Here is a 72089-nt window from a genome sequence, read left to right on the forward strand (position 1 = left end):
GCCCCCTGCCTGCAGACCCCGACAACCAACGGCCAGGGTTGTCAGGAAGAGGCCCTTGTCCTCATCAACATGCAGACAAGATACTTTGTGGTGGGGGGGCCCCGCAGGGCACCCCCCCAAAGCGCCCACCCCCCATGTTGAGGGCATGCGGCCTGGTACGGTTCAGGGGGGCGCTCACTCATCCCCACCCCCTTTCCCGACCAGGCTGCATGCTTGGATCGGGGTCTGGTATGGACTTTGGGGGGACCCTACACCGTTTTTTCGGTGTAGGGGGTTCCCTTTAAAATCCATACCAGACCTAAGGGCCTGGTATGCCCCGCGCTCGCCGCAATAGGAAAATTTGTTTTTCCTATTGCAGCGAGCGCGAGATGCAATACCCTGCCCTTGTGTCGTATGGGCTTTCAGTCAGGAACTGAGTCCGGTGGACTTACGACGGAAAGATTTGAAACATGCTTCATTTCTAGGTCTGACGGACTTTTGGGAAAAAAAAGTCCGCGGGAGCCTACACACGATCGAATTGTGCGGCGGCCTCTGGTCCGCCGGACCAAGTATGCCGGAAAGTCCGCTCATATGTATGCGGCATGAGTGACAATTACTCAGTCACTTGAGTGACAGTGACAATAACTCAGTCATGCAACACTGTACCCATATGAAATTTGCGTCCTTTTTTCAGACAAATAGAGCTTTCTTTTGGTGGTATTTAATCACTAGTGTTTTTTTTTTATTGTTTGTGCTATAAATAAAAAAAGACCGAAAATTTTGAGAAAAAATGCCCGTTTCTGTCATAAAATTTAGCAAAATGTACTGAAGGCCTATCTCATTTTTTGAGACATTAACAAGCCAGGAAATTACAAATACTCCACAAATGAGGTGTTCTAGGGGCATAAATTGCACATCTAATGTCATGACAATCTATCACACTTTTGAAGGCCCTGGAGCACCAGGACAATGGAAACACCCACAAAATGATCCCATTTTGGAAAACACACACCCAATGTAATCTATGAGGCATAATGAGTTTTTTGAACGTGTAATTTTTTTCCACATGTTTTTGGTAAAGGTGGAAAGAAAATGAAAACGCATTTTTTTACACAAAGTTGTCCATTTATACAATTTTTCTAACGCTTTGTCTAGTGACCATAAAAACACACATTTTTCACAACTATAGGTGTATAGAAAAAGACAAAAAGAAAACTTATATATAAGTATTGATATGTAACAATTTCGTTAAACAAAACAAAGGCATTTGACTTGACTGAAAAAGGAAAGAGAGAAAATAAATAAATAAATAAATACATATAATAGATCACCCCGCCCAACTTCCCCAGAGACAAACCACTCCCGTACCCTGAGGGGCAAGAGAGTGTGCACAATTGATGGTATTCCTAAGCAGGTCGGTACCCCTTGACCTCAATCCAGTTCCAAAGTAGCCAGATCACCCGTAGAGAGGGATGTAGCTAATATTCAAAAACTTGTAGAGATACCTGTAACACGTGACGTGTGTTAAATATCTTTGAGGTTTCAGGGGGCGAGAGACTGTTAGACACAGGTTCTATAATAATAACACTACTCACCTCCAATTAAAATGTTACACAAATGTATAAGTACTGGGAGCTCAAAAGACGAGGCAGATGGCTGATCCTTGGTTTCAAAGTGACACACAAGAATTTCACTTCTTTGAACGTTTCTCGGTTTCCTAATACTGATGTCTTATGTTATACAGGGTCTCCCCCACCCACCCCCAACAAAAGGTTACTACGGACCATGGGGCCATGGGGACATACAGAGCAGGGAGGGAAAAAATAAGTGAAAAATAAGCACAACCAATGGCCAGATAGCAGCACAGCAAGGTTAAACCTAAAATTAAAATAATAAACGAAAAAAGAAGAAAAAGACAAGAATGTATGCTACCACCTAAATTTGATTAATATAAAAAAGAAGGATTGGTGGTCCATTAGTTCAAAATTTTACCTTAAGAGCATCGCCTTTAGATTCAAGAGCTCCCAGAGACACCCAGCATAGCAGCCGCCATTGCGGGTTTAAATATCCCTCCCCGTTGGCGCCAAAACGCGGCGTATTACGTCATGCCGTGATGACGCCAAACGAGGGTACGCGAGACACATATAGCGTCGCCCGGATACCGGAGATGAATTGCCGGTATGCGCTAAAAGATTGCAGCACAATGATGCAATGGAGGCACTCCCCGGATGATGGTATGCCACTCCGGATATGAGTGTCTGTGTGCTGTGATGGTATACCCCGGAGGACAATGTCTCGTAGGAACCCTCAACACGGACGTGCAGCTGGATCAAGCATTGACCTATAGGGGGCAACCGTTCCCGCTGCGCATCCTTGGACGTCTGTAGGGGATCTATGGCAAAGGAACCAGACCATGGACAAGGCAGCACTCCTGCATAAGGCGAGGGGGGGAAGGGAGGAAAATAAAAAATAGTAAGAGTGCAGTCACACATATACATTACCAACTATTGAGGAAAAATACACAAAAATTAGTTATTACCTACAAACAGATAATGTGAGTAAATTGTGTTAGATTTTTGATTTATCAAAACAATCCTAAAACCTCATTCAAAGAGGAAAAAACTGGCAGAACACATTTGAAGGGACTCTGTCCAGTGTCGGCCCAACGCACACAACCACAACCCTCCAATGGAACCGGGTGATGCAAGGAAACAACAACGGGATATTTGGAAAAAAAAAAAAAAAAAACACCAGCCACCAAACCCCAGCCCTGATACAAAAAGGGTTTGTAGCTGATTCCCTCATTAAGCCCTGGATAACGGGTGGCCTGTAATGAGTAGATCCATCTTGTCTCTAGTTGTAATAATTTTTGGTCAATGTCACCCCCTCGTCCCTGTTCTGGCACATGCTCCAAACTGAAGAACCCAATGGCTTTGAGGCTATAATTGTGATACAATCCTATGTGGCGGCTGATAGGTGTCTCCATTTTATGTTTTGAAATGAGAGATACATGATCTCTTATTCTGAAATAAAGGGGGTGTCTAGCTTTGCCCACATAAAAGGCTCCGCAGGAGCACTTCATAATGTAGACTGAACCCACTGACTGACAGTTGGTCCTATATTTAGGGGTCCACGATCTGTTGTTCGGAAGTGTAACACTTCTTCCCTCAAGTATGAAGGAACAAAAGTTACACCTGCTGCAACGATAGGTGCCAGGAACCTGAGGTTTACCTGTGTCAGCTCCTTGGTAGTGGCTAGTCACTAGAGTGTCTTGCAAAGATCGAGATCTTTTGTATGTAATTTCCAGATAAGGTTTAACAAATCTCGAAATTCTGTGGTCAGCAGTCAATAGATACCAAAACTTTTTGTAGATATTCCATATTTTTTCATGTTGTCGATTATATCTGGTTATAACACGTGTTGAAGTGGCCTGGGTTTATACAACAGGGCATGTCTGTTCTGGCCGTTCACCTTGTTGAACGACTTCTTCAGACATGTCCTGCTGTAACCTCTACTAAGGAGTCGGTCACGCAACATGTCCGCCTCTCTCTTGAAGTCATCCTGTTCAGTACAGTTACATCTGATTCATAGAAATTGACTATATGGTATGCTCTTGATCAGGCCGTCAGGGTGCGAGCTGGTGGCATGTAGCAACCCATTGCCCGCTGAAGGTTTTCTATACAGAGTGGAGCAAAGTTCCCCTGATTTGTTAAGGAAAATTTCCACATCTAAGAAAGTAATTCTGGACTGATCAAAAGCATAAGTGAACTTCAAATTATTGACCTGCAGACTTTCCAAGAATTTCAATAAACTTTCCTTTGATCCTGCCCACACCATAAGGACATTGTCAATATAACGGTTCCATGATAATATCTGACTAATGTCTGCTGATCTGGATTCATCCAAGAACAGATCCCGTTCCCACCCCCCCCCAGGTATAGGTTTCATAAGAGGGGGCACATTTGGCCCCCATAGCAACTCCCTGCACCTGGAGGTAGTGGGAACCCTTGAAAGTGAAAATGTTGTGGGTCAGTATAAAGTTCAATAACTCTAGAACAAATTTGTTATATTTCCAAGAATCAAGGTAAGGTTCAACCAGAAATTCAACCAGAAATTCACGTATGACATCCACTACCCTTGTGTGTGGTATGGAATTGAATAAAGCCTCTATATCTATCGCAACCAACCAAGAGCCTGGAGGTATTACAAGTCCATCCGTGATCTTAAGTAGGTCGATAGTGTCCTTGACGTATGAAAATAAGCCCTTAACATGTGGATACAAATATTCATCAATCAGTTGACTTGCCTTCTCTGTCAAAGAGCCACATCCAGAAATTATGGGCCGGAGGGCAAGATAGACTTTTATGCACCTTCGGTAGTGCGTAGAAAGTGGGGGTGGTAGAATTAGTCACATTTAGAAATTCGAAAGTCTTTTGGTCTATAATGCCCCTATTTTTTCCCTTGCTATGATGCCTTCATATTTGTTCTTATAATAGTTAATATGAGACACTGGAACTGGCTTGTACCAGGTTCTATTTGAGATGATATCATAGTACATCTTTTCATACTGATCCGTATCCATGAGGACAAGATTGCCCCCTTTATCCAATGGCTTTATCACAATCTTTTTGTTGGAACTAAGGTTACACAATGCCTGTTTATGACTTTTTGAAAGGTTGGATGCAGATCCACCCCACCAGTCAGTAGACTTTATTTCCTTGGTGACTTGAATCATAAACGCCCAAATGTTTGAGTTTCATGAAGGATAGGGAAAGATCGAGATTTGGGTTTGTACGTGGGTTTGTACGTGGGTGTACCAAAAGAGAGGGGTGTTGAGGAGGAAGGGTCGAGGGGCCGGGGCTTGAGTATGGGACACTCCAATCCCCACAACCATGGGGTCAAAGACCCAACCTTCCTCCTCAGGATTGCTCTCGTTCCACAGGTCCATCATGTGTTGAGGGTTCCTACGAGACATTGTCCCCCGGGGTATACCATCACAGCACACACACTCATATCCAGAATGGCATACCATCATCCGGGGAGTGCTTGCATTGCATCATTGCACTGCAATCTTTTAGCGCAATTCATTTCAGGTATCCAGGAGATGCTATATGTGTCTCGCGTACCCTCACTTTGCGTCCGCGTTTGCGTCATCACGGCGTGACGTAATATGCCGCGTTTTGGCGCCAACGGGGAGGGATATTTAAACCCGCAATGGCGGCTGCCATGCTAGGTGTCTCTGGGAAATCTTCAATCTAAAGGTGACGCTCTTAAGGTAAAATTTTGAACTAATGGACCACCAATTATTCTTTTTTATATTAATCAAATTTAGGTGGTAGCATACTAATGGCACTTTTTCTTGTCTTTTTCTTCTTTTTTTGTTTATTGTTTTAATTTTAGGTTTAACCTTGCTGTGCTGCTATATGGCCATTGGGTGTGCTTATTTTTCACTTATTTTTTCCCTCCTTGCTCTGTATGTCCCCATTGCCCCATGGTCTGTAGTGACCTTTTGTTGGGGTGGGTGAGGGAGACCCTGTATAACATCAGACACCAGTATTAGGAAACTGAGAAACGTTCAAAGAAGTGAAATTCTTGTGTGTCACTTTGAAACCAAGGATCAGCCATCTGCCTTGCCTTTTGAGCTCCCAGTACTTATACATTTGTGTAAAATTTTAATTGGAGGTGAGTACTGTTATTATTATAGGACCTGTGTCTAACAGTCTCTCGCCACCTGAAACCCCAAAGATATTTAACACACGTCACGTGTTACAGGTATCTCTACAAGTTTTTGAATATTAGCTACATCCCTCTCTACGAGTGATCTGGCTACTTTGGAACTGGATTGAGGTCAAGGGGTACCGACCTGCTTAGGAATATCATCAATTGAGCACACTCTCTTGCCCCTCAGGGTACGGGAGTGGTTTGTCTCTGGGGAAGTTGGGCGGGGTGATCTATTATATTTATTTATTTATTTATTTATTTTTCTCTCTTTCCTTTTTCAGTCATGTCTATGCAAATGCCTTTGTTTTGTTTAATGAAATTGTTACATATCAATACTTATATATAATTTTTCTTTTTGTCTTTTTCTATACACCTATAGTTGTGAAAAATGTATGTTTTTCCGGTCACTAGACAAAGCGTTCCTCTGTTTTCCTGATGAAGCCACACCGGCGAAACATGTCGAATTCTGTGGACGCATTAGTACTTTGTATGTGATCTTTGTATGTTACTACAGTTTGCTTCACTGTCAATAATAGGCAAATGTGTATCTACCTATGCCTGTGTCCTATACTGTACTCTCTATTTTTTATCAACTTTTTGTAATAAATTAAATTTTATATAACCCTTTTTGTGGTTTTGGTATACATATTACTTTTTTGTACCTTAAAAGTAAAAATATACAATATTTCTAACACAGCATGTACATAGCAAAAATTGCACCCCACAATAGATTCTCCTACTCCTCTTGAATATTGTGATACCACATGTGTGAGACTTTTACACACCCTAGACACATACAGAGGCCAAACATCCGACTAGCACAGTCAGGAATTCTAGGAGCATAAATTACACATCTAATTTCCTGACAACCTATCACACTTTTGAAGACCCTGGAGCACCAGCACAATTGAAACGCCCACAAAATGTTCCCATTTTGAAAAGCAAAACTCCAACGTATAATCTATGAGGCATAATGAGTCTTTTGAATATGTCATTTTTTCCACAAGTTTTTGGAAAATGTGGAAAAAAATTAAATTGCATTTTTTTACACAAAGTTGTCCATTTATACAATATTTCTAATACATAGCATGTACATAGCAAAAATTGTACCCCAAAATAGATTCTAATACTCCTCCTGAGTATGGCTATACCTCATATGTGAGACTTTTACACAGCCTGACCACATACAGAGGCCTAACATCCAAGTAACACCATCATGCATTCTAGGAGCATAAATTACACATCTAGTTTCCTGACAACCTATCATTTTTTGAAGGCCCTTCATATTTCTAACACATAGCATGTACATACCAAGAATTACACTCCAAAATAAATTCTATTGAAGAAAGGGTTAAAAAAAAGTCCTACCTGTGGTTTTAGTAGTGTCCACAGAGGAAAGCATTGGTCCAGGCAGCAGGCAGGGATGTGCTTAGCGACAACAATAGTAATTATCCAGGCAGCAGGCAGGAATATTGTCTATAGTCAGTACAAGGATATTGTCAGCATAGACAAAGGATTTGTAGATAGGAATTGTCCAAGCAGAGACAGCCAGTACAGCTATAATATTGGTCCTGGTACACTGTTACCTGCAGACACTCATTATTAAACCGCTCTCCAGTCCTTCATAAACATACTGCCACTTGCTACAGCTAATTATTTCCATAGTACAGATAGCAGGCAGAGGTGTGGTCAGTTCATGTGGCAGGCAGAGGCATGATGGCAGTAAGTTAGCAGAAGGCTGAGGGCCTCATTGAGGTAAGACCTGGGCACAGGGGTAGAGGCTTCTCCCACCCAAATCTCTTTGATGCCTTCAGACTCCAGACCCTAATCTGGAAATTATAAAACCCAGAAAAAATTAAAAATGTGTTTTCTCCATCCTGAAAAACAATTCTGGAGCCCCTCACATATGTGAGGCCCCTGTGTACTACAGTAGCAGGGCAACAGATCAGTCCAAGCGGTAAGCAAAAGCATAGTCGATAAAACAGACCAGGGTCAGTTCACGTGCAAGCAGTCCAAGCAGTAGTGTCATGTACCTGGTGATGGAGCCTGATATGCAGAGGACGGCCTCTCTTACAACTCTGACTTGGAGCCCCTGATAGGGATGGGATCACTGAACCAGGAACTGGATCGGAGCACTCGGCCAGGCTGTAGAGGTGTCTGTAAGAATCCCAGAGCAGTGGTAGGCAGGTAGCTGGAGCGAGTAGACAACCGGTCCCTACAGTTAGAAGTGCAGGTGCAGCAGAAGGAATGGTGGCACCCTCAAGGCTGAAGAGAAGGCAGGTACAGGCAGGCCGGGTCATACACAAATGGGCACGTCAGGAACAGAGGCTGAAGTGGAATCAGATTACAGGCCGAGTCATCAACAGACTGGCAGCGGAGTGGCAGAAGGAGCAGGCAGGTGCAGTGTAGAGAGCAAGCCGGGGTCGGATGCAGGCAGGAAACAGGAACGTCAGGAAGCAAGCCGGGTCACAACAGGAATGAAAGTCAGGTAAGTAATTGCAGGATACACAGGGAACGCTGTAGAGCAGACAGCACTGAGTCTGGAAACTGGCTGAGTTTAAATAGCCTGTTTGGGCAGCAAAAGCTCTCAAAGGGTGCGTGTTCACCAATGGCATTCTGACAGGGGCAGAGGCAACAGGTCATCTTCTAGGCAGCCATCTTGGGTGCTGGCATGCCCTTCCTGACACTGCCCCCCCCAAAGGGCAGCATCTGGATGCCCAGCTTGGCCCACTTGTCAGGATAGGAGTTTTTAAAAGCTTTAACCGAATTTTGGGCATGGATATTACCTTCAGGTTCCCAGGAGTTGGCCTCTGGCCCATACCCTTTCCATATTATCAGGAACTGGATATGATTTCTTCTCTTCCTGCAGTCTAAGATAGTTTCCACCTCAAACTCTTCCTCCCCATCACTAATTACAAGTTCATGCGGGCCAGAACTTCGTCCTGGGAAGGGGTCCGGAATGACAGGTTTCAACAAGGTAATGTGGAACACAGGGTGCATTCTAAATGACTTGGGCAACTCTAATTCATACGCCAACCTCATTGATCCATCTCTTCACCGGAAATGGTCCTATAAATGTAGGGCCCAGTTTCTTCGAGGGACCGGCCAGTTTCAAATTAGTAGTTGCTAGCCACACTTGGTCACCAGGGTTCAAGATCAATTCTCCCCTTCTTTTCCTGTCAAAAACTTCCTTATTGTATGCCTGTGTCTTGGTCATTGGTTACTGTAGCAGTTTGTTATTGGCGTTGAAGAAATGTATGGTTTCAGAAACAGCTGGTACAGGGGAATCTGGAACTGTATTAGACAAAAAGGAAAGGTGGAAACCGTAGTTTGCAAAAAATGGAGATTGCTTTGTAGCAGAGTGTACTGAATTGTTATAAGAAAACTCGGCCAAGGGAAGCAGAGAATCCCAATCGTCTTGAGAAAATGAGGAGAAACATTGCGGGTACTGTTCGAGGGTTTGATTAGTCCTCTCTGTTTGCCCATTCGTTTGTGGGTGATATGCAAAAGAAAATGAAAGTTCAATCCCGAGTGAATCACATAAGGCTCTCCAGAATCTGGATGTAAACTGCACTCCACGGTCGGTCACAATATTAGCCGGAATCCCGTGAAGCCTTACGATCTCCTTGACAAAGGTTTGAGCTGTTTCTTTAGCAGATGGTGTGCCCTTCATGGGAAGGAAGTGTGCCACCTTAGATAGCCTATCGACCACTACAAAAATGGTATTGTAGCCCTCAGATGGGGGAAGTTCTACAATAAAATCTATTGAGATCATCTTCTAAGGTCTACTGGGGACAGGTAAAGGTTTTAGCAGACCCCAGGCCCTGGATCTGCTGGCTTTATTGCGGATGCAAGTGGTGCAAGATTCCACATATTTCCTACAATCTTTTGCCACCCCAGGGCACCAAAATGTCCGTACTAATTCAGTTGTCTTGCCAATGCCAAAGTAACCTGCCAGCACATGATCATGGCATCGCCCCAGGATGGCTATTCAGATGTCTTCCGGCACAAAGACCTTGTCTTCGTGCCAAAGTAGCCCATCCTTTGCCAGTAGAGAAACCCCGGCTGGTGAAGGGTTCCTTAAAAGAGTTTGTTTAATTTGTTTTATTAACTCTCCTTGACGTAACAGGAAGTTTCCAGGGGATAGAATGGAATCTGGAGATGAGATCTCTTCAGATTTGCTGAACATGCGTGATAGTGCACTGAGTTTTGTATTCTTGGATCCGGGCCTGAATGTTAAGTGAAAAGTGAATCTGGAAAAGAGTAGTGCACACCTGGCTTGTCTGGGTTTCAGTCTTTTTGCTGTTCTTAAATACTCAAGGTTCTTATGATCGGTATAGATCAATATTGGGTATGCGGCCCCCTCTAGCATACCTCCATTCCTCCAGAGTGGCTTTGATGGCCAAAAGTTCACGTTCTCTGACATTGTAGTTCCTTTCAGCATTTGACAGCTTGCAGGAAAAAAAAGCAACTGGATGCAGTAGAGCCTTAGCTCCCTGCCTCTGAGATAATATTGCTCCGACCACTGTTTCTGAGGTGTCTACTTCCAAGACATAGGGCAAGGCTGGGTCAGGGTGTTTCAGGACAGATGCAGATGTGAAAATTCTTTTTAGGGTGTCAAAAGCTTTCTGAGCTTTCTTAGACCAAGAGAATCTTGTACCTTGTTTGGTTCAACTTGTAATGGGGATATGATTGTAGAAAAATTTCAGGATTTTCAATAAAAATTTGCAAACCCCACTAAACGTTGGACACCCTTCTTATCACTGGGAGCAGGCCAATCCAGGATGGCCGTAACCTTCTGGGGATCCATCTGGATGCCTTCGGTGGAAATGTTTAAACCCAGGAATTGAATGCTTTGGCGTTCAAATACACATTTCTCTGGTTTTGTATAAAGTCTGTGTTGTCGAAGGCAACTCAGTACATTCTTGACGTGACTACAGTGGTGATCTAGAGAGAGAGAGAGAGAGAAGATTAGTATATCATCAAGATAAACAACAACAAACAGATCCAGGATATCTCGGAAGACATCGTTGATGAAGTGCTGAAAAGTAGCGGGGGCATTGCAAAGTCCAAAGGGCATTACGAGGTATTCAAAATGCTCAAACCATGTGAAAAACGCCATCTTCCATTCATCCCCCTCTCATATGCGAACAAGGTTATAAGCACCCCGAAGATCCAATTTTGTGAAAATATTGACTGTACCGAGTCGCTGGAAAAAATTCAGGCACAAGTGGAAGAGGGTAACATTTTTTTACAGTGACCTTATTAGGTTCACAGTAGTCCACACAGGGCCGTAATGAGTGGTCCTTTTTTTCTACAAAGAAGATCCCCGTACCGGCAGGAGATGTGGAGGGGCGAATTAACCCCTTTTTAAGGTTGTCATCAATGTAGTCTTTCAAAGCAACAAGTTCAGATTCAGATAGAGGAAAGATCCTGCCAAAAGGAACTTCAATCCCAGGAAGGAGCTCAATTGGACAGTCATATGAGGAGGAAGCGTTTCTGCCCTTTTTGCTGAAAACATCCAAAAAGTTGTGATATGTTACTGGAATGACTTGGCGGGCTTCGGTCTCCACATCGATGCACAGCAGGGAAGATTGGTCCTGATGATTCTCTTGCCAGCAATGCTGAAGGCAATAGGGGGAAAGAAACTTGATTTCTTCTGTAATCCAGTTAATGTGAGGGTTATGAGCTTTTAACCAAGGCATACCCAGAATGATTGGGAACAGAGGGGAAGCGATTGTATCTAGGCGTAGAAGCTCTTGATGATTCTCGGCAATGGTGGTAGATAACGGGATGGTATCATGAGTAACCAATCCAGATTTAATGGTGGATCTGTCTGCCAGATGTATAGAAAGTCTCTGAGCCTTGGGTAGTAGAGGAATGTGATGTTTGGCAGCAAAAGCTAAATCTATGAAACAGCTGCAAGCTCCAGAGTCAATTATAGCGGGGGTCTGGATAGTTCCTCCTGAGAGCTGTAACAAAATGGGAAGAGCAAGATGAGCAGAGTGATTGGGTAGAGATGGAGGAGAAGTGGATGTAACTGAGAGGCACTTGCGGATTTTGACCGGGCAAGACCTCACATAATGTCCTGATTATCCACAGTACAGGCAAAGATTTAGCTGGCATCTGCACTGGCGTTCTTCTGTAGTCAGAGAAGAGCGGAGGAGGCCAAGCTTCATGAGCTCAGGTGCGTCTGAAGCAGATGTGGCAGGAGCAGGTGAAGCGGGACTGAAAGAACCAGACACTTGTGAAAACATCCATACTGGACGTGACTGGTCGGTGGCTCGTTCCGACCTACGTTCCCTTAGGCGACGGTCAATCTGGAAGTCTCTCCAAGGTGGAGGGGACACCTGTTCGTGCTAGCTTGTCTTAGAGATGATCAGAAAGGCCCATGCGGAACTGGTAATGCAGGGCAGCATCGTTCCAGCTGGTTTCGGAACTCCAGTGCCTGAATTCTGAAACCTAGTCCTCCATGGCCCTGTGACCCTACTGAAGCATGTGAAGGGCAGCTTCCGCAGTGGCGGCTTGCTGGGGGTCTTCATATAACTGAGCCATGGCTCCAAAAAAAGAGTCTAAGTCTGTCAAAGATGTGGCCTTTTGTTCAAGGAGCCGGTGAGCCCAGACCTGTGGTTCCCCCTGCAGCAAGGAAATGACAAACCTTGGTGGCTTCCAGGTAGAAGGTTCATGGTTGTAGCGCAAAGTAGAGTTCGCATGCGTTGCGGAAGTCTCTGAACTTGTTGCGTTCTCCGTGGAACTTTTCAGGACTTGGGACTCTGGGTTCAGGTGGTAGCATAATGACTGCGGGAGCTGCTGGCATCCTGGAAGTGGAAGGTGCTTGAGCAGGACCAGAGGCAGACAAGGTCTGTATTTGGCCTTCCAGCTGGGTATAACCCTGTTGTAAGCCCTTTACAGCTTGTGTTAATCTGGCTAGGTGTTGGCAGAGTTCCTCCATAGGAGAGGGTCCTCACACAGGCTCAGACATGGCTGTCTGCTACTGTCATGTACCTGGTGATGGAGCCTGATATGCAGAGGATGGCCTCTCTTACAACTCTGACTTGGAGGCCCTGATAGAGCTGACAGGAAGCACTGAGATGCAGAGTCACTTCGAGTGCCTGGCGTGATCACTGGAGCTGGATCAGAGCCCTCGGCCGGGCTGTAGAGGTGTCTGTAGGAATCCCAGAGCAGTGGTAGGCAGGTAGCTGGAGCGAGTAGACAACCGGTCCCCACAGGCAGCAGTGCAGGTGCAGCAGAAGGGATGGTGGCACCCTCGAGGCTGAAGAGAAGACAGGTACAGGCAGACCGGGTCATACACAAACGGGCGCGTCAGGAACAGAGGCTGAAGCAGAAGCGGAAGCGCAATCAGAATACAGGCCGGGACGTCAACAGACTGGCAGCGGAGTGACAGAAGGAGCAGGCAGGTGTGGAGTAGAGGACAAGCCAGGGTCAGATGCAGGCAGGAAACAGGAACGTCAGGAAGCAAGCCGGGTCACAACAGGAACGGAAGTCAGGTAAGTAATTGCAGGATACACGGGGAACGCTGTAGAGCAGACAGCACTGAGTCTGGAAACTGGCTGAGTTTAAATAACCTGTTTGGGCGGCAAAAGCTGTGACAGGGTGCGTGTGCACCAGTGGCATTCTGACAGGGGCAGAGGTAACAGGTCATCTTCTTTGGCAGCCATCTTGGGTGCTGGCATGCCCTTCCTGACAAGTAGGCAGAAGCGTAGTTGTTAAAACATTCCAGGGTCAATTCATGTGGAAGCAGTCCAAGCGGTAGGCAGAGGCATAGTTGAAAAACAGGCCAGAGTTAGTTCACGTGGAAGGCAGTGGCATGGTTATTTGAGGAAGCATGGAAAATGGTCAGCACAGATGATGAAAATAGGGAAATGGTTAAAAATATGGGCTAAGACACAGACCGTATCCAAACTCATCCAGAGCTACACACTAGCTACACCTTGTACCTGTTATGTCCGTCCTCCACATTACAAGACCCATAACTCTGCTTTACCACCAAACACATACTAAACCCTCCTTTGAGTCTTTACTCTCTGCTACTCCTTGCCCAATTGGAAGTATAGGTTGGGTCCAAAACCACACCACGTATAACACATTATTGAAGTGATTGTTTCTATATGCTACGGTATTACAGAGCTTCATACCTCTTTATTGTTCAACCAATGTTTAAGATATCTGTAAATGCTTTCTAATTTTTCAATAAAGGAAAATTATTTGAGAAAAAAAATGCAAAAAAAAAAAAATGGGCTAATATTTTAGGGATGTGTGATAAAGTTGGAAGCATTCACCAATTTTAAAGGCCAGTTTGGGAGGGACACTGGGGACAATGGTAGCTGGTATCTCTTGGAAATCCTCTTTTGCTGAATACGCTACATCTTTTTTGCCGTCTTTTGGGCTGCTTCAGATGGTGGAATGTTGTCCGGGAAGTGGGGCTCATGAAGTTGGCTAACAGCATCATAGCAAAGGTTTTCTGGGGGGGAGTGACAACTTCTTTGATTAATTTTAGTAGGGACGAGCCAGCAGTTTGAGTCGAACTTAAGTTCGACTCGAACATCCGGTGTTCGTTTGTTCTAAAATGAATGAACATATGGGGTGTTTGCGGAACGCCGCATAGATGTTATACACCAAGATGTTGGTTTGCTCAAAAGCCTTTTAGAACGCACATGTGACTGTGCTTGGAGTAAGATGTTTTATACTAAACAATGTGTGGCTTCTTATTTCAATGCTCAATACCAGTGTATTTTTTAGGTTGGTGTAGTTACAGTGACAATGTGCTCTAAAATATTGGAAACTCAGGCAATTTTAGGGCTTCAAAGCAATTAATTAAAGGAGTTGAAAAGTCTGAATATTTTTAACATTAATGCATTACATACATTAACATCAATAACATTGTGTGCGTGTAGCAGACCCACAGCATAACATAATAGTTAGCTAAAGAAGAGATTGTCACCTCATGGAGCAAATAAGTTACGTTTGCACTATTGAAGAAAATGGACAAAATTAAGGCCATTTGAGAACCTAGGAGACAGATAAGAAACACAAACAGTAATTCAAATGAAATAGGAGTTTGGTATCAAATAAAAGATTTATTCATGATCAGCAACATTTTGCTTCAACGCCACTGCCCCTCTACGCACAAAGTAGTCCATATACTGTTGCTGGACACCTCGGGCAGTTTGGGAGGGCAAACCAGCATGGCCACTTTCCAGAGCCATCATCACAGCAGGATCAGCTGGGCCTGACATTGAAAAGTCAACCTCACTTAAGAGTGAGGCAAGGTAGCTGCTTGCATTCTTATGTAAGTAATTGTGCAGTATGCAGCAGCACAATACAACATGGTTTAGCTTGTATTGGACCAGGTTAATTGATGTTATAAACAGCCTGAACCGACTGGATAGTATTCCAAATGCATTTTCAACAACCCAACAAGCACAAGAGAACCTGTAGCTGTAGATCATCTGCTCTGGAGTGAGGTTCCTCATAGGAAAGGGCCTCATAAGATGTTCCCCTAGAGCAAAGGCTTCATCTGCCACAAATACAAAACTGAGGCCCTCGACATTCTCCTCAGGAGGTAACAAATGTAAGTTGCCATTCTGTAGCCGATGGAAGAATTTGGTCTGCACAATCAGTCCTTCATCCGCGCTGCGGCCGTTCTTCCCAACATCCAGGTACAGGAACTCATAATTTACACTACCGCTAGCATCACTATACTGCAAAAGCCCTTATAATTATAATAATAAGAGCCTGAGTTGGGTGATGGGACAATATGGACATGCTTCCCATCAATCACCCTACCACAGTTGGGAAAATCCCACTGATGGTGGAATTGGGCTGCAACAGCCTGCCATTCCTGTGGGTTTGAAGGAAACTGTGGATTCATACAAGAAAAAAAATTACTACTTTTGCACATAACATTTCAAGCAGATTTGACACAAACATTCAAACATTCTTGGCCAACATATGTATAACATTTATTTAAATGAGTATTTAAAGACAAAAGTATAAGATCAACTAATCAGATTCCTCAGCCCCTCTGGTGGCCCATTTGAAAAATATTATGGTGGGGGGAATGGGTAGATGTTTGAGACAGGTAACCCTCTCCACTTCCATGAAAGCCGAATGCCTAAATACTGTGTGATACTTTGGCCAGCCCCTCCTTACTTACACCATTGGCAGCCCACTGGACAGGTAAAAAGTGTCATAATCCAAAAATATGGATACACATTTTCCAAATTGAAGCACATTTTTACATTCATAAATTACCTATCAAGATAATAGAAAAAAAAACTTTCAACAGTACCATTTGAAGGTATTCAGGCAGGCCCTTGCACTACATGCTTTGGTGAAATAATCCAGAAATATGACCACAAAAGAGGTATAGTGTGTGTGGGTTTGGCAAAGTCAGGAGATAGAATATTGGTATTGGTTGACCTAGCATTTGGGGGGGTTCCAAATAAGTTTGGTCCCCCAAAAAATGACCTCTTGCACTCTGCCTGAATTTGAGGACAACAATAACATAATAACATTTGTACACATTTTAGGGGGTGTTTAGGGTAAGCACAAAAATAAAGTTGACAAAATACATTGTTAAGTTACTAGGCTAGGTGTGTATGGGCCCAGGATAGCATGCTGGGAAGTAGGGATGAGCTTTGAGTTCGACTCGAACATTGGCTGTTCGCAAGTTCGCCGAACAGCGAACAATTTGGGGTGTTCGCGGCAAATTCGAATGCCACCGAACACCCTTTAAAAGTCTATGAGATAAATCAAAAGTGCTAATTTTAAAGGCTTATATGCAAGTTATTGTCATTGTCACGGAACGTCCCACACTCCGCTTGAGTGCTTCCGTCATATACCACTTCCCCCCAGTCTGTATACAGATATCCCAACCTCTCTGAGCACAAAACAAGGCCACACTTGCTTGTTGCTAACATGAACTGTTTTTATTTGGGATCTCACACAAATTTATGCACCAGGATGACTCAAAGCTAACCTAATTAACATTAGCTAATTTACTAGTAAATTTACCCAGACCAGATGACTCAGAGACATGACCTGTAGGACAGACTTGTGGGCACCGAGCTTCACACAGTAGTATAAACACAATAGCAGGAGTTAATTACAATTAACAATACAAACATTAACCTAATTAACATGAGCTCCAATAGGAGTCGTCCCGTCTCCTACATTGTATAGAGGACAATGTGATCAGCTCATTCAATTAACATAAACACAGGTAGTTGGAGTTGATGATACCAGCATCTCCTCACAGGATGTGTCCCAACAGAATGAATCAGTCTTATCAGCAGGGGGCTGCTGGAGGAATCCCCCCTCCCTCTTCAGGGACACAAATCCACAGCAAAGAGTCCCCAACAGAATCAAACAACATACAATATATACATATATATATATATACGACTGAGTCTGATTAGTACAGTTCAGACTGGATTTCTCATTCACCTCACAAAGAGTATTGTTCCATTGAAAATCCAGGGCCCATAATCAAAAGGCAACAGGCTTGCATTCAGTCCTCTCCAACAGCCTCTGTCCCGGCTAGGTCTGTCACAGTCATAAAAAGTGTTTGGGGACCTGGGTCCTGCCCCAGGGGACATGGATCAATGCAAAAAAAGTTTTAAAAACAGCCGTTTTTTTCAGGAGCAGTGATTTTAATAATGCTTAAAGTCAAACAATAAAAGTGTAATATCCCTTTAAATTTCGTAGCTGGGGGGTGTCTATAGTATGCCTGTAAAGGGGCGCATGTTTCCCGTGTTTTGAACAGTTTGACAGCAAAATGACATTTGAAAGGAAAAAAGCCATTTAAAACTACTCGCGGCTATTGCATTGCCGGTCCGACAATACACATAGAAGTTCATTGACAAAAACGGCATGGGAATTCCCCACAGGGGAACCCTGAACCATAATTTAAAAAAAAAATGACGTGGGGGTCCCCCTAAATTCCATACCAGGCCCTTCAGGTCTGGTATGGATATTAAGGGGAACCCCGGCCATAATTTTAAAAAAAATGATGTGGGGGTCCCCCTAAATTCCATACCAGGCCCTTCAGGTCTGGTATGGATATTAAGGGGAACCCCGGCCAAAATTTTTTAAAAAATGACGCGGGGGTCCCCCTAAATTCCATACCAGACCCTTATCCGAGCACGCAACCTGGCAGGCCACAGGAAAAGAGGGGGGGACGAGAGAGCACCCCCCCCTCCTGAACCGTACCAGGCCACATGCCCTCAACATTGGTAGGGTGCTTTGTGGTAGCCCCCCAAAACACCTTGTCCCCATGTTGATGAGGACAAGGGCCTCATCCCCACAACCCTGGCCGGTGGTTGTGGGGGTCTGCGGGTGGGGGGCTTATCAAGGGGACCCCCAGATCCCACCCCCCCGTGTGAAATGGTAAGGGGGTACAAGTACCCCTACCATTTCACTAAAAAACTGTCAAAAATGTTAAAAATGACAAGAGACAGTTTTTGACAATTCCTTTATTTAAATGCTTCTTCTTTCTTCTATCTTCCTTCATCTTCTTCTTCTTCTTCTGGTTCTTCTGGCTCTTCTGGTTCTTCCTCCGGCGTTCTCGTCCAGCATCTCCTCCGCAGCGTCTTCTATCTTCTTCTCCTCGGGCCGCTCCGCACCCATGGCATGGGGGGAGGCTCCCGCTCTTCTCTTCATCCTCTTCTCTTCTTCATCTTCTTCTTTTCTTCTCTTCTTCTCTTCTTCATTTTCTTCTCCGGGCCGCTCCGCACCCATGCTGGCATGGAGGGAGGCTCCCGCTGTGTGAGGGCGTCTCCTCTTCTGACGGTTCTTAAATAATGGGGGGCGGGGCCACCCGGTTACCCCGCCTCCATCTGACGCACGGGACATGACGGGACTTCCCTGTGGCATTCCCCGTGACGTCACAGGGAAGTCCCGCCAAGTCACCGTGCGTCAGAGGGGGGCGGGGTCACTGGGTGGCCCCGCCCACCATTATTTAAGAACCGTCAGACGAGGAGACGCCATCACAGAGCGGGAGCCTCCCTCCATGCCAGCATGGGTGCGGAGAGGCCCAGAGAAGAAAATGAAGAAGAGAAGAAGAGAAGAAGAGAAGAGGAAAGGAAGATGAACAAGAGAAGAAGATGAAGAGAAGAGCGGGAGCCTCCCTCCATGCCATGGGTGTGGAGCGGCCTGAGGAGAAGAAGATAGAAGACGCCATGGTGGAGATGCTGGACGAGAACGCCGGAGGAAGAACCAGAAGAGCCAGAAGAACCAGAAGAAGAAGAAGAAGATGAAGGAAGATAGAAGAAAGAAGAAGCATTTAAATAAAGGAATTGTCAAAAACTGTCTCTTTTTTTTGACAGTTTTTTAGTGAAATGGTAGGGGTACAGTATCCCCTTACCATTTCACACAGGGGGGGCCGGGATCTGGGGGTCCCCTTGTTAAAGGGGGCTTCCAGATTCCGATAAGCCCCCCGCCCGCAGACCCCCACAACCACCAGCCAGGGTTGTGGGGATGAGGCCCTTGTCCTCATCAACATGGGAACAAGGTGTTTTGGGGGCTACCCCAAAGCACCCTCCCAATGTTGAGGGCATGTGGCCTGGTATGGTTCAGGAGGGGGGGCGCTCTCTCGTCCCCCCTCTTTTCCTGCGGCCTGCCAGGTTGCGTGCTCGGATAAGGGTCTGGTATGGATTTTTGGGGGGACCCCACGCCGTTTTTTTTTTGGCGCGGGGTTCCCCTTAAAATCCACACCAGACCTGAAGGGCCTGGTATGGAATTTAGGGGGACCCCACGTCATTTTTTTTTAAATTTTGGCCGGGGTTTCCCTTAATATCCATACCAGACCTGAAGGGCTTGGTATGGAATTTAGGGGGACCCCCACGTCATTTTTGTTTTTTTTAGTGAAGGCAAATATGCATGTAGGACAAAAAAGGAGCATTAAAAGCTTACAGCATGCATGAGGACAAAGAGGACATTCACAGCATATTATAATAATGGTAATTATGGAATGAACAAATTAATACAATACATTAACAAACATTAAATACATAAAATGTGATGTTAAAGGCTAAAACGTACCTGAATATAGTGCTTCTGCAGGACTTGGACAATGGCAGAACAGGTTTCTGGAATACAATAAAAAAGAGAGAGCACTCACATAGCCACACATAGCCGCATCTGTAAATTTGAAGGGAAACAGAAAAGAAAGGGATACTTGTTAGGTATCCCTGGGTCGGACTTTTAAGGCATATGAAACAATAGCAAAGTATAAAGAAATTACGATGTTTATTAAACAAATACAATATATGAATAGAGCTTTCAAAGAGTTAAAAATCATATATAATGATACAACGTATACAGTGAGCCCTTGGGCGTCAACGCGTTTCACCATTAGGCTTCTTCAGGACACAATCAAGGTTTCAAAGGATAACAGAGGAGAGAACGGATCTCACTGTCTAGAATGGTGGTGGGTACCAGACAGGCACTGACAAAAAACGACTAATAGATAACTCTATCCCATCAACTGGCAAAAATCACACAGACCACATACGTAGTGAATCCGTAGTGAATATAGGGGTTTCTATGTTCTCTGAGACACAAACACCGGGTGTTTCTTCTGATCTTTCTGCCACTGCGGTACCTATGACTTCTAACACAGAATCAGAAATTTGTTCACAAATTATCGACTGTGCACAATCTCTCACCCTAGCATGACCATCCAATACAATCGTGGCTGGAGCGATTAAAAAAGACCCTAAAAGATGACATATTGATCAATTTTTCCCGAGTGTCAAAACTAAAGTTTTCCTCCCCTGTCCCTCTCTTGTCCCCCCATATCCCAGTTACAATGGAATCCATTGTAACTAATTCCAATTTGGAAGTCATCAACCTGTCGACATATCCTTTGAGTAAAACAGAGATTGAGTTATTACATCTCGGTCTGAATTTTTGTCCCAACTCCATGCAATAAATTTGATACTATTATGGATCTTTACCTATTTGCCAGGAAGTTGACCTACAAATTTATATTTGATAATGATAGACGAGATTAACAAGTTGATTTTTCTAATCAAGAGATTTGAAAGGACTTTACAGTGGCAGAATTCTGAGCACTAAGAAACTTACTACTCTTCTGGGGGAGAATGAGGGCAATAAAACACAGGAAGATCATTATGAATCGGATGAGGCTTTGGGCCTTCGGGTCCAAATGGCTCAATATCAGAATGAAATCAAATCTCTAGGGAATGAAGTTAAAAAGAGATCCATGCAATTCCCCTCCTTGCATACGAATTCAATATTTGGACTTTCCTTACCCAGACTACTGGGGAAATTGAACGATCTGTTTTTCCTAAATTGGGAGGTCATAATCTCAGTCAGGCACACGGGATTGCACTTAGCAATTGCAGTAAGAATTATCACCTGGTCATCAAGCCCTGGGACAAGGGCGGAAATGTGGTAGTAATGGATGAACTCCAATACAGGAATATGTGTTGGGACATATTGATAAATAGATTGTGGTACAAACCAACATCTGAGAATATGATTGTCGGATTAAATCAACAGTATAATGATACCATTTTCCACCTATGCAGACGGCTTGATCACCAAGGACATTTTTGAGGGTATATGAGTTCCCTACCCCAAAACTCCCACTTTTTACTCCCTCCCTAAAACACATAAAAACCTTAGACACCCTCCAGGATGCCCTATTGTCTCAGGAGTGGGCTCTAAGACTGAAAGAGCGAGCAAATTTGTGGACGAAAATCTTAGTCTGCATGTAACGGCGTTACCCTCATACATCAAGGATACCTCAGACCTTCTTAAGAAGATGGATGGCCTAAGTGTGCCCCCTGGGTGCATACTGGTGCCATCGATATTGAGGCCTTATATTCATCCATCCCACATGATCATGGGATAGAGGTCATTTCCAGATTCCTGGGGGAAAGAGGCCCTAAATTCCATGGCCTGAATACTTTTGTGCTACAACTCCTATCTCACATTCTTACCGAGAATGTTTTTTCATTCGACGAGTTCCACTTCCTCCAGGTACAGGGTGTCGCTATGGGCACATGTTGTGCGCCCTCTTATGCTAACTTGTACTTGGGGGGTGGGAACGTGATCTGTTCTCCAGTGATGAACATGTGGATCTCCTTTCAAATGTCCTACAATGGGGGGACCAGTAGAGGCATTGGATCAGTTTATGGAAATGCTAAGTAGAAACAGCTACAATCTTAAGTTTACAATGCAGTCCAGTATGAAGTCTATTGCATACCTCGATATTACCATTAGTATTGACACTAATAGTGTTATCAATACATCATTATACTGTAATCCCACTGCTGGGAATACGATTTTACATGCGTTACAAGCGCACATCCACGCTCATTGGTCCAAAGCATTCCCTTTGGCCAATACTTACGATTGAGGCGAAACTGTTCCAATGATGTTTCTTTTAAACTTTAAGCTGACCTCCTGTATGAACGGCTGATAGCCAGGGGATATAGCAGGACCTGCCTAAAAAAGGCTTTTAAAAAAGCCCAAGGTAGACCAAGGAATGTAGCTTTGTTCCCGGGACCAAAAAAAAGACTGACTCTGACACAGTCAGATTCATTACTACCTACTCCGAGCAACATCAAAGAGTACGTTCCATCATCTAGAAACACTGGCATATTTTATTAGCAGATCCCATGCTTGCTAAATACCAGTGATCTAAACCTGAAATTACATTTCGGTGGTCAGGTTCCATTAGAGATCATTTAGTACAGTCAATACCATAAATCTGAGACTAAACAACAGGATCAACCAGGACTGTTCTGTTGTGGAACCTGTGATTTTTGTCATCTTCTAATGGAAGGTTCTCCTATCCTGCTTCCTAATGGTGACACTCACCCCATACGGCATCATATTTCATGCCAGATGAGAGGAGTTATATATATTATCTTTTGCCAATGTGGAGCTTTTTACGTTGGCAAAACGATAAGGCCATTTTGGAAGAGGATGAAGGACCATGTTTATTATGCTACTAATGGCCTTCTGAATACTACCATCAATCACCATGTGGCTTTTAGACACAAATATCACCCTCAGGTGTTTAAATTTGCCGCCCTCGATCATGTCTATCAGAATCCTCGAGGGGGTAACTTTGACCAAAGGGTCATTCAACGGGAGACTCAATGGGTATATAATGGGTATATAACTACCTACCCAGGTTTGAATGATATGTTAAGCTGTAAACCTTTTCTATAACCATGACTCTGTGTTTTTTTTTTTTTTTTTTTTTTACAGTGATGTTGCTATGATACAAATCCCGTAGAGGGTCAATAAGACATCTTATGAACATGAGTAATGTATGCCATTAAAAACAGTTTTTCTTATGTGATAATGTTTGACTATATACCCCCAAACAATAGAATGTAATTAGTAAGGTAGTATTTTTTTGATGTATGACATATGAGCCTTCAATTTATTTTAATGGTTGCCATCTGTCCATGGGATTCGTCCTGATATTTTGGTTTCATGTCTTTTGTTTTGTTTTCTTATGTCTTTTCTTAATTCTATCCCTGTGTCGTCTTATTAGTACTTGTACTTGCTTTGCTGACACTTTCTCGTGGTGTATTATGCCGCAGTTCCCTTTGCCGATATCATTTCCCTATAGGAATGGGCATGGCCATGTACATGGACGGTGTTGGGTATTATCCACGCACTCAGCGGCAACCTCTATTGATGATGTCGTGGGCGTGACAGAACGTGTTCACTGTTTGGCTCCATTTTCTTCTTTGCGCCGTTATATGACGTCATCATCGGCTTATGTTCAATTGCGTCCTGTTATATTTTTTGTCGCAAATCCACCAGGGACTATAAATAGACCCCATTTTCAAACAATTCCCATGACTGGCGTTTGGCTGTCTCCCAGGGGCCATTTGATACCTGTCGATTTTTGATGTAAGCTATTGTGTTTTTTTTCTCCCTTTTTTAATTCCTTAAATGTTTACTTTGATATATTTTGTAATGTAGTATTTTGTTTTGCTTTGTTATTTTCATTATAGACTACCATATAGGGATTTTATTACCTGTCTAGGTACAGGAATCTTTATGCGGGGATCATCAAGGTAGCTTGGCTTTGTTGTTCGAGCACCCTCCATTGTTGGTTACCGGTCGCGGATTATCCCTTAGGACAGTGTTGTGCCCCTGCTTGGAAACCATTTGATTACTTTTGATCTACGTATATTAGCAGGTACCTGCTTTTTGGTCTTTTAGGGTTCTAGTCTTTATCTCAGTTTTTTTTTCCTTGGATAGATTAGGTATATTTATATTTACTTTATGGTGTGATTTTTAATTTTTTAGGGATCGTCAGATTTGGCCGTTGTCATCTGTATGTAGACCATAGGAAGTATCAGTGAATACCCATATTATCTGGATACTTGCATATGAGGTTCACTCTCCTGTAAGGTAATTCTGATAGATATATATAATTACCAAGATTACCAATTTCTCTCTTTTTTTGTCTTAATGCTTTTCCATGGACAGATTGGTGTGTGTTAATATGTAATGTGTATGTTATGATTATCAAAAATTTTAAAATGAATATTTTCTATTCTAGACAGTGAGATCCGTTCTCTCCTCTGTTATCGTTTGAAACCTTGATTGCGTCCTGAAGAAGCCTAACAGTGAAACGCGTTGGCACTCAAGGGCTCATTGTATACTTTGTACCATTATATATGATTTTTAATTCTTTGAAAGCTCTATTCATATATTGTATTTGTTTAATAAACATTGTTATTTCTTTATACTTCGCTATTGTTTCGTATGCCTTAAAAGTCCGACCCAGGGATACCTAGCAAGTATTCCTTTCTTTTCTTTTTTAGGTTTCTGGAATAATGATTCCCAGAGCCTGAGGGGAGATCCCAGTTGGGAATTTCAGATCCTGGAGACTTCTCCCCGTCACCAAGTACCGCAAGGTGGCGATGAGCCTTTGCTCAGGAGTAATGGCTTGCCGCATACATGTGTTCTGATTACTAATATGAGGGGAAGTAATGGCAATAGACGGTGAAAGCAGGGGTTCGTCATCCAGAGATAATTCCTGGAAATCTTTAGGATTATTCTCCTGGAGCTCCCGCAGCAAAGGCATATGACAGAATTGGTCACGATTAAGCAACCAATTCTTGGTCCAAGAAATCCTCCTGTTCCTGGACTGGACTTGGATCAAAGCAATAACTCCAAGCCCAATAATAGCACGAGTTCTCCGACGAGAACACCACATGGCTAGTAGACAAACAGCCATTCAGAAACGAACTGACAAGCACACACTGAAAATCAGAAAGGACCTGACAAGCACGACCTGAAAATCAGAAACTAACTGACAAGCACGCACTAAAAAATAGAAACGAACTGACAAGCATGAGCTGAAAAGCTTGAATTGACACTCACCAAACTTCTACTAACACGAGATTAGCAGAAGGAGCCCAAAGGGTGGCACATTACTATTGAACTTCCTTTTTATAGGCTCGTAGTACACCTAGTACATCACTATGTTCATAATTATTGGCCAACTATTGCGTGGCCATGTGTATGCAAGACAAGTTTGGGCCAACGCTCCAATCGTTTGTACGAGGCTTTAGTATGTAATTCAATCAGCGGCCATTTTCTGGTAGTCCAATGTTAATTTGTATGGCGGCCATTTTCCTATGGATATATGTTACAGTCTAATCATAAGCGGGCATTTTCTTGTAATGTAATGTTAAATGAATGGTGACATGGCCATTTTCCTGTAGATATTTCTTACAACCTAACAGTACGGCCAAACTTTTGTGGTCTACCATTCTCAACATGCTAATGGACATTGGATAAATGATCTTTAGGCAAAGCAGCTAGCTAGGGATGTAAATAATACCAAATCTAAGACCAAATATATTAAAAACTATACAAAAGAAAATGATCTGTAAACATAAACCACTAAAATAAAAAATTCAGCACGACCAAAAAAAGTGTGTATTTATTGCTCTAAATAAATAAATAATATTAAATGCCCAGAAAAGGAATAAACGGGGACACTGGAAGTGATGGCAGTAACATATTAGATGAATGAAGAACATATAAGATAAATATGTTAAAACTACTACAGAGACATATCGTTATGGGCAAAAAATGCTAAATATTAAACACAGCAAGTAAACATATAAAAGAACTATATGTATATAGGAAAATATAATCAATAGAGCATAAAATACACAAGAGGGGGTACCATCAATATAGATGTGAATAAGAGGGAGGGAAGGGTTGGGGTTCAGACTACCCATATTAAAAATCATTGATAAAGCAATTAAGGTCAAACTCAATATTTGAGTTCAATCTTAATTGCTTTATCAATGATTTCTAATATGGGTAGTCTGAATCCCAACCCTTCCCTCCCTCTTATTCACATTTATATTGATGGTACCCCCATCTTGTCTATTTAATTCTCTATTGATTATATTTCCCTATATACATATAGTTCTTTTATATGTTTACTTTACAGCGCCTTGCAAAAGTATTCATCCCCCTTGGCTTTTTACCTACCGTATTTATCGGCTTATAACACGCACTTTTTTCCCCTTAAAATCAGGGGAAAATCGCGGGTGCGTGTTATACGCCGATCCCCTGCGATCCTGAGCTGCCAGATCTTCAAAATCGCCGACCGCGATTTGAAAATGGCGCCCCTGGCGTCGAAATACACAGAGCCGGTCTTCGGCTCTTCTCAGGCCACTTTCGGCTTCACTCGAGCGCCGCCCGAACCTAGCCGAGTGTACTCGGCTAGGTTCAGATAGCTCCGCTCACAGTCACGCCCATCCCGGGCGGGACTATGAGTGGAGCCGAAAGTGAATGAGAGCCGCCGAGAAGAGCCGAGGACTGCCTTTGTGTATTTCAGTGCCGGCGGCGCCATTTTCAAATCGCGGTCAGCGATTTTGAAGCCCAGGATGGCAGGGGATCACAGGATTGAAGGCTGCACTGGGGCAAGGCTGCACTGACAAGGCTGCACTGGGGAAGGCTGCACTGACCAGGCTGCACTGGGGAAGGCTGCACTGACAAGGCTGCACTGGGGCAAGGCTGCACTGGGGAAGGCTGCACTGACAAGGCTGCACTGGGGCAAGGCTGCACTGGGGAAGGCTGCACTGCCAAGGCTGCACTAACAAGGCTGCACTGGGGCAAGGCTGCACTGGGGAAGGCTGCACTGGGGAAGGCTGCACTGACAAGGCTGCACTGGGGAAGGCTGCACTGACAAGGCTGCACTGACAAGGCTGCACTAACAAGGCTGCACTGACAAGGCTGCACTAACATGGCTGCACTGGGGCAAGGCTGCACTGAGAAGGCTGCAATGATGGACATTTAAATGTAAGTTTTTTTCCCTTCAACTTCCCTCCTAAAAGTTTTTTTCCTTAAAATTCCCTCCTAAACTTGGGGTGCGTGTTATACGCCGGTGCGTGTTATACGCCGATAAATACGGTATTTTGTTAAATTACAGCCTTTAGTTGTTTTTTTAATCTGAATTCTATGTGATAGATCAGAACACAATAGTCTAAGTTGGTGAAGTAAAATTAGAAAAATATATACATAAAACAATTTTTCAGAAATAAAAAACTGATAATTGGCATGTGCGTATGTATTCACCTCCTTTGTTATGAAGCCCATAAAAAGCTCTGGTGCAACCAATTACCTTCAGAAGTCACATAATTAGTGAAATTATGTACACCTGTGTGCAATCTAAGTGTCACATGATCTGTCATTACATATACACACTTTTTTGAAAGGCCCCAGAGGCTGCAACACCTAAGCAAGAGGCACCACTAACCAAACACTGCCATGAAGACCATGGCTCTCCAAACAAGTGAGGGACAATGTTGTTGAGACATACAAGTCAGGGTTAGGTTGTAAAAAAAATCCAAATCTTTGATGATCCCTAGGAGCACAATCAAATCTATCATAACCAAATGGAAAGAACATGGCACAACAGCAAACCTGCCAAGAGACGGCCGCACACCAAAACTCGCGGACCGGGCAAGGAGGGCATTAATCAGAGAGGCAGCACAGAAATCTAAAGTAACCCTGGAGGAGCTGCAGAGTTCCACAGCAGAGACTGGAGTATCTGTACATAGGACGACAATAAGCCGTACGTTCCATAGAGTTGGGCTTTATGGCAGAGTGGCCAGAAGAAAGCCATTACTTTCAGCAAAAAACAAAATGGTACATTTTGAGTTTGCGAAAATGCATGTTGGAGACTCCCAAAATGTATGGAGGAAGGTGCTCTGGTCTGATGAGACTAAAAAGGCGAAGACGAAAAGGCTATGTCTGGCACAAACCCAACACATCACATCACCCAAGGAACACCATCCCCACAGTGAAACATGGTGGTGGCAGCATCATGCTGTGAGGGTGTTTTTTAGCAGTCGGGACTGGGAAACTGGTCAGAGTTGAGGGAAAGATGGATGGTGCTAAATACAGGTATATTCTTGAGCAAAACCTGTATCACTCTGTGTGTCATTTGAGGCTTGGACGGAGGTTCCCCTTCCAGCAGGACAATGACCCCAAACACACTGCTAAAGTAACACTTGAGTGGTTTAAGGGGAAACATGTAAATGTGTTGGAATGGCCTAGTCAAAGCCCAGACCTCAATCCAATAGAAAATCTGTGGTCAGACTTAAAGATTGCTGTTTACTAGGGCAAACCATCCAACTTGAAGGAGCTGGAGCAGTTTTGCAAGGAGGAATGGGTGAAAATCCCAATGGTAAGATGTGGCAAGCTCATAGAGACTTATCCAAAGCGACTTGGAGCTGTGATAGCCGCAAAAGGTGGCTCTACAAAGTATTGACTTTAGGGGGGTGAATAGTTATGCACATTGACTTTTTCTGTTATTTTGTCCTTTTTGTTGTTTGCTTCTCAATAAAAAAAGTTGTGGGCTTGTTCTGTAAATTAAATGATGCAAATCCTCAAACAATCCATGTTAATTCCAGGTTGTGAGGCAACAAAACAAGAAAAATGCCAAGGGGGTGAATACTTTTGCAAGGCACTGTATGTTGATGTGGACAAGGGCCTCATCCCCACAACCCTTGCCCGGTGGTTGTGGGGGTCTGTGGGTGGGGGGCTTATCAGAATCTGGAAGCCCCCTTTAACAAGGGGGCCCCCCAGATCATGCCCCCCCTATGTGAATGGGTATGGGGTACATTGTACCCCTGCCCATTCACCAAAAAAGTGTCAAAAAAGTAAAAATGACAGGAGACAGTTTTGGACAAAGAGCTAAGACTAAGATAGTTTAACCTCTTGACATCCACGCTATAGCCGAATGATGGCCACAGCGCGGACCTGAATTTCTGGGAGTGCACGTTCCCTGTGCGTGCTGTGATCACTGAGTCACTGAGTCCCGGCCCCTTACAATGTGATCAGCTGCAGCCAATGACAGCTGATCACATGATCAAAACAAAAGCTCTGTGATCGTTTTTTTTTTCTCCTCACGCTGTCAGCTGAAAAAAAAGCTGATCACCGGCTCATCTGCAAGGGACATCGGTCCCGAAGAGGGAGAGGCAATTATGCCTCATCTGTGCCACCTGCCATTGCCACCTACCTATGCCCATGAGTGCCACCTATCAATGTCCACAAGTGCCACCTATCAATGCCACCTAGCAGTGCTGCCTATCAGTGTAAAAAAAATTTTATAACAAAATACAATAACATTTTTTTTTTTTAATTCGGTCTTTTTACATTTTTTTAACAATAAATAAAAACCACAGAGGTGATCAAATACCACCAAAAGAAAGCTCTATTTGTGGGGAAAAAATGATAAAAATTTCATTTGGGTACAGTGTTGTATGACCGCGTAATTGTCATTCAAAGTGCGACAGCGCTGAAAGCTGAGAATTGGTCTGGATAGGAGGGGGGTTTAGGTGCCTAGTAAGCAAGTGGTTAAATCTCGGCTGTTTCAGTGAGAACTGGCTGAGATTTGAACCATTAATGGGCAGCCTGAATGTACCAAGTTGATCGATCAAATTGGGTACAAGCAGCCCTGCCGGATTCTCTTATGATTATCACTAGCGGTTGCTATATCTGCTAGTGATAATCACTGTCGGGACAATACAATTGCTCAGCAGAAGGGATTCCGCTGTCAGCACTGACTGTGCTGACAGGGGAATTGTGTAAATTTCTTTCCTGCAATCTGTGGTTGCTGGAAATAAATTTGTACCATCTATTGTCTAACTGAAAGTGAAAGTTAGTGAATGTCTTGAAAGAACATGAGGGGGGAGAGAGATGGGGGATGGAGATAAGGACAGCTCAGTGATCACTGTGTACTGCAGCGTGCACTCACCCGGGTCCAGGCTGGAAGATTCGGCATCTTTGGCACACAGAGGAATCTGCAGCCGCTGTTTTCATATCTCCCGCCCACACATCCCCTCACTTCAGATACATCTGCACGTCAGGGATAGTGTGGGCGGGGCGGGAAGTCACTGGAGGAGCAGAGGTGGGAGGAGGAGGAGGAGCTGTATTCCTCCCTGATCTCCCGTCAATGATGGGGGGAGGTGATGTGTTCGCTGGGCTGTGTAAGTGTCACAGACACTACAGAGCTGCAGTCACCAGTCTCACAATTTACAGACTGATTCTCCTGTCCTACGGACAGGAGAAATCAGTCTGTTTCTTCACAGTTACCAAGATAATGGAAGGCTTGTCCGCCCTCCCCTGCTGGTTCAATCCCTCCTGAAGTCGCTCTCCTCCCTGCCAATGAGGGGGAGGGAGCAGATCGGGCGGCCGTGGAAATGCGAGCGGCTCTCATATTATGCTCAGAGTCAGCGAGCAGAGGGAGGGGGAGAAATCCCCCCCCTCACACTCTGCCCAGGGCACCTGCCCCTCTCGCCCACCCCTTGTACCGGCCCTGCACAGACGTTCTGAATGATGCATTATTCATTTACATCATTTAGTGTATACCGCATTTCTCACTTCCAGCTTTCCTTTTTATTTACCTTTTTATTTACCTTATTAACATGACTTATACTGCACTATTAAGTAGTTTCATCTCCAGCTATATATACACGCATATTATATATCTTATAATTATAATATTCCATTTCTGCCTATTTTTTAGGACATATGTGTGTTTTTTAATATGTCCAGAGCTGCGTGTATATATATTTTAGTTTCGTTTTTAATTATTTGGTCCCGCCCATGTATCCTCCCTATTCTTTTATTAATGGCCCTTCATGGTATTCCTATTATGTCTGTAGAGAAAGGAGCATGACTTGCAAATACATCCAAGTGCGTACGCTCACGAAACGCGTCCACTTTTGATGACGTCATCCTCCTGCAGCCAGCCATTCCCTGTGCTTCACGCCTTGTTCTGAGGCCGCCTTCCAGAGCCGGCGAATATATCTGTCGGAAGAGCCACTGCTATCAGCTACTATCAGCAGGGAATCTACATATATTTATACCATGCTTGTAACTTCCATCCAAATGTGAGTTGATCTTATTACGTAATTAAAGCTGTTTGTTAAAAAAACTACTGCACCCAGAGGCGCCTCTCCACTTGTGTTTTTTTCACAGCCCCTGGAATATGGTTTCTATCCTATCATGACGGCAGCCCTGCTTGCATCCTTTGGACATTTTTTACCCCCTCCAGCACCTTTACGTAGACTTTTTTAGTCTGTGTATGCTATGTGGACAAACTATAGTTCTATTATAGAACATTCATTTTATCAACAGATCCGCCTTGGGATATGTATGACTTCTGAGTTGTTGCGCTTATACTTGTTACCACACAGCTGATCTAGCTGAGCCCTGATGAGATAGGAAAGCAGTTTTTGGCGCCAATCCACCCCCCTTAAGGGTGCTGTCAGTAGCAAACATTTCTGGATCCTCATTTGGAGATTACTCTCCACAAGGGCCGCTGTTTGTAATCAAGGAAAGAGCATTTGTGGTTGGTCTTTGACATTTCCTGCCATCATTAAGGTAAACTGCAACAATTTTTGAGATTGTTTAGTGGATATGGCATGTGTAACTACTAGGAGAGGGAGTTAGGCTTTTATTTTTATGCCTGTCTTATATTATCCCAGATCTATCTTGTTAACCATCTCAGCAATTGGAATCTGCATACTGCTTCTGCTGTTTTTTGAGAATGTGCCAGGGAGATTTCTCCTAGGTATGTGACATACTATGGATCAGTTGATGCACTATATGAGGTTTCTTTGGTAGAGATATATTATTTATCTTCTCTTTTGTTGCAGTGCAATATGGCGGGATATGTGACCAATATATAATAAGAAAGCTGCGCTAAAAAAAGAGAAGTATGTCCAAAAGGTTATGAACATCCAGTGGAAGCACTTAAAATCTTGCAAACACCCTGGTGTGCACACATAAACAAGGTGAAGTGCCTGACCACCGTAGTTGTAGATTAGGCTTACCAGACAGCAAACAATAAAAACAGATGGCTTACAACCCAGCCAGGGCCTTTAAAATTTGCAGATGATCACAATGGGGATGGTGATTTAGATGGTTGACCTTTCTCACTCGCTCCGGCTAAGGTATCCATTCTCTCAGTGTGGGAGAGCTGCTTGCTGATTAAAACCAGGGAGAGATGGATGTTGGCTCCTGGACTGGTGGATAAGGTCAAAGACAGGGTCTGGAGGTGTGTGGTCAGAGATCGGGCCACAAGTGGCATCAACAATGCAGGAAGCTAGGCATATGTACAACCACTACAAGAACTCTGCTGGCTGGAGTGTAGTACTCCTACCAGTGGAAGCTGGCCATAAGGTGATGCAGTATGGAGAAGGTGGTACAAGTAACCAGGTGTGATGTCTCTGTCTCACTGAGTCTCGTTGTGGCAGTCCCATCAGCCAGTCAACAACTTTGGAAGCTATCAAGCGAAATGCGTTGAACGATGCCTCATCTATGTATTTTTGGTGTATGTTATCGGAGTCTGTGAGTGCATACATATATTATTATAGAGGAAACATTCCATCTTGATGCAGGGGTTGTCACAAGGAGGTTTCAGCACCTTTATGGTCCCAGATACCCAATTTCTTTCTGTTCTAGTCTGTCAACCTGTCATTGATTTGTACAGGCCGCTGCCCACGGCTGTACACAACACCTTTGACTCCTGGACACAGAAATACATTATGTGTATTTTCACTATGTGTGCGTAGCTGCCAGTTTAACGCCATATAGTTTTGTGCATTACTACAAGTTTAACGCCATTTACTTCAGTGTGCTTTACTGCCAGTTTAACACCATATAGTTCTGTGTGCATTACTGCCAGTTTAACGTCATATAATTTTTTGCATTACTGCCAGTTTAACACCATATAGTTTTGTACATTACTGCAAGTTTAATGCCATTTACTTCTGTGTGCGTTACTGCAAGTTAAACCCACATAGTTTTGTGCATTACTGCCAGTTTAACACCATATAGTTCTGTGTGCGTTACTGCCAGTTTAAAGCCATATCGTTTTGTGCATTCCTGCAAGTTTAACGCCATTTACTTCTGTGTATGTTAGTGCAAGTTTAACGCCATTTACTTCTGTGGACGTTAGTGCAAGTTTAACGCCATGTACTTCTGTGCGCGTTACTGCAAGTTTAATGCCATATAGTTCTGTGTGCCACTGTACGTTTGGTGCATTATATTGCAGTATATGATAGTGTATCCGTGGAGTGGGTCTGTGTAGTGTGAGTACTCAAATTAAAGTGCACCAAACACCACTTTACATTGGTTAAAGTGCATCTACGTGCAGATTTCCACTTCTTTTTTACATTTGCTTATGAGCACCACCCCCCTCACAATAATGTCTGGGAAGACAAGGAGAGGCAGATGTTCCCTTGGCACTGTGAGGATGGCAGCAACAAATGCGTCCACAGGCAAAGGTGGACGTGGTGGTCAGTCCTTGGGCAGGGCATAATTTCCTTTGTTTAGAGGGTTTGCCTGTGCTATCTAGCCACAGCATGCAGAGGAAGTGGTGGACTGGCTTACTAAAACTTCCTCATCCTCTGTCACACAAGCAGAGACAAGTGTGCAGTCCCCTGCAGTTGCCAGAGTGGATAAACCTGCCTCCTTGTCCACATCTATTCCTGCCATAGCCCCAACATCAGCCATGGAGAAGTCAGCTGAGTTATGTGACCAGAGCAGTCCCGTATATTTGACCAGAGCAGTCCCAGTAACCTGTGAGGTGTGTAATATGTTCTCAGAAGTGTATATAGTTGTGTCAGCCTTTGCGTTACATTCAGTGAGCATAGGGGTACCACATGTTTAACAAGGCATTTAACGTCCAACCACTTAGCCCTTGGCAAGAGTACCTAAAAGCCACACAAAAGGGGCACAAATCTGTCCCTCCTCCTCCTTACCCACTTCAGTCTGCCCTTGCTATACCGAGTCATTACCTCTCAGCAGCCTCCACTGACAGGGATGATGTTATAGCACAGGGTGTCCCAGGTCCTAGCAGCACATCTGCCAGCAGCACACCACCAGCTGTAGACTGTAGCCGGCAAATTTCTCTGCCCCATCTGCTGTATCAAAAAAAAAATACAATCCCTTCCACCCACATGCCCAGCGTATAAAAGCAAACTTGTCAAAGCCATTGGCTCTCCAACTTCTGCCTTTCAGCCTGGTGGATTCTGCCCCTTCTGTGAATTCGCACAATGTGCTGTACGACAATGGCAGGTTCTCAGTCGCTACTACTTTTCACGTAAGGCCTTTTCATCTCTCTACCATCACATGGAAGAGAATGTGCTGGCATCAATGGGCAAGGCAGTCAGCTGTAAAATCCACCTTACTGCTGACACGTGGTCCAGCAAGCATGGGCAGGGATGATATATTTCGTTCACAGCACACTGGGTAGTGCTGCTTGTAACTCGAAAGGATGCCGGACAGGGCTCGGTGCTGCAGCTTGTTGTGCCCCTACATCTCCATACAGCTGGTGGTGATGATGCCAGACCTGTGAGCTCTACCCCCTCCTCCTCCTCCGCCACCTTCATGCCCTTCTCTGCAGAATTGTCCTATGAACATTAGGCACCCCCTAAGCGTTCAAAGGGCTATTCCATGAGTCAGGCTAAAAGGTGCCATGCAGTACTTCAGCTGGTGTGTTTAGGGGACAGGAATCACACCGGTGCAGAGATTCTTGCAGCTCTGCAGGGACAGGCCCAGAGGTGGTTCACACCACGCCAGCTGGAGCCAGGAATGGTGGTGTGCGATAATGGCTCAAACCTTCTGTCCACCCTTACACAGGGAAAGTTGACATGTGCCATGCCTGGCACATGTCCTCAATTTGGTGGTGCAGCATTTCCTAAATATGTACCCAGGGTTGTAAGATGTGCTAAAGCTGGCCAGAAGAGTATGTAGCCATTTCAGGCAGTCATACACAGCCAGTGCTCGGTTGGCTGAAATTCAGTGGGAATTCCACCTGCCCATAAACCGCCTGATTTGTAACATTCCCACCAGGTGGAACTCGACTTTGGCAATGCTGCAGTGGCTATACATGCATCAGAGGGCCGTCAACGAGCACCTGTGTGAGTACGGCATGACGACAGGTTTAAGGCCGCCTAGGCTTTTTTCCCCACACCAATGGCTGATGATTAAGGATACATGCACTGTATTGTCACCATTTGAGGAGGCCATAAGGATGGTGAGCCGTGACAGTGCATGCATCAGTGACACAATCCCTGTTGTGTTCCTGCTGGAGCAAACTCTGTGTGGCAATATAGACAGAGCACTGGAATCAGAGCAGCAGGAGGAAGAGGAGAACTTCCTTTCCTCTCAAGGCCCACTTTATCCAGACAACATCATTCCTATGTCACTGAACACACAGAAGGAGAGAGGGGAGGAGGAGGAGGATTTTGGCACTTTCATAGGCTTCAAAGAAGAGGAAGACGTGCATCAATCTGTAAGCGATGGCTTTCCAACCCCAGGACCATTGGGAGTAGTACATGACTGGGAGGAGAAAGTTTCAGATGCTGTCATCCTGAGTGACCCAGAGAAGTCTGCTTCTCAAGCCTCGGCAAATTTGAGGTGCATGGGCATCCTCATGCTTCAAAGCCTGCGAAAGGACCCAAGAATATGTGGCATAAAGGAGAGGATGATTACTGGTTGACAACCCTCCTTGACCACCAATATAAGGGGAAGGTCTCAGAACCCGTCCCCACAGAGAGTGCAGAAGAATCTCTTGAGGACACATTAAAGAGGATTTTATTGAATGTTTTTCCTGACTCCAGTAGGTTACAATGTCATGGAAAATGTTTTGAGTCTTCTGTTGGTCAAGAGAGGAGCATTGGAGAAGGCGTCCACCTAAGTGAGGCATTTCAGAATTTTTTTAGTCCTCGCTGCCCAGGGCTGTCAGCTTCCACATCCCATCAGCAGTGTCTGCATCACATGGTGGACGATTACCTTGGGGCCAAAACAGAGATGAACTTAGAGCTATTAACTTAAATATATTACATTGTTGGGGGAGTCTATATGCTGAGAACTTATCTTTTGCTATTATTAAATTTACAGCATTTTTTAAAAGGATTTGTTATACCGTATTAGGTTTTACAACCTGAGTTTCATTTTTCTTTTTTTAAATTAGAGTTCCCTTTTTTTAGCACTTAATACATTCTTTGTAACTTTTGAATAATTAAAATGATCTTCCAGATCTTTTAATTGCTGTTCATCCTTATTATTTTACTATTGTAGGTAAATCATATTTTTTTACATTTAGTCTATAGCAATTAACAGTGTAATATTATCATAAAATTATTTTAACATACCTATTAATGTTTTCTGTCTTTTTTTTTGCTCCCAAGCTATGTTGACCCATTTTCATTACTGCTTTGCAGTAATGTGTGAGAGAAGGCACATTTTGCCACAATGCACTGTAATTACTGAAACCGGTTGCAGTGCCTTTCATTTTTAATGACACCTCAAGGCACCCTGGAATGGCGACACAACCCACTTATGTTTCAGTGCACTGTGAATCATCTATGTGTTGTGATGCATTGCAATAATGCATGTCTTTAAAATATGTGTTGCAATGCAATGGCAGTCTATTTAAAGTTATTATACTGCCTAATGCAAGGCAAATAAATATGCATGCAGCAAGACACTGCAATACACCACAACAGTCCGAGTGGATCCATTGCTGGAAAGTGGCAGTATGAAGATTTTTTTTTTTAAACCAAGTTATGAGTTGCTGTTTTTCCAGTGTATACTGTATTTTTTAAGCAGAATTCAATCATCATGACCATATTTGATCAATGTTGTCATCCATGACACCTGGGTTTGTTTTTACATTTCAGTAGTACTAAGGCAGTATTGTTGGGAAATGGATCATAATGGCGGTGGGTAAACATTATCAGGTGGTGGGTTATTGGTGATGGATTAACATTGCTGGGTGACCTAAATGATGAAGTATTTACATCAGATGTCATTATTTACTTTTTTCTTCAATACATTTTTTTTCAAAGTGTCTTTGTGTGTATTTGCCTTTGTGTTTTGGGGGGAAGGAATAATAAGGATAACAAATGGGGCTACTAGTTTCTTCTAAGGCCCCCACAAACCCCCACACCTTTCTGCATAATGAATGTGGGGAAGAGGCCCTTGTCCCACAACATTTGGATGAGGTAATGTGAAAAGTGCCTTCCCAATGTTGAAAGTCATGTGGCCTTGCCAGGCACCTTGCTCACGGTTTAGGGATAAGAGTCTCTTCCACACATCTGGTCCCCAAGAGGATGTGAGGATTTGTAGGGAGAGACTTACTGTATATCAATATGGAAGCCCCCTTTATAATAAGGGAGCCCCCAGATAAATACCCCCTGGTTAATGAGAACAAGGAAATATGAGAACCAGAATCCACCAGAAACTTTGAGGCACAATGCAAGATTGACCTGCAAAAAAAAAGTAAAATTTGGCAGCTGAGGAGCAGCTGCAGAAATATTAGGTGCAGCAACTTGACAGTGCCAAAGCACCACAATATACCACAAACATTGATGCACATTGCAGGGTTGACTCTACAGAAAAAAATGCACCCATAAGGATGTGGTAATGTGGCAGGAGATTTTAAAGGCTCAGTTTTTTTTTTTTATTACAAAAATTACAAAAATGTCATACCAGCTCTGTGCAATGGTGCCTCGATCCTTCAATTATTGGGTCCCCTGCTGGTGCCCCTGGCACCTCCCCCTTCTGAGTACGCCCATAGCAAGTGGCTAGCTATGGGGACACTTGTGAGTGCTCACTCCAGAGCCCCACTCTGTGTGTCTATTGACACACAGAGTGGGGCTCAGCCTCGCCCCCTCCTTCCAAACTGCCTGTGATTGACAGCAGCAGGAGCCAATGGCTCCAACTGATATGTCTGAGCCAATGAAGAGGGAGACAGCCGGGAGAGCCGCTGCTCCCCTGCATATCTCTGTATCGACATTGGGCTCTGGTATGTATAAGGGGGACTGGCAGGGGAAGCTGCCCATAAAAGGGTGTTTTTCCTTCATGCATAAAATGCATGAAGGGAAAAAAACTTCAGCCTGTAAAACCACTTTAGTGATGGAAGGCCAGTAGTTCGGGGCCATAGTTTAAAAAATAATAATCATGAACATCAGCTGCAAAGGTTAGTACTCAATGCTGATCCAGGACTTGTTCATCTTTATATAGGGGAGCTGGTCAACTGTGTCTGGGGGCAGGTGGATTATTTTTCTATACAAGTAAAAATTAGTTGCTGGATATAAAAAAAAGGGGGGAGTTGAATGTTGAGAATCCACATACGGTATATACAGAGACTGGAAAAAAAATAAAGTCCAAGAGTCCAAAGTTTTTAAACTTAAAACTGGTTCATATCAGAAAAAAAATCCAATGCATTTCAGTTTCCAAGGAGACTTCCCCTTCCCCATCAGGGTTAAGGAATTTTCCTGTGCTTAACTGGATTCAGATAAGCAAATACCATATGCTTTTGTACTATGTATGTTGGCTAGCTCATGTGGTAGATGTATTTTTAGTGAATTGTGCCAGTCTGAACTGTGGTTTAAGAGCTTTCTGGCCCACTTTTATTACCAGGTAAAAGAAAAGTTCAAACAAAGATTCCCACGCAGGGGTTTTCCAACAACTAAAGAGTCAATAAAAAATACTAAGCCCCCTGACTCACTTTAGCAGCACTGTTGCTCTCTAGCCAGTCTTCTCTACTTAAAAACAATCCACTGGAGCTTCACACTCTGCCTTAATGTGAATCTTACTCTCGTCTCTGGTCTTCCAGACCATGGGCTCTTCAGGCTCACACAGCCTTAGTTACAGCACCTCGCTGCATGGGCCTCCTCCTGGCCTCTAGATAGGGTTCGCTCACTTTCTCAAGACTTACAGACTCCCTCTAGTTCACCGGCCTTGTTAGGAGTTTTGGCTCTCCCAGTCCTGAAGACTCATTTGTGAAAAACAAAATCAGATATGGCCCTACAAGGGAATATACTTGAACTCCAGTGCAAAAGGAGTAAGACCAGTATACATACCTCAGAGGTAAAAGAACAAGGGGTGAGTGGTAATGATTCTTAAGGCAATGTTCGTAAAAAAAAATGCCATATAATATAATGAATCCAATGGAGGGAATACACTTTTACAGTGTCAGAAGTCTCTCCTTCAAGTGAGTTCTGGAGTCTTCCCACCAATGGTAATGTAAAAACAGAAAGTAGGGAGTGGCAGAGAGAGCATCACTGTCTAAAAGTAGCAGTGAGGAAAATAACAAAACAGGATAAGTATTACACTCACATCAGTATCAGAATGTTCAGTAGAGACATCAGCCGACGGTAGCTTCTTAAGAATATTCCTATGGATGTAAAACTAGAGAAGAGAGAGGAGAAATGTACCACTCTCATTGTAGTATTAATAAAAGGCAATATACAGTATTTAAAAATTATAGATGCACTCACATAAAGATTGTGTAACACAGGCATTACTCAAGGTATGCAGCAGGTGGCATGCTTCTCATGGTGCTCAATGGAGATTGAGGGTAGATAATGAGATGTTCCTGGTGAATGGTCTCATCGGTAAGTGTAAACATATAGTGGCAGAAAACACAAACCAAAGTAAGGATGAGCTACTTTAAGTGTAGTATTTATTAGATAAAAAGATAAATGATAACATTTCACTCACATATGGTAAGTAAAACCACAGGCAATATGCCAAAAAAATTCCAGCAGTTGGCATTATATCATGGGTCTCAATGGATCGTCAGTCTTGGATGGTGGATAACCAAGAAACACTATAGTCTCTCATAGGATGAAAACCCAGGAAGAACCTACATTAGTGTGTATGAATTGAGGCTACTGTGGATAGCAAGATCACCAGCCGGGAGGCCAGGCATGATGACATCACATATTGGGTGTGAGTGGGCAGAGCTACATGTTTTGGGGCAGAGCCCCCATTGTCAAGCACTAAGTTGGCTGGTGATCCATGTGTATGTGCAATACTTATCATCCATTGGTTGTTATTTTTCCTATCATTACTATGCTTTGGCGTTGGCACTCTCTCTTCCCCTCCATGTTTTCTGTTTTCATCTGAAGATTCACTTAGCTATCCCAACTCTCCCAGTCCTGCTAGTAGGGAATCTCTCCAACATGGAGTCTCCTCTCCAGAGTGTATCACCTTTCCTGGCTGGAGCACATGTCTGGAGCACATGTTCAGGCCTGGCTTATAGCAAATCTGCACACCTGTACACTTAAATGACCTGCAGCCTGCAGGTCTACAACAGGACTTTTACACTGAATTGGATAGGTCTTCCCACCCAAATCTCTTCAAAGTCTCCAGGCTCCAGACCCTGATTTGGGGCTGCTAAACCTGGAGAACCAAATCATATGTGTCTATTTCCTAAACTCGCACTGTGCTTGAAACATTTCAGAAGTTATGCCAGTGCAGCTGAAAGGCATTTTAAGTTCATATGAAAACAGTCAAAATTTCTGATAAAGGTGAGAGTCTGTTTGTCCCCCAAAATATGTTGTTTTTTTTTTTTGCTATGAACAAAATGTTTCTTTCACAGAACCGGCTGTAGAACTAAAGACCAGTTCTGAAAGCCCACTGGACAAGCTTGGGCCAGTAGTACATCCTCAACACCTAAGTTCAATGTGCCATCAATTTTGAGAGTGTCCAATTTGCCCTTGATTGCTGCCAGCAGCCAGGCCTGGGCTATATATATTAATATAATATTAATATATATATATATTAATGAGGGACTTTAAAGCCTCACTTAGGTAACCACTTCTGCTCCTCATTTCACTAACAGGAAGTGGAAAGGAAATCCTGCCACTCTCTGGAGTTACTCTACTGCACCTCTACCAGGTGACTCATTTTTTGCTCTCTGTAATGGCAGGACGAGGTCTTGCATTTTTCCCCTTGTAACATGGATTCAAAAGGATGGCCAACCAGTAATAACCCCTTTCCTTACTAGACCAAATCCTGGAGCCTTTACACAAGTACTGCAGCATGACTGAGCCCATCTGCCACAATTTGAGTCCTTAGTGTTGCTGAAGACAACAGTGTCCTCAGGTTTCTCACCCCACCCACATAAAACTCCTGGAGTTTGGGAGGAGTGAAATGTATTCCTGGCACCCTGTCCCTTGTCCTCCTCAGTGTCAGTACCCCTACCTATCTTCCTCATGCTAGTCAGGCCCGGACTGGGACAAAAAATAGGCCCGGGCATTTTAGACTGAGCAGCCCATGGCATATTTTCCTGGAAGGCACGGAGAGCATGGGGGGGAGAATGTGGGGGGCTGTGGAGAACACAGGGGAGTGTGGAGAGCACTAGGGGGGATGGAGAGCACTAGGGGGCCAGAGAGCACGGCGGTTGGAGAGCACTAGGGGAAGCCGGAGAGCACAGGGTGGCTGGAGAGTACTGGGGGGTTGGAGAGCACTGAGGGGGTGGGGACCACGGGGGGCTGGAGAGCACAAGCAGGGGCAGAAAACATTGGTGGCAAACAGAACAGAGGGAGCACAGAAGGGCTGAAGAGCACGGGGGCTGGAGAGCACTGGGAAGGTCTGAGAGTACAGGGGTGGCTGGTGAGCACAGGGGGGCCTGAGAGCACTGGGAGGGGCTGGAGAGCACTGGGGGGTCGGTGAGTACAGGGGGGCTGATAAGCACAGGGGGCCTGAGAGCACTGGGAAGGGCTGGAGAGCACTAGGGGCCGAAGAGGACTGGGGCAGAGAGCACTGGGGGGCCAATGAGCACAGAGGGGCCTAAGAGCATTGGGAGGAGCTAGGGAGCATGGGGGCTGGAGAGCACGGGGGGCCAGAAAGTACAGGGGGGCTGATGAGCAAAGGGGTGCCTGAGAGCACTGGGAGGGGCTGGAGAGCACTGGGGGGTCAGTGAGTACAGGGGGGCTGATAAGCACAGGGGGCCTGAGAGCACTGGGAAGGGCTGGAGAGCACTGGGGGCTGAAGAGGACTGGGGCAGAGAGTACAGGGGGCCTGAGAGCACTAGGATGGGCTGGAAAGTACTGGGGGGCCGGAGAGTACAGGGGGCTGATGATCACTGGTAGGAGCTGGAGAGCACTGGGGGGGCCGGAGAGTATGGGGGGATGATGAGCACTGGGAGGAGCTGGAGAGCATGGAGGCTGGAGAGCACTGGGGGGGGCCAGAGAGTACAGGGGGGCTGATGAGCACTGGGAGGGGCTGGAGAGCACTGGGGGGAATTGGAGATCACTGGGGGACCCAGAAAGCAGTGGGGGAGCCTGAGAGCACAGGGTGGCACCTGAGAGCATGGTGGGAGCCTGAGAGCACAGGGAGGGCTGAGAGCACTAGGGGGCAGTATAAAGAAGTTGGATAGGAGGAGCAGCTGCATACACAGTAGAAGAATCCATTTTTTTATTTTTCTCCTACAGCCTCTACATGTCCACGGGAGGAAGAGGCTGTAGGAGAAAAATAAAGAATGGATTCTTCTACTTTGTATGCAGCCGCTCCTCCTATCCAGCACACGCATGAGAAGCCACACTAATTTTCCCTCCTGTCTGGCGGGCGCCTCTCATGTAGATCCCCTCCCTTTTCATGGTCACGTGACCTGTAGTCTCTGCCCCCCGGCCCGATGGCCGAACTGAAATGGTGGCCAGCCAGCCGCGGAGAGGCCAGATGAGCGGCGGGGGCTCAAGGAGCAGTTTAGCTGCTTTGGCCCCACAAGGACATGTGGCCTGGTGGCCCCGGCCCACCAGGCAAGAGAGCAGTGTGCCCTATGGCCAGTCCGGGCCTGATGCTGGTGATGCCTCACAGGGACAGGAGTCAGGAATGCTATACCTCGAGTGCCCAGTCTACAGCATGCAATGTTTGTTATAGCTTGAACCATATAAGTATGGTTAAATAAAAAATATACACTGATTTGAGTTATTTTTACCAAAGAAATGTAGCAGACTACATTTTGGCCTAAATTTATGAAGATAGATTATTTTTTTGCAACATTTTCTAACAGAAACTAATACAAACGTGTTTCTTTTTCAAAATTTTTAGTATTTTTTAGTTTATATAGCAAAAAAATAAAAAACCTAGTGGTGATTAAATGCCAATAATAGAAAGCTTTGTTTGTGTGAAAAAAAATTATAATAATTTCATTTGCGTACAGTGCATGGCCGAACAATTGATAAGTAGCACAGTGCTGTATAGCAACAAATGCCACGGTCATGAAGGAGGTAAAGCCTTCCAGAGTTCAAGCGGTTAACCTGAATGGGTTCTTTTACAAGGTAAAGGTTTGCATATACATTCATGTAGCCTCTACAATCAACGCATTTATATAAAGAACTAATTCATACAAGAAAGGGTCGCTCTGCAAAGAGGGAGCCTGCAATACACATGTGCACATAGTTCTTAAAGGAATAAATAAACCATTCAACCCTGTCTAGAATTATTTAAATGATGGATGCCGCAGTTTACCAAACTCTGCAGGGTTTTAACATATTTTCCAAAAGAATAACTTGGTTTGTCTATTGATTATATTTTATACATTTTCAGGCATTAGGCCTGTAGTCTCTAGCTCTGTAACCTTTATACATCCGCAGCCTCCCTGGACCCCAGGTATCTCCTGAGTCCTAAAGACAACCACCGTAGAGCTATTGCATAGTAAACATGTTTTTTTGTCTTCAGTGAATAAACTACATTTCTACAGCAGGAAACAACAAACTCAGCTGTTTAGCAAAAATGTACACATACTATACATTCTGCTACTATAGATTACAATTTTTGATTAATATATTATATTTTTTATGTTATATTTTTGATGCATTTCTTTATTTTCCTGTGTTGCAACATCTAACTATTAACAATAGAAATTATACTTAAGTACACCTAAGAACCTGACAAAATGTCCGATCTGAAATAATAAATTAAGCACATTTGTGAAATAACTGCCACCACACAGTGTATACTGTATGTAATGTCCCAATGTGTATATAATGTATTCAAAATCTTTCAAGCCGTTGCACCATGCTTCAACATGTGGTGGTTCACTTTTTACCACCAACATCACCACATCACTTATCAGATAAGTGGACCCTAGGTTTTAAGAGGTCAAATCTCGCTTGTGTATAAATAAACCCCCATAATGGATGACTGAAGGTACCATTTGCAAATTAGTAACTTTTATCTAGAAAGGAAAAAAAGGAGAGCTCCAGTGCAGTCAATATAAGAAATGTAATTAAAAGAATAATCCAAAATAACGCTAAACAGTTTAGAGAAAAACATCACCACAAGCTCACACCATACAACATGATGACATTAGCATCCTACAACAAAATAAACAGAGAATATAAAAACCAGAGCATATAGCATAAAAGATAATCTCCCAACTATTATTAATAAAGCAGTTAATTACTATTAGGACCATCGGGGCAAATAAACTTAAAGAGTAACTCCACTTTTGTTGAGAAAAAACATTCCCCTCTGGGTGATCGATGTACATTACAAGGATTTTAATTACTTTGTTGCAGATTCCTAACTTTGTTATTCTGAGGGAATAGCTGTTTGTCTGTGCCCATGTACAGAGTGAATTTGTATGCGAGTGGTTTTATAATTATCAATCAGCTGCTGCACCTGCAGGACTCTAATGAGGAAAGTGGCAGACTCTGCATCCATTTACTTTTGATTTCTCTTTGATAATATCTCACCAAAAAATAACATTTTTGTTGCAGGGGATGCTCAAAATTTGATTTGTATCTTAGTGCAGACTTCTGGCAAAATCAGTGAGCCAATCACACAAGTAGGAAATTACATTCCTGGGGGGCATTCTGTACACCATCTGTGGTCAGGTTACCATTTTGTAGTGTATTTTACAGAAAGTTAATTTTTAATAATATTTAATTACAATATAAATTATCTCGCAATTGTATACACTATGTTAATTTTTTCTTTGCTCTTTTTTTTTTAAGATTTCCACCTAGTTTCTAACCTGTTATTTTTGCATAAAAGGTATGACATGCATTACCTCTATGCATGTCTATCCCCGTCAGGATAAGAACAAACTTTGTTTCATTATACTGTATATCAAAGTGTGTAGAACCTTTCAGTGTTTAGTGTATACTATTTTGGAAGGTGACTTTCAGGACTCACTAAACTCGATTTATATACAAATATTTCAAAGTGAATTAATTCTTCTAATGTAGTATCCTATACTATCTTAGAGGAATATAAGTCAATGTAACATATTTGTATTCAATCAAAGATAAGTGAGCCCTGAAAGTTACCTTCCAAAATAGTATACACTAAACACTGAAAGGTTCTACACACTTTTGGTAGAGAAAATGTATGTTGTACCATTTATGCGAAAATAATACATTAAACTATAGGTACAGAGAAAGCCAAAATTGTTGAAAATGAAAAAATCTCCCTTGAAATAGCATTTTATTAAGAAATGCCCCTTTTTTGTTACACCCTTCCAATGGAAGGGTTATCTATAACCATGAATTTAGTACCCCATGGGTGCTTATTATGACAAAGTACATGTCTACATGTCAGACACACTGTGCCCTTTAAAACTTTTTTAATGTTATATAGTGTGTGTGCTCACTAAGGTAAATATGAGGTGCCCATGTGTATCTACCAACATATTGTGGATCACATGGACACTGTACAAGATACATGACATAAAGGAAGTGTTCTTTTATCACTCAAATTCCTCTACTCTACATGCTACTCATTTCTTGCAGAGATAAAAGCCCTTCATTTCTCAGAAGAATGATGGTCTAATGGACTATTCAATGACATTTAGTGCCAAGCTATCTTTCAAACAAGAAACCCTTTAAAAAAAATGAAAGCTTATTAGTTAGAACCTCAATACACTATCACCTTTAAGGATCCACAAATGTTTCTTAAAAATTCTCTAATTTTATATAGTGGAAAAGGGAGTTACCATAGACCACTCAAATGTATTACCAACCTGTGCCTGTTTTTCTGTATCTTGGAGTAACCTGTTTCTATTGGTCAATTTCACATTCTCTATCTCTTTATTCAGATCCCCTTTTCCATAAACCTCCATTTGAGCACCTGAGCTTGCTCTTGTAAAATTATCAAGGATACAAATAACAATGGGATCTGCCGTCTAACTTCACACCTACTTGTGTAGGTAGAATTTCAAATGTTTACCAATCTCAGAACTGAAAGACCCTGAGGGATTGATTTTCAAGACATTTAAGCTACTTTCACACTGAGGCAATTTTCAGGGGTTTTAGCGCTAAAATTAGCGCCTGTAAAGCACCTGAAAACTGCCTCTCATTCCTCCCCAGTGTGAAAGCCTGAGTGCTTTCACACTGGGATGTGCTCTTGCTGGACAGGAAAAAAGTCCTGCAAGCAGCATCTTTGGGACGGTGTAGGAGCGCTGTGTACATTGCTCCTACATCACTCCTGTCCATTGGAATGAATGGGCAGTGCTTCGGAAGTACCGCAACATGGGCGCTTTTAACCCCTTGAAAAGCAACCCACTAGCAGCCTAAAAGCGCTGCTTAAACAGTGGTAAAGCGGCTTTAAAACTAGTGACTAGGGATGAGCCGAACACCCCCCTGTTCGGTTCGCACCAGAACATGCGAACAGGAAAAAAGTTCGTTCGAACATGCGAACACCGTTAAAGTCTATGGGACACGAACATGAATAATCAAAAGTGCTAATTTTAAAGGCTTATATGCAAGTTATTGTCATAAAAAGTGTTTGGGGACCTGGGTCCTGCCCCAGGGGACATGGATCAATGCAAAAAAAAGTTTTAAAAACGGCCGTTTTTTCAGGAGCAGTGATTTTAATAATGCTTAAAGTCAAACAATAAAAGTGTAATATCCCTTTAAATTTCGTACCTGGGGGGTGTCTATAGTATGCCTGTAAAGGGGCGCATGTTTCCTGTGTTTAGAACAGTCTGACAGCAAAATGACATTTTGAAGGAAAAAACTCATTTAAAACTACCCGCGGCTATTGCATTGCCGACAATACACATAGAAGTTCATTGATAAAAACGGCATGGGAATTCCCCAAAGGGGAACCCCGAACCAAAATTAAAAAAAAAAAATGACGTGGGAGTCCTCCTAAATTCCATACCAGGCCCTTCAGGTCTGGTATGGATATTAAGGGGAACCCCGGCCAAAATAAAAAAAAAAAAATGACGTGGGGTTCCCCCTAAATTCCATACCAGACCCTTCAGGTCTGGTATGGATTTTAAGGGGAACCCCGCGCCAAAAAAAAAAAAAAAACGGCGTGGGGTCCCCCCAAAAATCCATACCAGACCCTTATCCGAGCACGCAACCTGGCAGGCCGCAGGAAAAGAGGGGGGGACGAGAGTGCGGCCCCCCCTCCCTCCTGAACCGTACCAGGCCACATGCCCTCAACATTGGGAGGGTGCTTTGGGGTAGCCCCCAAAACACCTTGTCCCCATGTTGATGAGGACAAGGGCCTCATCCCCACAACCCTGGCCGGTGGTTGTGGGGGTCTGCGGGCGGGGGGCTTATCGGAATCTGGAAGCCCCCTTTAACAAGGTGACCCCCAGATCCCGGCCCCCCCCCTGTGTGAAATGGTAAGGGGGTACATAAGTACCCCTACCATTTCACGAAAAAAGTGTCAAAAATGTTAAAAATGACAAGAGACAGTTTTTGACAATTCCTTTATTTAAATGCTTCTTCTTTCTTCTATCTTCCTTCATCTTCTGGTTCTTCTGGCTCTTCTGGTTCTTCCTCCGGCGTTCTCGTCCAGCATCTCCTCCGCGGCGTCTTCTGTCTTCTTCTCCTCGGGCCGCTCCGCACCCATGGCATGGGGGGGAGGCTCCCGCTCTTCTCTTCTTCTTTTCTTCTCTTCTTCTCTTCTTCATTTTCTTCTCCGGGCCGCTCCGCAATCCATGCTGGCATGGAGGGAGGCTCCCGCTGTGTGACGGCGCTCCTCGTCTGACAGTTCTTAAATAACGGGGGGGCGGGGCCACCCGGTGACCCCGCCCCCCTCTGACGCACGGTGACTTGACGGGACTTCCTTGTGGCATTCCCCGTGACGTCACAGGGAAGTCCCGTCAAGTCACCGTGCGTCAGAGGGGGGCGGGGTCACCGGGTGGCCCCGCCCCCCCGTTATTTAAGAACTGTCAGAGGAGGAGCGCCGTCACACAGCGGGAGCCTCCCTCCATGCCAGCATGGATTGCGGAGCGGCCCGGAGAAGAAAATGAAGAAGAGAAGAAGAGAAGAAAAGAAGAAGAGAAGAGCGGGAGCCTCCCCCCATGCCATGGGTGCGGAGCGGCCCGAGGAGAAGAAGATAGAAGACGCCGCAGAGGAGATGCTGGACGAGAACGCCGGAGGAAGAACCAGAAGAGCCAGAAGAACCAGAAGAACCAGAAGATGAAGGAAGATAGAAGAAAGAAGAAGCATTTAAATAAAGGAATTGTCAAAAACTGTCTCTTGTCATTTTTAAAATTTTTGACACTTTTTTCGTGAAATGGTAGGGGTACTTATGTACCCCCTTACCATTTCACACAGGGGGGGGGCCGGGATCTGGGGGTCACCTTGTTAAAGGGGGCTTCCAGATTCCGATAAGCCCCCCGTCTGCAGACCCCCACAACCACCGGCCAGGGTTGTGGGGATGAGGCCCTTGTCCTCATCAACATGGGGACAAGGTGTTTTGGGGGGCTACCCCAAAGCACCCTCCCAATGTTGAGGGCATGTGGCCTGGTACGGTTCAGGAGGGAGGGGGGGCCGCACTCTCGTCCCCCCCTCTTTTCCTGCGGCCTGCCAGGTTGCGTGCTCGGATAAGGGTCTGGTATGGATTTTTGTGGGGACCCCACGCCGTTTTTTTTTTTTTTTTTTGGCGCGGGGTTCCCCTTAAAATCCATACCAGACCTGAAGGGTCTGGTATGGAATTTAGGGGGAACCCCACGTCATTTTTTTTTTTTAATTTTGGCCGGGGTTCCCCTTAATATCCATACCAGACCTGAAGGGCCTGGTATGGAATTTAGGGGGACTCCCACGTCATTTTTTTTTTTTAAATTTTGGTTCGGGGTTCCCCTTTGGGGAATTCCCATGCCGTTTTTATCAATGAACTTCTATGTGTATTGTCGGCAATGCAATAGCCGCGGGTAGTTTTAAATGAGTTTTTTCCTTCAAAATGTCATTTTGCTGTCAGACTGTTCTAAACACAGGAAACATGCGCCCCTTTACAGGCACACTATAGACACCCCCCAGGTACGAAATTTAAAGGGATATTACACTTTTATTGATTGACTTTAAGCATTATTAAAATCACTGCTCCTGAAAAAACGGCCGTTTTTAAAACTTTTTTTTGCATTGATCCATGTCCCCTGGGGCAGGACCCAGGTCCCCAAACACTTTTTATGACAATAACTTGCATATTAGCCTTTAAAATTAGCACTTTTGATTTCTCCCATAGACTTTTAAAGGGTGTTCCGCGGCATTCGAATTTGCCGCGAACACCCCAAATTGTTCGCTGTTCGGTGAACTTGCGAACAGCCAATGTTCGAGTCGAACATGAGTTCGACTCGAACTCGAAGCTCATCCCTACTAGTGGCACTTTACCACTAACGGAACCGCCGCCCCAGTGTGAAAGCAGCCTTAGAGAAGCTTATTTGCACTCCAAACAAACCAAAACAACCCTCACACTCTAGTGCTAGATTTGCTATTCAAACAGCAACTGAGAAAAAAAATCCTCTCTAAATTGAAACTTATTCAAACAAATGCACATTGCTAAAGGAAAGGCAATTACAAATTTTCTTCCTGTTTGCCAGGCATTAGCAGATGCACACATCAACTAGTTTAATCACTTTAATCACTTGGTAAATGCAAATTCTATACATCACTGTATTTCTACCTCAACAACAAACAAAACTTTTTGTATGCTCATTATAATATCAGCTACTCTCATTGTCTCAGTCTACAGAACTGCAAACAAACTAATCTTTAAGGCTACTTTCACACTGGGGCGGGGAGGCATTAGCGGTAAAGCGCCACAAATTTTAGAGGCGCTTTACCGCTGTAATAGTGGCACTTTTCGGCCGCTAGCAGGGTGCTTTTGACCCCCGCTAGTGGCCGAAAAAAGGGTTAAAAGTGCCCACAAAGCACCGCTGCCGAAGCGCTTTCCAGGCGATTCGGTAGCGGTGCCCATTGATTCCAATGGCAAGGGTGGTGGAGGAGCGGTTTATAAATAATAATAATAATAAATAATAATCCTCCACTGCCCAAAAGATGCTGCTTGCAGCACTTTTTCTAACATTCCGCAAGCGCACCGCCCCAGTGTGAAAGCACTTAGGCTCTCACACTGGGGTGGCGGGGAGGCATTTTTCAGGCATTTTACATGCGCTATTTTTACCCAAAAGCACTTGAAAAATACCCCAGTGTGAAAGGGGTCTAACAGAGTGAAACTTCTCCATAACTTCTCCAAAAATGGAAAAATCTGTTGAATGGTTAAATTACAGTGAACTGAATTTATTGCACTATTGTAATCTGACTATGAACTTCAGAATAAAACAGAACAGGGATCTCCTGGCCCTTATTGGAATTGGTAAAAACTGTAAAGTGTTCAAACACTTTACTATTTTCTTAACTACAGTGCATCATACCATATGAATGACTTAATCATGAGAAGAATCATTTTCTTCAAATACACAAATGTATTGTGAATGGAAAACAATTATGATTTGATGGTATAAAGGATTCAGAAATGAGAGGGAAAATTGTAATGCAACACTGTCCAAGATGTACTTTGAGGGTTAATAATTATTACCTTAAAGTTGATAACTTGATCAGTCACACATCATTCACAATTATTCCATGATTAAAATGAGAGAACATCAAAAATATTAGACCACAAGTAACATTATTGACATCGGGGACCTCATCCATACTATTATGAGTTTAATATAGAAAAGTAAATCATGGATAAGAATATAATGTCCCAGATAAGGTTAAGTGATCCATTGAGTAAATGCAAATGCATTTCCAGAGACCCAAAATAGGAATTCCATCTTAGAGCGCCATCTGATGGACAGGTACCATCAGCAACTAAATAAATTGGGGTAATTAAAAAGAAAGGCCTTTTTATCAGATGTGGGTAAATATTCTAAACTACAATTTGTTGTCTTAGATAAGGGCATTTTGGATATAAAAAGCGAGTTTAGACACTCATTGACACTCGACAGTTGACACGGATGATCACACAGACATTTATCTGATCCTTATCTTGACTCTCCATCACGAATACAGACACTCCATACCATAGCAGTCTCTGTTGGAGAGGCTTTTGCAAATCCTCGGCGTGTGATCCTATAATCAACCATAGTTATCTTTGTGTAGTAAAGTATAAAATAATCTCTCCACTGCAAAATATAATTTCTGAATCTTGCTAAATGTGGGCCTTCATGGTTTTGTTTGATAGACTATTGATACTAAATCATATTCCAAGTTGTCAACTCCACTTAAGGAATCAATGTAATTAAGTTGAGCTGTGTTAGCTTAACTAGTAGGGTAGACTTAATCCTTGCTTTCTGCTGGACCTTGTTGTCTGCCAACATAATCTAAATTACTTGTTTTCCAAGATGGTGGTGACTATACCTACTAAATAAAAAATAGTGAATCAAATTTCTCCTAAGTTCCTAGGCCCCAATATATAGTTAGAAGAGAGAGAGGGAAGGGGAGAGAGGCACCAGGCAGCTGCTGGGGCAGTAATAAATGTATTCAGTAAGTTAAAATAGACGATAAAATAAACGTTAAAATAGACGATACATATTGCACTCACAAGCATCCAAAAAAAAGCATCTCTCTACAAGGCAGTGTCCAGGGTCAATGAAATGATGGATGTATTCCTGTGTGGAACGCTGAAGTCACCGAGTGTGTTAGCTGAAGCCAATGTACTAATCTCTTGAGCCGCCACTGGGAACCCTTCAGAGAACTGTCAGAGATGCCAGAGCTTCCAAGAGATGCGTTCGAAGTCTCTGAGACTGAGGAAGAAAAAAAACCCTATGTTAAGAGATATATGTACAATAACCCCATTGTAAATAATGAGAAGGAAATGATGGGGGGGAATAAGTGAATTGTCCATACAAAGCTTGCTAATGCATCACTGTTTAACCCCCTAATGTGAATCATGTGAATGTTTCTCTGTTTTAGGATATGGTACTTAGCAATCTAGACCAAATAAAGCATCTTCCAACACTGAGGCATCAGGAAACACTACCTTGTCTGCAAATTATCCAGGTAAACCATACTGCCTTATTGGGAAAAGTGGAGGAGTTGAGCATTTACTTTACCATCTTGCACAGGAATATGCACAATATTAAAGAGAAAATTATACACACTGAATTTTATATCAGTACTGTAGAGGATACTCCTAACCCTCTCCTTCTTCAAGTTAAATCTATTTTCACAAAATTGCAGGCAATTGAGATACAAGTTGATGATTTAGAAAACAGAGTGTACAGTAACAACTCGCAAACAATTGGCATGCCTGAATGTATGTTTGTTCTCTTTCTTTCATTGTTATTTGTTTTTTTGGGTATTGCAATTAGAATGGTCTATGGGGGGTGCATGTCCTAATAGCTAATCCAGCTACATACTAAGAGACCATCAACCCGGTACTATATAATCGAAGATAAAAGTAAGAAATTATGGGTTTCTAGAAATGGCCCCTTGTCATGTATAATATCATCAACTACCAAATATATATCCAAAACATCATATTTTTATTACAAAAGCATTAAAACACATTGTACAAATGGTGGGCAGATACTCCCACCATACATAAAAACCACAAATGGCAGCAGTCAGTTTGTTTTTTTCCTTTGTGTTTTGTGGCTATAGCCTCTTCTTCAGTGCTTCAATGTTTCTTCATCTGACTCTAAGCCTAATATTGACAATCAAATAGACATAATAAGTACAAATATATTACATACATGAATACATACAGATATTGTAAATGCACTCAGAACCCCCTATCCCATGGAGAAAGGGGTGGAGAAAAAAAAAACACACACACACACACTATTACATAGATATTATACCTAGTAGATTTGTCATGTCAGCTCAGGCTATGGGGAGACACATGTTGAATCCCAAAACAGGGATAGCAGTCTATGGGAGCGTCACAGACCGGGGGAAATTACCAGAAGACCAAATGATGGATATGGAATGTTGAAAAACACCATCTGACTATGAACTATATACCAGCACTGATAGCCACCTAGTATAACCTTAGTATATTCAATGTAGTGTATAAGGGTATAAAATAGAAAAATAAGTTCTATATTCTATAAGCAGATCAAAGTCACTTCACTGACCTCTGCATGTGAGGAATGCATCAAAGGCTATTCAAAAATTCCCATTGTATTCAATGGCAGTGAGGGTATCACCAGATAGTCTGAAATATGATTAGTTAAATCCCATTAGATATAAAGAGAGAAAGAGAGAGAGAGAGAGAGAGAGAGAGAGAGTGACTTAGATAGACTTGCCCTTAGCAGTCTAAATCAAACACTTACCAACAGTCATGAGGATAACCAAACAAAAGCAAGGAATTCCAAGCTGTTCAGCTATCTATTCAAACTGCTCCCAATACGCTAACAGGTCATTGGTATCCACGAGGGTCCCTTGGTCTCCCAAGGACCCACCTCACAAAGAACTTGCCTAGGAAAGCTAACATCTTAAATAGAGCAAAGGGGCAGGCTAATTTGGGACTGGGTAGGCCCTCTCCCTATTGGTGCACAACCAAACCTATTATATGACCAATGGTGTGCATGACCTGCATTATGTGGGGGCCAACCCACCAGATGGCTGTAGATACGGCCAGTAAATCAATATGGCCAGGGTGACATAGTGCTTGAAATGGCTGGTGGGGACATGAAAAGGTGTCCAGCATAACGGACGATGAAATTGACACGCAGCTGCGTCATCAAAGATGGCTGCCAAACAGGAATCTGGAAATGAGGTGTTGACATAACTAAACAGATGGCTGACAGACTGGAAGAATGGCCATGTCAGCATGCACTTTAGGCCGGGATGCAAATTAGGGCACGCTCATAGGAGCATGATATCCTCAGTGCATTCCACGACTGTGTGCAGACCGGCAACGCTCACTCAATCATCACAGCGGAGCCCTAACAATAACATCAAAGGAAACCACACAACTCCCATAAAAGGTTTCTGAAGAACTATATACTGTAACTATAATAAGTAACTATATAAGGCCATAACTATATTAGGTCACGGGCGAGACATATCTGCTCGCATGCACCCACATTATACAGGGCCACCTGCACATATCAATGCCATGATTGCAACCAAGAACAAAGTCAAAATGAAAAAGACAAAATAAAACACCACAAATAATAAACATAGTAAATCCATAACGGAATCACCTATTGGTTTTGTCATGCCTTCAAAAAGGGTGCATGACTGGCAAAACCATGCAGACCTGGTGGATGGTTGGCCTTTGGGATAAAAATCCACCTCAATTCAAATTGCAAAATGCTATTGTGAAAGTCTCCACCTCTTGTATTGGGGTGTATTCTGTCAAGGACCTTGAACTGTAGTGTGTCAAATTTGTACATGTGCCTATCCCCAAACAGCCTAGCAATGGGGCTTTCCAAGTTCCCATCTTTAATATCTGCTACATGGTCTTTCACTCTCTGACAGAACATCCTTTTAGTTTTGCCTGCAAAAAAAGGCATCACAGCCGCAAGTTAGCAGGTATACAATGCCCTTAGTTTCACAGTTGATGAAATGTTTGGGGTTAAAAGTCATAGTTCCTATTTGGATAGGGTCCCTATTTATTTGAATAAATTGGCAGAAATTACATTAGCAACAGTGGAAGGTGACCTTGGGGCATGATCCACATGGGTCTATTCCCTATTTTTTTTTTCAGAATGACTTTGTGTAAGTATATCCCTAAGGTAACGACTAAAGGTAATGTGTGGGCGATCATCCGCGTGTTTGATGACATTGTCCTGTGTCAGCAGATACCAATATTCTTGAAAGATGGCCCTTATTTCTTTACTCTGCCTATTGAATCTAATAATAGGCCTAATTTTGATTTCATCCTGATGCACCTTGGAACAGCAGCAGTTTGCATGGGTCATCCTTATCTCTTTTATATGCTCGCTTAAGGGATTTGTGGTTGTATCCTCTTCTCAGAAACCTATCCCTCAGGAGATCTGCCTGTATCTGCAAATCTTGGGCGCTGGCACAATTCCTGTGAATCTGCAGGTATTACCATATGGGTGTTCGCCTTTTTACATGTTTGGGATGGGCACTCCCTGCATGCAGCAGGGAGTTACTTGCTGTTGGTTTTCTGTACAGACTGGTGGCAATAGAGCCATTGTTGTTGTTAAAGGGGGCTTCCAGGTTCTGATAAGCCCCCCACCCGAGGACCCCCAAGAATCCTCCCTATGTTGAGGGCATGTGGCCTGGTACGGTTAAGGAGGGGGGCGCTCCCCCCCCCCTCTTTTTCCTGCGGCCTGCCAGGTTGTGTGCTCAGATAAGGGTCTGGTGTGGATTTTTTTTTTAAATTGGCGCAGAGTTCCCCCTAATATCCATACCAGACCTGAAGGGCCTGCTATGGAATTTGGGGGGACCCCCACACATTTTTTTTTTTAATTTGGTGTGGGTTCCCCTCAATAATCATACTAGACCCAAAGGGCCTGGTAATAGACTGGGGGGGGGACACGTGCCATTTTTTGTCAATTATTACTATCTATTTTGCCAGGATCCAACAATTTATTACAGCTGAAAGCAGTTTTACATGGCTTTTTTCCTTTAGAAATTTAATTTTGCTGTATTATTGTTCTAAACATTGGAAAAATGTGCTACTTTACAGGCATACTAAGGACACCCCCCATGCACGATATTTAAAGTAATATTTCATTTTTATTGTTTCACTTTAAGCATTATTAAAATCACTGCTCCTGAAAAAACTTCAGTTTTTAAAACTTTTTTTGCATTGATACATGTCCCCTGGGGCAGGACCCGGGTCCCCATATACTTTTTATGGCAATAACTTGCATATAAGCCTTTAAAATTAGCACTTGGTTTTTCATGTTAGTGTCCCATAGACTTTAATGGTGGTCCGCGGCTTTCGAATTTGCCGCAAACACCGCATAATGTTCGCTGTTCAGCGAACTTACATTCAACTCATACCTATACACAGCCTTGTCTTCAATTTTAGTCCAACTGTCCCAGACGCCCTCTGTGTTCAAACCATCATTTTACCTTTTCCTTTTGCCTAGCACATCCACTTGAGTAGTTAGTGTTCCATAACCAGGTGGAATTCCATTCCCAAGAGATAATACCCACTTGATCTCCAGACACACCTGCTCCACAATACTATAGTTCTTTTCTGCTGGGTTCAGTTTTTTTGCTTAGGTACACCATGGATGTTCTTCCATGTTTACCTTTGTGAGAGACCTTAGCCAAGCCTACACTAGAGGCATCTGTCTGAACCAAAAGTTCTTTTTGGAATCTATAAGCAAATGGTATCCGTTTTCACTTTTAACAGTACTGTTTTCGAGTCCTGAAAAGCACTCTCTGTCTTTGGGTTCCATTTAGTGCTCAGTTCTTGGTTAGGTCTGTCACGGTGGGCACAATGATGGCTAAATTAGGGATAAACTTCCTATAGAAGCCGAACATGCTCATAGCATGTTTTGTTGGCTGATTGACAACCCCACCTCCAATATGGCATTCAGGAAACACTTCCATAAAACCTCTGGGGTGGCAAAAGTATTTTCTTTGGCACGGTCAGTGAGGAAGATTTGCCAGTACCCCTTAGTCAGGTTCATGTGGATATGACCCGGGCCAGCCCTAGTCTCGCTATTAACTTATCTATTCAGGCACGGGATTAGCATTGCACTTTAACACCTTGTTAAGCTTCCTAAATTTGCAACTTGGCTCTTTCTCAAAGTGGCAATTTCTACAAGTGAAATGCACTTCTGATTCTACACTTATCACTCATCATCTGACTGTCTGATCTGAAAATATCATCTTTGTCCTCCCACAGGTATGCTCCTACTGCTACAGCTCCAGCCAGAATCGCATTAGTGAAATCTGTCTCCTATGTCTCTTAACTCTGGTATGCTCCTACTGCTACAACTCCAGCCAGAATCGCATTAGTGAAATCTGTCTCCTATGTCTCTTAACTCTGGTATGCTCCTACTGCTACAGCTCCAGCCAGAATCGCATTAGTGAAATCTGTCTCCTATGTCTCTTAACTCTGGTATGCTCCTACTGCTACAGCTCCAGCCAGAATCACATTAGTGAAATCTGTCTCCTATGTCTCTTAACTCTGGTATGCTCCTACTGCTACAGCTCCAGCCAGAATCACATTAGTGAAATCTGTCTCCTATGTCTCTTAACTCTGGTATGCTCCTACTGCTACAGCTCCAGCCAAAAACTGAAACACTGCTATCTTTTTTTTTTCTTATGTGTCTCTAATAATGCTGGTATGTTATTTTTACTTAACTGTCTGTAGACTTGTCCACATTACAATGCTTTATTATCTCCCTTGTCTTACCCAAAATTATGGCCCTCTGAACTTTAGTGCCCTCTTGCTAGTCTGTTTGTGAATTAAGAATTTTGCCCTATTAACCAGCCAAGCTTTATAACCTCTTCATTGCTGATTGAAATCCGCCCACGCCCTACCCCTATCAGTATATATTTAAGCTTCTCTTGGGGGAAGCATTTGCAGGGGGTACACATTTGCAACTTGGCTCTTTCTCAAAGTGGCGATTTCTACAAGTGAAATGCACTTCTGACTCTGCACTTCACGAAGGCACAAAGCGAAAGGACACAAGATAAACACTTTGAAAACCAGCACACAGACATCAGGTGAACTTGTTTACTCCTTTAGCTCTTTTTCCTTGGAACACGCTTTCTCTACCACTGCTTTTGACAACTCTGTCCTCCATCCTAAAACTATCTCTCCTTCACCCCTCTTCTCCCCCCCACAGCATATATATATCACCCTCACTCTTGTCCTGTCCTTATTACTGCACCCACCAACTCCTGCTAATTCTAAATCCACATACACTAAAAATCTCCAAGACCCTGGGGCATGTCACTTCATATAAATCCCACTCCCATATTACCTCCCTCACCCTCTTGCTTCTCCTAACCTCCGGAGATATATCCCCAAACCCTGGGCCTCCATCATTTAACTGTACCCCATGCGCCCATCACCCTGCACCCTCTGGCAGCAGTCGCCGCAATCAACACAATTTAATTCTCATTTCTATTCTTCCCAAATCCAGACTCCCTTTCTCTTGTGCCCTTTGGAACTTGCGCTCTGTCTGCAACAAGCTCACCTCTCTCCATGACCTCTTTATTGCCAACTCATTTAACCTACTCGCCATTACCGAAACCTGGCTCCACAAATCCGACACTGCATCTTCTGCTGCCCTATCCCATGGTGGTCTTCTCTGGACTCACTCCCCCAGATCCCGCGGACGTAAGGGAGGAGGTGTCGGAATCCTGCTAGCCCCACATAGCACCTTTCAGGTACTTCAGCCACCTCCCTCTCTGTCACTCTCCTCTTTCAAAGCACACTGTATTCGCCTTTTCACTCCAATTTCTCTAAGGATAGCTGTGATCTACAGGCCCCCTGGACCAGTATCAACCTTTCTTGAAGACTTCTCTGCCTGGCTACCCTACTTTCTTTCTTCTGAAATCCCCACTATCATTCTCGGGGAATTCAACATCACTATTAATACTAACACTCCTTCCACTTCCAAACTTCTCAGCCTAACATCCTCCTTTGACCTGAAGCAGTGGATACATGCTCCAACTTACTCAGAAGGCAATATCCTTGACCTCGTGTTCTCTCACCTTTGCACTCCATGCAACCTCTCTAACTATCCATCCCCTCTCTCTGATCACCACGTTATTAGTTTCACTCTCTCCCTCTCCTTCACCTCCTCTCCCTCCCACCACCTTAAAGTTACCCGCAGAAACCTACGTCATCTCAACCCTTCTCTTCTCTACTCTGCCATCAACAACCTCTACGACAAAATCTCTCCCCTATCCTGCACCAACCTAGCCACTTCTGTGTACAACGCTTCACTTCTAGCCTCACTGAACTCACTTGCCCCCCTCACTACACACAGAATCAAGCCCAGACCCCTTCAACCTTGGCAAACAGATGATACTAGAAGTCTGAAAAAACGTAGTCGTGCTCTGGAGCGCCTGTGGCGTAAGACAAAGTCCCAGAGAGATTTCTACCAATATAAATCTGCCCTCCAAAAATACAACTCCAGCCTCCTCTCTGCCAAGCAGACCTATTTTACCACTCTCATTAGCAACTTATCATCCTGCCCCGTCAACTCTTCTCCACCTTCAACTCTCTACTTCGTCCTCCACCGCCTCCACCCGCCAACTCACTCACTGCACAGGAGATCGCCAATCACTTCAAACAGAAGATTGATACTATTCGCGCTGAGATCTCGACTGTGCAGACACCCTCCATGCTTTACACTTCATGCCCACAGGCACAATCATTATTTCCCTCTTTCAACCCCACCACTACAGATGAAGTTGCTAAACTACTTGCTAATGTCCACCTTACCACCTGCCCTCTGGATCCTGTTCCCTCACAAATGCTACGTTCACCCTCTGGCCCTATACTACACTCTCTAATCCACATCTTCAATCTCTCCCTCTCTTCTGGCATCTTCCCTAACTCTCTAAAACATGCACTTGTCAGACCCATACTTAAAAAGCCCTCACTGGACCCATCCAATCTTAACAACCTACGCCCCATCTCCTTGCTCCCCTTCTTATCCAAACTCCTCGAACGTCTGGTCTACAACCGACTGAGCGTCCACCTCGCTGATAATGGCCTTCTCGATCCCCTTCAGTCTGGATTTCGTCCTCAACACTCCACAGAAACTGCTCTCCTAAAACTAACAAACGATCTACTAACGGCCAAAACCAATCGACACTATTCTATACTCCTACTCCTGGACCTCTCTGCTGCCTTTGATATGGTTGACCACCCCCTCCTCCTCAAAAAACTACATGCCCTTGGTCTCCGTGACTGTACATTTCGCTGGTTCTCCTCCTACTTATCCAACCGCACCTTTAGCGTTTCTTATAACTCTACTTCCTCCTCTCCTCTTCCTTTCTCTGCTGGGGTCCCTCAGGGTTCTGTTCTTGGACCTCTACTATTTTCAATCTACACTGCCTCCCTGGGTCAACTGATAGCCTCCCATGGCTTCCAATACCACCTCTACGCTGATGACACCCAAATCTATTTCTCTACCCCTCAGCTCACTCCCTCTGTCTCCTCACGTATCAGTAATTTACTCTCAGATATATCAGTCTGGATGTCTCACCACTTCCTTAAACTCAATCTAGCCAAAACCGAACTTCTAATTCCCCCCCTATGCCTCTTCCCCTGATCTCTCTGTCAAAATCGATGGCACAACTATAAGCCCATCCCCACATGCCAAGGTTCTAGGTGTAGTCCTAGACTCTGAACTCTCCTTCAAGCAACACATCCAATCACTGTCCAAATCCTGCCGCCTCAACCTCCGCAACATCTCCAAAATACGCCCCTTTCTAACCAATGACACAACAAAGCTCTTAATTCACTCGCTGGTCATCTCTCGCCTTGACTACTGCAACTCCCTTCTCATTGGCTTACCTCTACATAGTCTATCACCTCTTCAATCCATTATGAATGCCGCTGCCAGACTCATCCACCTTACCAATCGCTCTGTGTCTGCCACTCCTCTCTGTCAATCCCTCCACTGGCTTCCGCTCGGCCAAAGAATTAGATTCAAAATTCTAACAACTACGTACAAAGCCATCCACAATTTCGCCCCCAGCTACATCACTTGCTTAGTCTCTAAATACCAACCTACTCGCTCTCTTCGTTCCTCTCAAGACCTCCTGCTCTCTAGCTCCCTTGTCACCTCCTCCCATGCTCGCCTCCAGGCCTTTTCCAAAGCCTCTCCAATCTTATGGAACTCCTTACCCCAATCTGTCCGCTTATCTCCTACTTTATTAGCTTTCAGAAGATCCCTGAAAACCCTTCTCTTCAGAGAAGCCTATCCTACCCACACCTAACAACAATACTTTTTTTTTTCCCCACCAGCTCATCCCCCACAGTTATTACCTTTTGTCTCCACTTGACCCTCCTTTCTAGATTGTAAGCTCTAATGAGCAGGGCCCTCTGATCCCTCCTGTATTGATTTGTATTGTAAGTGTACTGTCTGCCCCATGTTGTAAAGCGCTGCGCAAACTGTTGGCGCTATATAAATCCTGTATAATAATAATAATAATAAAGTCGTTGGACCTCTCTATAATCTCATTATCTAACATTTTTATTTCATTGATTTTTATTAATATGAAAAAGAAGTGGTACAAAAATACAGCAAGAAATAAGCCTTTAAGGGCCTGCATAGATATAACAGGAAAACAATTCCAGGTTTTAGAACATCATGTAGATTACATAGAAAACAGTCAAACACTCAATGGACTGTATGTCTGACAGTGTGCAATGTACACAGAAGAGTGACTTAAGAACAGAGCTTTCCGTTCTTTGCATTCCACACATTCCAAAGTTTCCAGTGTAGGTCAAATAGCTTACATCTTCCTTGTTTATTAGCAAGCAAACTCTTATACATTTGGTGTTGTTGTACTATTGCAATAACTTCTGATACATTGGGTGATAGATTCAATCTCCACCATCACGTTATAAGTAACCCAGCAGCTAACAAGATATGAGTTACAATTTTGCGACAGTTAGATGGAAAATGATCTGTCCCCAAATTCCAAAATCTAACATTTTCTGCACCTCATCTGCTATACCTTGTCCCTGAGCTTCTGAAATTCTGTGAGGATTGAGCCAAACACAAGCTTGGGGTTCTGTAATTATGTTGTGTTTAACCAGTTAAAGACCAGCCGCTGCAGTTATACTGTGGCAGGTTGGCCCTCCTGGGCGAATCGTCGTCATGGTACGTAGAGTGCGTGGCCGCCTAGGGGGCGTTCGTGTGCTCCCGGTGCATCTGCGTCAATCAGATTCACTTCAGAACCAATCAGTCTCCAGGCCCAGGCCAATGATTTCTGGCCTGGGTCTGGTGATTAGTTCTGTGGAATTAAATGCTTTCTCTGCCTGTGAATTGTAAACACAGGCAGAGGAAGTGATGTCACCTCCCCTCATGGAGCCCTTTTCGGTTCCAGAGAGAGGAGAGAGGACATCTAAAAGTGATTTGCACCCACACTACACTGACACGGTACACATAGGTACACTTTTCACCCCTGATCACCCCATGATCACCCCCTAATTAACCCCTTCACTCCCTGTCACTGTGTCACCAAGTGCAGTTTTTAGATTTTTCACTGATCACTGTACTGGTGTCACTTGTGACACTAATCAGTGTTAGGGCAGTTAGTAGAAGGCCCAGGTAGCTTTACAGTACCCCCATTAACCCCCTAATAAAGGTTTAACCCTCTGTTCACCCCCCCAGTTATCCCTTTCACCCCCTGTCACCAGTGTCACTAATATAGTGTACAGATCTCTTTTCTGATTACTGTATTTAGTGTCACGGGTGACGCTAGTGTTAAATCAGGTTATGGAGTCTCCAAACAAGACATTCAGATGAGATAGTAGATCCAGATCTTTGTAAAAGAATTTAATTAGGTGCTTTATTCATACACTGCAGTGGAGAGACACAACACACACTGATATTCAGCTCTACCAGGCCGAAAGAAGAAGGAAGTGCCTCTGACTTACAAACATCAAGTTTAATAATATATACTTTATGAATATGCATAAGGTCTAGTCATTTTATAGGTGTGACCATATAGTTTAGTCCAATCAATGTTCATATCTTCTTAGTAGAAGATCTTCTTAACAAAAAAAGAGATTTCAGCAGTATTTGGTCGGTTCACACTGGTTTTGATAAGGAAGTAATTTTGAGCAGCTTTCTGGGTTCTTATCAGTAGTTTGTGTCATCACATATCCAACAGTTTCGATTTCCCAGGAATTGAAACAAAACAAAAAAAAGCCTAGGGAAAGTAAAAAAAGTGCATTACCAATTCTTAAAGTGATAGAACTAGTGAGTAGAATTATAGGGGTATGATAATGTTGAGATTTTTATATATATATTTATATTTATATATATATATATATATATATATATATATATATATATATATATATATATATATATATATATATTATTATTATTATTATACAGTATTTATACAGCGCCAACAGTTTACGTAGCGCTTTACAACTTGAGGGTAAACAGTACAAATACAATACAATTTGATACAGTAGGAATCAGAGGGCCCTGCTCCTTAGAGCTTACAATCTAAGAGGGAAGGTCAAGAGATACAAAAGGTAATAACTATGGGTGATGTGCTGATTGAGAAGATAAATGTACAGTTGTTAGGTGGGGGCCAGATAGGCTTCTCTGAAGAGATGAGTTTTCAGGGATCGTCTGAAAGTGGATAAAGTACTGTATATATATATATATATATATATATATATATATATATATATATATATATATATACACACAAGGTACATGTGTCCCCTGCCAATAACCACCCCCAAGGGAGGTAAACCTACCGCATAGGGTGGAGGGTGTCTGAGATGTAAAAGCATACGTATAAATCCAGTAGAAATGTACTGAATAAAACTATAGGAAAAAATAATATATATGCATACTGTATGTATACATATACTTAAATGCATGTATATACGACTATGTGATCATTGATAATAAGAAGAAAAGAAGGAAAAATAAAAAAATTAGGAAATGTATATAAAGGGTATAATAGGAATCTCATAGTGAACAGAGTTTGGCTGTTTCATGTATGGACACCGTTAGTCCGAGAAAAGTATAATTAAGGAAAAAAGAAAAAAAAGGGAGTATAGAAAACCAAAGGAAACATCAACAGGGATAATCGAAATGTGCATTCATATGGAATATATATGTATACCAGGATGCAAACGACAAACGTCTCAAAAATAGTAAAGAAAAAATAGGGGTAATAAAAGTAAATGAAATAATACTAAATGTTAAAGGGGGAAAATAAAAATTGTCAATAGTTTAAAGAGAAAAGGGGAAGGAGAAGAATCCTGGAGCAACTATAGTTAAATAACCATGAGAAAAGCCATAGATGCAGGAATTTCTGGGGATATAAGATACAAGGAAAAAAAAATTAAAAAATGAGAGGATAGACTTAGACTAGTAGAAGAAGACAGGGATGCGCAATGAGCACCAACAGAAAATAGAAACTTGGAGTCTGTCTCCCTTTCTTCCCCACCCCACTGCCCTGTAGCGATTGGCTGGGAGTTGCATGTTACATGCGATGTTTGCCGGGTATTCCCTCACATCACCGCCTTTGGCCACGCCTCCCCTGACCCCCACCGGCGAGCATTGTGGGCAACGCAGTTTGGGAACCCATTCGGGGCTCCAGCGCATACGAACGGGCGTCATCACGCCCGCATCTGCTCGGTGACTTCAGATGCCGACCAGATGGAAGGCACATTTAAGCCAATGTCTCAGGCCATACAAACGTCAAAGACGGAGGGCGGCTGTCGTATTGTATCTCCCTGCTACAGGTAAACTGTCGTCACTACATACTGTACATTTGCCCGGCACCCTGATTGATCTCTATTTCTATTTTCTGTTGGTGCTCATTGCGCATTCCCTCCTTCTTATACTAGTCTAAGTCTATCCTCTCATTTTTTATAATTGTATTTTTTGTTGGGTTAAAAAAGAACAGATATAAAATTGTTACAGAATGTACAACATACTGATAATGAAGACATAATGATAACAGAAAAGAAGAAGAGAAAACAAAAAAAAGGTATATAAGTAGTAGATACAGATGAACAATGTCCATAAATACAGAGCACAGGGGATGGTCTGCATAGCTTAAAAGTATATAAACTAAACAACTCTTAGGTGAATAAAAAAACTCAGAACCAGAAAGTATTTATAAAGGTAAAAAGATATAAGTGTTTGTGGAGGGTATTTGATAGGTGACATAAAATCTAGGAAAGCAACAAGTGGTAAACAGAGAAATGGAAGGGAGGGGGGGGGAATACAATCAAAAATAATGTAATGCTAATATAATTTAAGATGTGGCAGTTGTCATAGGGGTCCTATATTCTGATCGATCCCATGGTTCCAAAACCTTATCAAATTGGGAGATGGAATCATGCACAGAGGCCGTCAAAAACTCCATCCTCTGAATTTCAGCCACTAGGTAGAGGAATCTGGACCACGAAGGAGGTGCACTGGACAGCCAACACAGTGGAATAAGCCTTTTGGCAGCTAGCAAAATATAAGATCTTAGCCAATTGACTTTTTTGGTTAAACCTGAAAAAGGGAGGCCCAACAAACAATTTAAGGGATTTAGCGGAAGGGACACATCCATAACCTTCTGTATTAATAATCTCACATCATGCCAAAAGGGTTGAATCAGGGAGGACTGCCAAAAAATATGAAATAAGGAACCTGTGTCAGTTCCACAGCCAGCAGCGCTGCGAGTGATCATATTTGTGAATGACATCAGGGGTTTTATACCAAAACATGAGGATCTTAATGGGCGTTTCCCTTTGGGTTACACATTTGGAGGATTGAAAAGTAGAGGACCAAATCCTATCCCATACCTGGACCGTAATAGGTCGGCACAATAAATGGGACCATCTTCTCATATAGTGTTGTGTGGTCTCAGTAAGAGGGGTTGACTCATGCAGGAAATGGTGGATGGAGGATATTAAATGTAGTTGGTGGGGACCCTGAGCGCATAAATATTCAAAGGCGGTTGGTTTATCAAGAGTCAGGGTTGGAGTGAAAGAAATGTCTAACCTGTAAATAGAAATGAAAAAGGTGGGAGGGTATAAAGAATTTCTCACGTAATGTATCAAAAGCATGTAGTCTCCGCGTGATAGGATGGACCAAATTCCAGAGCTGAAAAAGAGGGGCATTAAGCCATGGGAATACCCTACCTAGGGACATACTGTCTGGTATGACTGGGTTAAACAACACATTCACAAGGGGAAAGCAGGGTGAGGCAAGAGAATAACTTTTGAGTCATTTATGTCAAACGTTTAAAGTAAAGGTCATTGGGGCATCGGACTTTTTCCATCGGATTTTCCGACACACAAAGTTTGAGAGCAGGCTATAAAATTTTCCGACAACAAAATCTGATCGCGTCAATTCTGACCGTGTGTGGACAATTCCTACGCACAAAGTGCCACGCATGCTCAGAAAAAATTCCGAGACGGAACAGCTCATTCTGGTAAAATTAGCATTCGGAATGGATAGAGCACTTTCGTCACGCTGCAATCTTTAAAATTGTTTAATACAGCGCACTCTCTTCTTCTTTATAATGCAGGAAGAATGAAGTAGTTTTGCTGCTGATATTCACACAGAGTTCTCACAAACTTCTTTCTTTATTATTTATCGTGATTACCTCAATATATTATGATTTGTAAAATCTGACCAAAAATCTATATCTTTTTTTTTGTGTTTTTTTTTTAAAACCCTGATGTGATTTTTTTTATTTCTTTTTTGGTTTGTATTTTTCTCAAGGCTGATCTTTTTTTTTTTTTTTTTAGTTATTTAACATCCAGAATATTTTTGTGTGTGTTTTGTGTGTCAAGTTACCACAACACCATTATTATCTTGTATTATTTAATCTCAAGGAGGTTGCTTGGTGTTGGTGTCTCTTGTTAATTTCACATTGTATTTTTTAAATGTACCTGAATCCTCACAAACAAACTGTCCTTTTTGAAGGAAAACACTCATAGGCGAGTCTAATTGAAACCAAAAAACCTTTATTAAGGGCTCAGAACCAAACAAAGAGGGAGGCAACACTGGAGAAACAGCAGAAATTGGTGAAGCCCTTGACTCTCAGGGCAGACATCAATTATTTTACTGCAAAATTGGTGGCCTGAGGAGTCCATATCTAAGGAAATGCAGTCTGGTCCAGAAGTCCCAGAGATCATGAAAGCAGCAGATGACATGTATGTCCCCAGGCTGTGGTACTACAAGAGGCTGCATATTTTGCCAGACCAGACTGAACCCAGGGCCATCACTCTCTTGTCTTCCTTCCACGCTTCCTTCCCAGCTGTGGCTCTGGTGTTGGAGATGTGGCAGGAGGAAGAGTAGGACCTGGAGGAGGAGGAGGAGGAGGAGGAGGACCTGGAGGAGGAGGAGGACTATGTGTGAGGTCACAAATGTGGGTAGCACATGTTATTTGGCCCCTCAACCCCTTATTGAGAGCTTCCAAAATTAAGGACTCACACAGAGTCGTTGGCCCTCCTCCATCTGCATCATTTTGCAGGCAGTTATGCCAGCAAAGTCCTCCTCCACACTGTGGGGTGTTCTGAGGGCCTCAGTAGCCTTCCAAAAGAGGCCTATGGCAGCCTCCTCCAGGTTGCTCCTCTTCCTGCCACTTTGACTTTGAAGGTGTAGGGGAGGGACCTGGATATCAGGAAGCCTGCTTGGCCCGGCCACCTCCTGGCTGAGACTTCCCTGTGTATGAAAAAGAGACATGGTTTTATTTTTTGCATCATCAATCACTATCAGAAATTAGTACTCCAAACATCATTGATTGGACAACCATAAATATTTAGAGGAATGCTATACCTGGCTCAAGCTGGGCTCCTCCACATGTTGCTGCCTGGAAGGCCCAGGTTGGGCGTCAGAAGACTCAGCTGGGGGGGAAGGAAGCGTGGAAGGAAGAGTGGATAGTGCTGTCCTGGGTTCAGTCTGACCTGCCAGAAAATGCAGCCTGTCATAGTACCACAGCCTGGGGACATAAATGTCATCTGCAGCTCCTGATCTCTGGGAATCCTGGACCTTCTTGTGCTCCCTTAGATAAGTGCTCCTCAGGCCACCAATTAGGATCTTCAAATAGGTGATGTCTGCCGTGGGGATCACCGTCTTCACAAATTCCAACAAATTATCCAGCGCTGCCTTCCTCTTTGTTTGGTTCTTATATTCAGGGTGGTTTATCTGCCACAGAAAAGGCAGCTCCCTGAACATATCAATGAAGATTGGCATAAAGTCCTTATCTTTCAAGATATCCATTTTCACTGCAAGACACAACACAAGACAAACCCTAATGTCAGCCTAAAGTCTTCTAAACTTGTGCAAATACAGGCCTCAATCTAGAAGCAGTATAGGCCCAATGTTAAATATTACCTTCGCAATCACGATCGGCGCCTCCGTTACTCCTTCCTCCTCTCACAGATCGTACATACTACGCACGCGTGTTATGCTTTATAGACACTGCGCATGCGTGAAACTCCGCCTGCCCCTGACGTTCTTTCTAGTTTATTCCCCGCCCCTGATAATTACACCAAGGAGGAGGAGCAAAACCCGGAGCCTGAAACGTCCCGATCCAGAAGGAGACGATTTAAGGCCTCAAATATGTCCTTTGGGGAGATGTTGGAGATGGTCAACATCCTGAAGAGGGCCGACTATGACGGGAAGTATGGACCTTACCCCAACCCCAACGTCAGAAAGGCCAAGATCATGGCAAAAGTGGTCAAGAGTCTGCACCGGAATTTCGGGGTACGAAGATCGAAAGATCAGCTCAGGAAATGGTGGTCGGACCTCAAGTTAAGAGAGCACGAGCAGTACAGAAAGATCCGGAGAGTGCTGCAAAAAAGTAAGTAGTTGTCCTGTGTTCCTATTCTTTATGTTTATTACGTTAGTGCTGCTCCATGTGCTTTTCTTAACTGTTATCCAGTTTAAAATGGCAACTTTCATGTTCATGGGCACATATTCGTTCATATAAAACATTGTTCGTTCAGCCTAGAAAACTCCATTGTTTTGGCCATATGCATTTGCCCACATTTTTTATGGCCTACTTGTCTGCAAATAATTCGGTTGGGTAGATGGGTTTGTAACTAGAATGAAATGCAAACTAGATTCTGTGTAAGGAGAGGACACTCAGCAGCAGTTTTCACATCTGGACGCTGGAGCACTAGTGTGGGACACATGAACACCCTTTTTATTAGGGGGCCCACACAGGTGCTCCTGTGTATACTATAGGGGTGTCTCCATTTGTGAAGCTTGTACAAAACAGGTAAAGTATTCAAGCTTGGCAAAGGACACTAAAAATTCTACATCTTGGAACTCTGCCAAAATAGACAATTGTACCCGAATTCCAAGCAATGTTTCATATTCCTATTTCTGCCATCAAATATCTGTGTGCTACGTATACTTTTTTTTTTACATAGGGGATAAAAGACTCGGACGACACCCCTCATCCAAGGAGACCACAGACCCCCCACCTCTGGAAGAAGGTGAAATCCACCCAAGCCAAGCAGAGCAGGAGGAAGAAGACGTGGTGGAAATTGACACCACAACAGGTGAGTGTCTGTGACCACAGGCTCAGGTAGGAGATGGATGCCGGCGTATTCATAATACATGGTGTGTTTTTGTTTCTATCTTTTTAGGTGATTGTGATGTTGTGGATCCAGATCCTTTCACCTCGGAAAGTGCACAGATCCTGATCGGGGAGATCATATGGTGTAATAGGGACTTGGAAAACATCCTTAAAAACATCAATGATGTTCAACAAAAAATGAAGAACATTATTGATGTTTTAGGGAGAGTTTAAAACCCCTCAAAATCCCTTTTTTTTGCACTTTTTGTGAGCTAAAAATTTTTAGCATTTTTTGACATATTTGCAAAAAGCCAAATTTTGAAGAGGCACACAGTGTGTCAATATGTGCTATCTGCCATCACGGGAGATCAATGGACGCGTTTTGGGGGTGCAACCCCTTCCTCAATAATAAAGTAGCTGTGAGGAAGGGGTTGCACCCACAAAACACGTCCCTTGATCCCCCGTAATGGCAGATAGCATCTAGCATAGCATCTGAACGCAATATCAAACACAGTTTGTAAATACTCATGTCTGATATTGCCTTCAAGTTTTACCAAATGTGAACTTTGTAAGTTCAAGATTTGTGTCTTTCTTGTTGGTTTTAAACATGCCTGTTTTATCTTAAATGGACATTTCTACTTTTTCTAATGTGACCCCAAAAATTGTTATACAACAAACATGTTGGTTTGTTTTAAAAACCTTTTCTAAATGCACATGTGATTGTGATGGTATTAAAAAGATTGTTAATCAAGAATGTGTGGATTATTGTTTCAACGCTCCAACACTTTTGTTGTGCTCTAATTGGTGTTTTCAGTGACAATGGGGGTTATTTCCTAAGGGCAAATCCACTTTGCACTACAAGTGCAGTTTCAAGTGCACTTGTAGTGCAAAGTGTCTTTGCGTTTAGTAACTAACACCCAACAATGCTTTGTAATGTTACACAATCACACCATTTTCAGGACTCACCACATTTCTGCCAGGGTCAGCTAAAAGAAACACAAGCAGTAAATGTCACCAAAGATTTTAGTAGGTAATTTTTTTTTTATTTGAAAAAGATTTCATTTCAGACATTGTCTGGCATATTGATAGCCCCCCTACCCGCAAAGTATTCAAGGTATCTTAGACGGACATCACGGGCACTCAGGGGGGGCAAGCCAGGACGGCCACTTTCAAGCACCATCAGGGTTACTTCATTTTGAATTCCAGCCTCAGGCCCAACTGAGCCAGCATAGTTGGCAGAATGTTGCCGTAAAAAGTTGTGTAGAACACAGCACGCCAGGATGGTATGATTCAGTTTGTACTCCACCATGTGGTTGGGTGTAAGAAATAGGTGGAACCGGCTGGCCATGATTCCAAACATGTTCTCCACCACTCTTCTGGCTCTGGCCAGCCGGTAATTAAAAACCCTCTGGTCCGGGGTGAGGGTCCTCATCGGGAATGGCCGCATAAGATGGTCCCCCAGCGCAAACGTTTCATAGGAAGACGAATGGGAGTCCTTCCACATTGTCTTCTGGAGGTGGCAAGTCCAAGCTACCATTCTGGAGATGCCTGTAGAACTCCATCTGGGTGATGACTCCACCATCGGACATCCGGCCATTCTTCACCATGTCCACATACAGGAACTTGTGAGTAGCCAACACCACCGCCAACATCACAATACTTTTGAACCCCTTATAGTTGAAATAGTATGACCCCAAGTTGGGTGTTGGGACGATGTGGACGTGTTTCCCATTAATTGCCCCTTCGCAGTTAGGAAAGTCCCACTGCTGGGCAAAGTGGGAGGCCACAGTCTGTCATTTCTGTGGCGTGGAAGGAAACTGTGGAGTCAAACAAGAAAAAAAAAAAATAGTCATTTTGCACATAAACAGGGAAAGCAGATTAGACACAAACATTCTTGGCCAACATCAAGATAACATTTATTTGAGGGTGTTTTTAAAGACCAAAGTATAAGGTACGCCTATCAGATTCCCCCTCCCCCACCCCCTCTCATGGGCCATTTCTAACATTATAGGGGGGGAACCCTTGGACAGGTAACCCTCTCCACTTCATTGAGAGATGAATGCCTAAATAATGGGTATTACTTTGGCCAGCCCCTCCTTAGTTACACTATTGGCAGCCCACTGGACAGGTAAGAAGTGTCATAATACAAAGATCTAAATACACATTGTACACATTTGAGCACATTTGTACATTCTGCTATTACCTATCAAGATAATAATAGTATACAGAAACTTTTAACAGTACCATTTGAAAGTATACAGGAAGGCCCTTGCACTACATACTTTAGGGAATCCATCCATAAATCTGACCACAAAAGAGGTGGGTATAGTATATATGGGTTTGGCAAAGTCAGCAGATAGATAATTGAGGATAGATAGAGAATTGGTATCAGCTGACTTAGCATATGGGGGTGGGAGGGTTCCAAATGATTTGGGGACCCCCCAAAAAAAGCCCCTGGCACTCTGCCTGAATTTAAAGCACAAATCACATTAAAAAAAATGGAGTTGATAAAATACATTGTTAAGTGACTACATGAGGTGAATATAGGGCCAGGAGACCATGCTGGGGAGGTTAGTGAAGGCAAATATGTATAAAGGACAAAAAAAATTAAATACAAATCCA

This window comes from Aquarana catesbeiana, linkage group LG06 (genome assembly GCF_042186555.1).
Source record: "Aquarana catesbeiana isolate 2022-GZ linkage group LG06, ASM4218655v1, whole genome shotgun sequence".
NCBI lineage: Eukaryota > Metazoa > Chordata > Amphibia > Anura > Ranidae > Aquarana > Aquarana catesbeiana.